The sequence below is a fragment of the Phascolarctos cinereus genome, unplaced genomic scaffold, assembly GCF_003287225.1.
Source record: "Phascolarctos cinereus isolate Bilbo 61053 unplaced genomic scaffold, phaCin_HiC Scaffold_14;HRSCAF=489, whole genome shotgun sequence".
Lineage (NCBI taxonomy): Eukaryota > Metazoa > Chordata > Mammalia > Diprotodontia > Phascolarctidae > Phascolarctos > Phascolarctos cinereus.
In genome coordinates, this window is record NW_027555458.1 from 8,013 (window position 1) to 80,101 (window position 72,089).

At 42.3% G+C, this 72,089-nt stretch overlaps 1 protein-coding gene and 1 long non-coding RNA gene across 2 annotated transcripts; both read right to left on the bottom strand.

Annotated features, from left to right (window-relative positions):
- Window positions 1-2,868: 2,868 nt before the first annotated feature.
- On the bottom strand, window positions 2,869-40,728 carry LOC110203799 (protein regulator of cytokinesis 1-like; the record flags this gene model as incomplete). Its single annotated transcript, XM_078150634.1, is given in 11 exon segments — window positions 2,869-2,979; window positions 3,159-3,305; window positions 5,704-5,799; window positions 7,654-7,790; window positions 14,162-14,309; window positions 15,093-15,242; window positions 22,826-22,890; window positions 22,893-22,995; window positions 23,077-23,310; window positions 40,304-40,423; window positions 40,549-40,728. Coding segments are annotated over 11 exon segments (1,491 nt in total), but the record flags the coding sequence as incomplete, so codon positions are not given.
- A 6,757-nt stretch (window positions 40,729-47,485) lies between these two features.
- On the bottom strand, window positions 47,486-52,917 carry LOC144456131 (uncharacterized). The gene is made up of 4 exons (XR_013485053.1): window positions 50,491-52,917; window positions 49,825-50,048; window positions 47,754-47,857; window positions 47,486-47,659 (listed from the first exon to the last, which is right to left on the bottom strand). It is a non-coding gene; the product is annotated as an uncharacterized LOC144456131 (long non-coding RNA).
- Window positions 52,918-72,089: the final 19,172 nt, after the last annotated feature.

The window sequence follows — 72,089 nt, forward strand, 5'->3', positions numbered from 1 at the left end:
CACGTGTCTAGTTTCTTTCCTTCAACACAACAATGAAACCATTTTGCTTATCACCACTGGTAGTTCTTTGGTTTTATTTTGGTTTTATTTTATTTTATTTTTCAGAGTTAACTGTCGTTGTGATAACCTGTGTGAGCTCTTTGGTATTTTCAGAGTTGAGAGAGGTTGCACAACCTCTGTGACTCTGGCCATTTCTTTTCAGAGTTGACAGCTGTTGACTAGATTTGACTAAAGTCTGTGTGCTTCACTGGGGGAGGCTAATCTGTGTGGACTGATTGAGGTGCTTAGTCACACCCTGGGAGGGAGAAATTCAAGATACAGAAGAGAGGAGAGAGCATTCAGCTAGACACCTGAGAAAGAACTCATGGAGGGAGAAAGAGGCGAGCTCTAGACCTGGGCTTGACCTTGATCTGGGCTAATCCACAGGGAACTTGGAAAGGTCTGGAGGACTGACACTTCTCCCCCAGCATCTGAGCTGGGGGAATTTCTGACCTAATTTTTTACATATTGAGCCAAGGGCAGACCAGATTCAAAGCACTACAAAGGGCCCAACAGGAAAGTATTGAACATTACATTGACTCCGTGTCCCATTCTTCCCAGTTCTTGTCAATCTATGTGTGTGTGTGGGGGGAAAGGTTCTGTGGAGGAAGTTGACATGAATCTGTAGCATTTTGCATTACCTGCTGTTTGTTACGCACCCCTGCCTGTGACATAGTACCCCTACCTGCAAATTGTTACTGTTCTTGAAAACTTGGGGAAGAAATGAGATGCAATGGCCCAGACTCTTTTGATGAGGTAGATTTATTTGAATTGGCTTTAAAGTTCTCATTAAAAGCTGGCCTCTACCTTCAAGCTATCATTGATCTTCATTTGCTACCTTAACATACTTATAATAAACTTATATGCCTTTAGAGAACTTTGATTTCTTCTTCTGAAAACTAATCATTCATATCCTTTGATCATAGGGGCAGTTCGGTGGTGAGTGGATAGACCACTGGCCCTGGATTCAGGAGGACCTGAGTTCAAATCTGGCATCAGACACATAACACTTACTGGCTGTGTAACCCCGGGCAAGTCACTTAACCCCATTGCCTAGCCAAAAACAAAAACAAACATATCCTTTACTTACTTATCAATTACAGAATGACTCATATTCTTATAAATCTGACTCAGTCCTCTACATACGTGAGAAGTGTGGCATTTATTAGTGAAATTTGATGTAAATTCCCCCACCCACAAATTCTTTGCTTTCCTTGTAACCTTGGCTGCATTGGCTTTATGTCCCAAAATATTCTTTTTCGCTTGTTTAATCATAAAGTATTCCCTTATCCGCAGGGGGAAAAAAAAACTTGTAGTGAACTCCAGGAGGATGAAGAAGTAAACGTTGGAAGGGCACTGAAGATATCAAAGTTGTAAGTCTCTGATGATTTTTACTGTTGGAAGAGAAATAAAAAACAGATGAGGAAAGTGGGGAGGGAAGCACATTCTCAGAAGAGCCCAGAAATCTGGCAGGTCCGTGAAGTCTTCCTCCTTGGCCCACCCTGTCAGCACAGTCTCTAAGGAGCAGGCAGAGGGAATGATGCCATGGAACACATCTTAGTTACCTACTCCAGCAAGAATCATAGAAAAACGCTGCTTCGTACAGTAACAAAAACTCAGATGCACATAGCTATACCCCAGGACATTCTGAGCTATACAAGAAGGTATAAAAACAATTTCCCGTGTCTAGAAGGCACTTGTTAGTGAAAAGCTACTACCCAGGAAGGCGATAAGGGTGGAAACACTGGCACTTTAAGCTTGTTTCACAAGGACAAGACACATTTATCATTGTATAAGTCTGAGAGTACTGTGAGAACCTGCTGCTAAGATAATCTTAGACTGAAGTACATGGGATGAGAGAAGTTGGAAGCAAAAGGCAAAGATCACCAGAGGAAGAAGCTAATAGCTATTTAACTAAACCATTACAACTAGAAAGAAAAGTGGTTTCCATGATGAGAGCTGTGAGGAATAGTAGCAGCTGTGCAACAGGGAATCCTGTTTCATGGGTGTGTCTGGCTTGAACCTGACCAAAAGAACAGGCACGATGAGAACCCTTCACTTATCAGTCAAATAATGAAAGGCCTAATGATAGCAATGTGAAAAATGTTCATCCCTTTGTTAGATGGAACTTCAAGGTTTCAGAAGATTTATGGATGGAAGGAGCCCCAGAGGTCATATAGTTATGCTCCTTCATTTATCATGCTAGCTTGATGCCTATTCCAGTTTTTAATTTGGATTCTAATTTAGAGAGGCATACAGCTGGGCCTGGAGTCAAGAATACCCAAGTTCAAATCCAGCATTAGACATTAGCTGTGTGAACCTGGGCAAGTCACTTAAACTCAGTGTCCTCAGTTGTAAAATGGGGATAATAACAATCCTTCCCTCCCAGGGTTAAGGATCAAATGAGATAATATTTGAAAAGGGCCTAGCATGGTACCTAGCACATAATAGGCACTTAATAAATGATCCTTTCCTTCTTTCCAAGTTGATAATACAATCCTAGAAAATTCCTGCTTCAGTACACTCTGAAAGTTTAGTGTAGTTAAATAAGATAGATGGCTGAACATTCACTGGGTAATCATGGTGGTTAGCAAGGTAGAGGTTCTTTGAGATTATCAGCACACAGGCAGGGACTTGTCCCACTCCAAAAAGAGGGTAAACAATGATTAGGTAAACTATACTGGGCTTTAATGGCATTCACTCAAAACACTTGGATTAAAGTTGCCAAGCCAGCAAGCTGCCATTTTGGATATCATTCCTACTACCTTTTTCCAAACAATACTTCTCTGACTAAGAGTCAGACTTTTTAATGAGGTAAAGCTTTGTTACCTTGTAGCCTTTGCCTGATGAATTAGGCCTGAGTCCTTCCTTCTTGAAGGGTATTTTGGATCTGCTGCTATATGACATCTCTGCTCCCGTTTCTTGGTTCTTCTTTAGTTGCTATACGAATAAGAATCATCAGTGATAAGCACAACATCAAAAAAAAGGGGTGTGAAGGCAGAGCCCCAAAGCTAGTCTATAGCACACACAAAATGGAAGGCAAGGGATGGACATAGACTGTATTCTCTCACCATCCCTCCAACTTAGCTCACAGCTTTTCTCTCTTTGTTTTTACTTACTCGTTCCTGCTTTTCTTTCTCTTTGTTCAAATGAAACATCTTCCACTGTTCCATCATATATTCTGTGAATTTCTGGCCATTCACCACAAAAGTCTCAGAATGTTCTTTTTCCCACATTTCAATCCGCGTTTTCAACTCCTCTTCCAGCTGAGGTTATTTAAAAAAAGGAAAGCTTATTATCAATAACTCGCTAACACGCTATTAATCTTGCTGTTCCAAAGGGTGACTTCTTCCATTCAGGGGTCGATTGTGCTATTTCAATATGTTTGTAACTCTAAGCAAAACATGAGAGCAAGACAGAATGTACATAAAATTGATCATTAGGGGGAAAAAGCCCCAGCTTATTTAGATAACACATGAGGGAGCAAAGAGAAATAAATTACATGCACTTCTAAGTTTTTGTTTTGTTTTGTTTTAATGGCACCTGATGCTATGGCATTCAGCAAAACCCAAGTCACAATGGTTGGATCTTCACAAGAATTCTAATGCCTGAGGAAGCTCCATCCTAAGAACATCTTTTGTGACCCAATGGACAACTCTAGTAAGGATAGCCTTCTTGAGAGGTATAATGTAGCATTCTATCTGTTTGGAGAAATTAATATAGGACTTGTTTCTTGGGCAGAAAACTTAAAAAAATTACTTAGTTAATTCATTTTTAGTTTTCAACATTCACTTCTATGAGAATGAAATTTTGAGTTTTAAATTTTCTCCCCCTCCCACCCTGCCTCCCTGCCTGCCTCCCTCCCCAAGATGGTGTGTAATCTGATATAGGGTCTACAGATATATTAAACACATTTTCACATTAGTCATGTTGTATAGAAGAATTAGAACCAATGTGAGGAACCATGAGAAAGAAGAAACAAAACAAAACCAAAAGAAAAAAAAGAATGCAAATAATATGCTTCCATTTGCATTCACACTCCATAATTCTTTCTCTGGATGTGCATAGTATTTTCCATCTTGACTCTTTTGCAGATGTCTTCGATCTTTGCACTGCTAAGAAGAGGTAAGTGTATCAAAGTTGCTCATCACATACTGTGACTGTTACTGTGTACAACGTTTTCCTGTTTCTGCTCACTTCACTCAGCATCAGTTCATGTAAGTTTTTCCAGGTTTTTCTGAAGTCCACCTGCTCATCATTACTTATGGAACACTAGTATTCCATTACATTCATATACCACAACTTGTTCTGCCATTCCCCAATAGATGAGCCTCCTCTCAGTTTCCAATTACTGACCACCACAAAAAGAGCTGCTGTAAATATTTTTGGTACACGTGGGTCCTTTTCCCATTTGTATGGCCTCTTTGGGATACAGACCAAGAAGTGGTATTGCTGGGTCAAAGGTATACAGTTTTATGGCCCTTTGGACATACTTCCAAATTGCTCTCCAGAATGGTTGGATTAGTTTATAACTCCATCAACAATGCATTAGTGTTCTAGTTTTCCCATATCCTCTCCAGCATTTATAATTTTCCTGTTTTATCATGTTATTCAACCTAATAGGTGTGATACACTACCTCAGAATTGTTTTGTTTTGCATTTATCTAATCAAAGTGATATAGAGCATTTCTTCCTCTGAAAACTGCCTGTTCACATCCGTTGACCATTTGTCATTTGGGGAATGACTTGTATTCTTATAAGTTTGACTCCGTTCACTACATATTTTAGAAATGAGGCCTTTATCAGAGACACTGGTTGTAAAAACTGTTTTCAAGCTTTCTGCTTCCCTTCTAATTTTGGTTGCATTGGCTTTGTTTCTGTGAAACCTTTTCCATTTAATGTAATCAAAATTATCCATTTTGCATTTCATAATGTTTTCTATCCCTTGTCTGGTCACAAATTCTTCCATTCTCCATAAATCTGACAGGTAAACTTCTTTGCTCTCCTAGTTTGCTTATAGTATCAGCCTTTGTATCTAAATTGTGAACCTATTCTGACTTTATCCTGGTATAGGGTGTAAGATATTGGTCTATGCCTCATTTCTGCCATACTATTTTCCGGTTTTCCCAGAAATTTTTGTCAAATCATGAGTTCTTATTCCAGAAGCTGGGGGCTTTGGGTTTATCAAACAGTAGATTACTGTAGTCACTGTTGGGCAGAAAACTTAAAGGACAGATTTTAAAAGGCATTTTTTGGTGTTTTCTTTTTTGTCACCTTTATTTCTGAATGTATCTCTCTCATTCTTTCCTCCTCCAGGAGTCATCCCTCATAACAAAGAAAAAAATGGGTGGGGTGGGGAGGAGTGCAAAGCAATTCAACAAAACCAACCAAGACATCAACCAACTGGAGAGTACCACACCTAAAAAACCCCACTGGTACAAAGAAAAAAAAAGGACGTTCAGGGACCTTTTCTTAACTCTTTTTCCAGGCCAAGTTTGGTCATTGTCATTAAGCAGTGTTCAACTAGAAAATTTTGTTCTTTCTATTGATGTTGTTGTAATCAGTGTGTGTTGTTTTCCTTATTCTGCTTTTATCAAAGCTCGATTTTGAAATGAAGGACCTTTCGTGTAAAACATGAAGAGCACTCCAAAAAGCATTGTCTACCTTAAAGAGTGTTTTTTGTAGCTTGGCTCCATGCTTTTCTTCTTTTAAGAGATTTCCACCACGGTTCCTAAATCGGCTTGGATCTGAAGCTTTTCTCTGTGGAGACAACATTTTTTTTTAAATTGATTTTATTCTGAATTCTAGAAATAAAACAACCATTTCTGTAACATATTAGAATAGAAAAAACATGACTGCACATGAAACTGCAAATCTATGATGTACAACTTGCTATTCCTTTAAAATATGTATTAAAGCTATCATGTAACTTTTTTTTTTTTTTTCTTTCCTCACTGCCCCAGACCTAGAGATGGCTACCATTAGAAACAAATAAGTATTTTTATGTAAAATAATTCTATACATACTTCTATTTATCAGTTCTTTTTCTGGATGCAGATAGCATCTTCCTTCATAGGTCATGTGTAGTTAATATGGGTATTTATAAGAGTCAAAATACATTACTAGCTCCAAGTTGTTCTTAAAATAATATTGCTGTTAATGTATGCAATGTTCTCTTGGTTCTGCTCAATTTGTGCTTCATTATTTCATGCAAGTCTATCCATGTTTTTCAAAGATCATCAAACTCATCATTTCTTATAACAATAGTCATAAACCACAACTTGTTCAGCCATCCCCTAACTGATAAGCATCCCCATAATTTCCAGTTCTTTGCCACCACAAAGAGAGCTGCTATAAATACTTTGGAACATATAGGTTCTTTTCCTTTTTCTCTAAGTATCTTTGGAAATAGACCTAGTAATGGTATTGCAGGGTCAAACGGTATAGGCAGTCTAATAACTCTTTGGGCATAATTCCAGATTGCTCTTCAAAATGGTTAGATCAGTTCACAGTTACACCAACTATGAATTAGTGTCCCAATTTTTCCATATCTCCTCCAACATTTGGCACTTTCCTCTTCAATTATTTTGGCCAATTGGGTAGGTGTAAAATGATATCTCAAGATTATTTTAATTTTGATTTCTCTAATCAATCATGATTTAGAGCATTTTGTCATATGACTATACATTATTTCAATTTCTTTATTGGAAAGCTGCCTGTTCATATCCTTTGACCATTTATCAAGTGGGAAATAACTTGTATTTTTATACATTTGACAAAGTTCTGTATATATTTGAGATATCAGAACTTTATTTGAGAAACTATGTATAAAATTTTACCCCAATTTTCTGCTTTCCTTCTGATCTTGGCTACATTTGTTTTATTTGAACAAAACCTTTTTAACTTGATGTAACTGAAATTTTCCATTTTACACCTCATACTGCTCTCTATACCTTGTTTCTTCATAGATTGTTCACCTCTCCGTAAGCCTGATAGGTAATATATTCCATGTTCTTCAATCTTTCTTGTAATATCTCTCTTTCTATATAGGTCATGTATCCATTTTGACCTTATCTTGGGAAATGGTGTATGGTAATGGTCTATGCCCAATTTCTGCCGGACTACTTTTCAGCTTTTTCAACAATTTTGTACTAACTAATGAATTCTTCTCTCAAAAACATAAGTCTTCACACTTGTCAAACACACACGGTTATTACTAAAGTAATTTGCTGCTGTAAATGGAGACAATAAATTTTAATTAGAGCTACTATTTAAGCAATAAATCCAAACATAGAAGGAAGATTTAGTTCTTGGGAGTCCTTTAATTTCATAAAACCATACACCTCAGAAGCCAGAAATGTATTCCTTCCCTGCACTAACAACTAAGGTGCCAGAAAAGGAATCCAAAGTATTCCCAACCAGAACTCATCTTTAAATAGGTTCATGAGAAGTTACCAAGACATGGCTTGTGGAAATGAGGAGACTTAGGAGGCAAAACCAGGTTTCAGAAATCTCATTGCACCAAGGAATGGGGTTTCAGCAATTCTATTCAGCACAACTTATTACACTCTTCTTTTCTTGCCTTTCCCTCCCTCTCTCCCTCTAAAAAAGTACCTCAAATTCCAAGAAAAGCCTCCAGTTCTTTTCCCACTTCTGAATGCCTTCAAATAGTTCTTTGTGCAGCTCATAATATTGTTTCACCTTCACAATTTCTTCATCATGGAGCCTTAGCAAGATCTCTGTGTAGTTCTCTGTGTGAGGGAGATAAATAAGCCAAACTTTAAAATTCCTCTAAAGTCTTGCTAATCTTTCCTGTTTCCAATATAGCAAAATGCTCCAAATTTCCAAGTATAATGAGTCACTTACACTCTTCTCTTCTCACACCCTCACTTGATCCATTCCATCCCATATTTTTCAGCAAATTACCCTTCTCTCATCCCTACTTTCTCTCCAATCTTTCATTTCTCCCTGTCTGCTGTATGCTTTCCTGATGTCTACAAGCATGCTCATATCTCCTCCACCCTTAAACTCTCACTTGATACATCTATCTCTGCTGACTATTAACCTGTAGACCTCTCCTCTCTTTTGTAGCTAACCTCCTCAAGGAAGCTGTCTACAATCCATGTCTTCACTTCCTTTCCTCTTACGCTTAGCCACTCTGTCTTCTGACCTCATCATTCAATGCTCTCTAAAGTTATCTATGATCTTTTCATTTATTTGACTTTTAATATACTCCATAATATATATAAAACCAAAATTTAACCTTTGCTTTTTACAATTTTGAGTTCCAAATTCTCTTCCACCCTCCCCTTCCTTTCCCCTTTCCAAGAAAACAAGCAATTTGATAAATGTTATACATGTGTAGTCATGCAAAACATATTGCTATATTAGTCATGCTGTGAAAGAAAGCACAGTCAAAAAAAAAAGGAAAAAGAAAGAAAGTTTAAAGAAATAGTACGCTACCAGCTGCATTGAGATTCCATCAGCTTTTTTCTCTGGAGGTGGATAGCATTTTTCATCAGAGGTCTTTTAGAAGTGTCTTGGATCACTGTATTGCTAAGGATAGCTAAGTCATTCACAGGTGATCATCATACAACATTGTTGTTACTATGTACAATGTTCTCCTGGTTCTGCCCACTTTACTTTGCATCAGTTCCTGTAAGTCCAGGTTTTTGTGAAAGCATCTTGCTCATCATTTCTTACAGCACAATAGTATTCAATTGCAATCATATGACTTCTTAACTGCCAAATCTAATAGCCATTTCTCAATCTTCATCTTTCTTGACCTCTCTGTCATCTTTAACAGTATCAACCCACCCTCCTCTCCTAGATATTCTTTTCTCTCTAGGTTTTCATTACACTTCTCTCTCTTGGTTCTCTTTCTAACAGTTTGACTGATTTCAGTTCTTGTTAGATCTTCATCCAGTTTGTACCCACTATCAGTGGGTATCCCCTAAAGTCTCTATTCCGGGCAATCTTCTCCCTCTATATTTTTGATTGATGATCTCATCAGTTGTCACAGATTCAATTATCATCTCTATGCCAATGATTCTCAAATCTATTTTATCCAGTTCTAAAAGTCTCTCTGAACTTCCATTCTCGTATCTCCAACTGCCTCTTGGATATTTTGAACTAGATGTCAACTCAGCTTGGCCAATACTGAACTGATTATCTTTCTTCTTCATCTTCCCTCAAACTCTCCCTTCTTCTAAACTCACCATCCTCTCACCTACCAGTACCATGATTCCTCACTTTCTCATCTCCCAATATCCCATACTTTGCCAAATCTTGTCAATTCTAATTTCATATCTTTCATGTACATGCCTTTCTCTCCTCTAACACTGCCAATACCCTACTGCAATCCCTCATCACATCACACCTAGACTACTGCAATGGCCTTCTGGACTCCCTATCTCCAGTCTCTTCCCCACTCCAGTCAATCCTTCACTCAGCCATCTGAGTGATCTTCCTAAAGAGCAATTCTTTGTTATCTCCTCTTCAATGAAATTCAATAAAGTCACACCAATGGATCCCTTTACTTCCAGGATCAAACAGAATAGGCCCTGTTTGCCTTTGAAAACTCTTCATAACCTGGCCCTTACCCACCTTTCCAGTTTTATTATCCCTTATTCTCTTCCATGTAGTCTATGGTCCAGTGACACTGGTTTCCTCATTTTTCCTCAAACGAGACTCTCCCTCTCAGGGGGTGAAGCCAAGATGGCAGAGTAAAAGCAGTACCTTGCTTGAGCTCTCCCCCAAACCCCACCTAATAGTTGTAAAAAAAATGGCTCTAAACAAATTCTAGAGCAGTAGAACCCACAAAAAGACAGAGTGAAATAAATTTCCAGCCCAAGAAAACCTGGATGGTTGATAAGAAAGGTCTGTTGTGCCGGGATGGTAGAGGAGCACAGTTCAGCATGGGCCAGGTAGGCAAAAACAGGCCCTCAGTTAACCTGGAGCATGCCTCAGGGGACTGAATCACAGGACAGTTGTAGCGGTTTCCAGACTTCTCAACTCACAAATGGCAAAGACAACTTAGAAGATCAGTAGGAAAGGTCTGTTGGACCTTGATGCGAGAGGAGAGCAGTCTGGCCTCAGTCCTAGTACAGCCCCTTGGAGGCAGCTGCTTCTGGAACTGTTGACCCATAGACAGTGGGAGGATTGAGTGGCTGATCAGAGAATGATTGCAGGGATCTCTTTGCTGGTGCTGAGGCAGGATTCTCTTGCTTTGCCGATACTTGGATCTGAGTTGCAGCTCTGAATGGTGGTCCTGGGGTGAAGAGGACCATTGGTGTGGTACAGCTTTTGGCAATGATGGAGAGAGAATCATCTTCACAGTTCCAAGGCAGAAAAGAGTGTTTATGGTCACTCATGGACTACAGTACATGCCAGGAATGGAGTAAACACCTCACCTTTGATCATTTAGAAAGAACTGAAAATTTACAGGTCCCTAGAATTATCTCTGAAAACTGCTGCAAAAAAACCCTGAAGCTTGGGACAGTGCATTCTCCAAACTGGAAGCAGACCCCTACCTTAACAAAGAGTTTAAAACTCAAGTAATTGGGTGAGAACATGAATAGGCAGCATGGAAAAAAAAACTTAGTCCATAAAATCTTACTTTGGTGGCAAAGAAGATCAAAACATGCAGCCAGAAGAAGACAACAGAGTCAAATCTCCTACATCCAAAGACTCCAAGAAAACAAAACAAAACAAAAAATATATATATATATTATATTATATATATATATATATATATATATATATATATATATATATATATATATATATATATATATATATATGAATCAGTTCCAGGCCATGGAAGAGCTCAAAAGGATTTTGAGAAGCAAGTAAGAGAAGTAGAGGAAAAACTGGGAAGAGAAATGAGAGTGATGGAAGAAAATCAAAAATAAGTCAACAGCTTCCTAAAGGGGACCTAAAAAATACTGAAGAAAATAACACCTTAAAAATGGACTAACCCAAATGGCAAAAGAGGTCCAAATGCCAATGAGGAGAAGAATGCCTTAAAAAGCAAAAATGGCCAAATGGAAAAGGAAGTCCAGAAGTTCACTGAAGAAATTAATTCCTTAAAAATTAGAATGGAACAAATGGAAGCTAGTGACTTCATGAGAAATCAAGACACTGTAGAACAAATCCAAAAAAAGGAAAAAATAGAAGACAACGAATGTGAAATATCTCATTGGAAAAACAAGTGACCTGGAAAATAGATGCAGAAGAGATAATATTAAAATTATTGGACTACCTGAAAGCCATGATCAAAAAAGGGGCCTAGACGTCATCTTTCAAGAAATTGTCAAGGAAAACTGCCCTCATATTCCAGAACCAGAGGGTAAAATAGAAATAGAAACAATGCACAGATCACCTCCTGAACGAGATCCCAAAAGGAAAACTCCAGGGAATATTATAGACAAATTCCAGAGCTGCCAAGTCAAGGAGAAAATATTGCAAGCAGCCATAAAGAAATAATTCAAGTATTGTAGAAATGCAATCAGGATAACAAGATTTAGTGGTTTCTATGTTAAGGGATCAGATGGCTTGGAATAAGATATTCCAGAAGTCTAAGGAACTAGGATTACAACCAAGATTCACCTACCCAGCAAAACTGAGTATAATGCTTCAGGGGAAAAAAATTGACATTCAGCGAAATAGAGGACTCTCAAACATTCTTGATGAAAAGACTAGAGCTAAATAGAAAATTTGGTTTTCATATACAAGACCCATGAATAAGTAAACAGGAAAGAGAAATCATAAAGGACTTATTAAAGCTGAACTGTTTACATTCTTACATGGAAAGATGATATTTGTAATTCATGGGACCCTTCTCAGTATTAGGGTAATTGTAGGGAAAACATAGATAGATCGATAGATAGATAGATAGATAGATAGATAGATAGATAGATAGGTAGATAGATAGACAGACAGACAGATATAGGTATATGTATAGACAGAGGACACAGAATGAATTGAAGATGAAGGGATGATATCTAAAAAATAAAATCAAGGAGTGAGAGAGGATTATACTGGGAGAAAGAGAAAGAGAGAGGTAGAATGGGGTAAATTATCTCACATAAAATAGACAAGAAAAAGCTTTTACAGTGGAGGGGAAGTGGAAGAAAGTGAGAGAGAATGAGTGCATCTTAATCTCATCAGATTTGGCTTAAGGAGGGAATAACATACACACTCAATTGGATATAGAAATCTATTTTACCCTTTAGGAAAATAAGGGGGAAGGGGTAAGCAGAACCAAACACTTTTGAGGAGGAACAGAGTCTAAGGAGAGAATAGAATAAATGGCAGGTAGGATAGGATGACTGGAAATATAGTTTTTCACAACATGACTACTACGGAAGTATTTTGCATGACTACACATATATAACCTGTATCAAGTTGCTTGCATTCTCAATGACGGTGGGTGAGGAGGGAGGAAGGGGGGAAATTTGGAACCCAAAGTTTTAAAAACAAATGTTAAAAATTGTTTTTATGTATAACTGGGAAATAAGATACATAGGTAATGGGGTATAGAAATCAATCCTGCCCTACAGGAAAATTGAAGGGGAAGGGGATAAGAGAAGGGGGAGATAGAAGGGAGGACAGATTAGGGGAAGGGATATTCAGAATGCACACTGTCTTGGGGTGGGGGAAGGGATGATATGGAGAGAAAATTTGGAACTCAAAATCTTGTGGAAGTGAATGTTGGAAACTCAAAATAAATAAATAATTTTTAAAATGACGCTCCCTCTCTCCACTCTAGGCATTTTTATTGGCTCTTTCTCCCTCTTCATCTCTGCCTCATGGTTTCCCTGGTTGCCTTCAAGTCTCAGCTAAAATCCCACTTTCTACAAGAAGCCTTTCCCTTTAATGCTAGTACATTCCCTCAGTTTGCATTGGATATTGCTTGTACATAATTGTTTGCATGTTGTTTCTTCCATTAGTTGTGAGGTCCTTGAGGGCAAAGACTGTTTTTTTGTCTTTCTTTGCAACCCCAGTGTTTAACACAGGGCACATGACAATCACTCTCTAAACTAACTTTAATAAAAAAACAATAATCACCATATGACTGAAAAGCTTTTAATGGTTCTCTACTCACAGAATAAAGTCCATATTCTTTTATTCATCCTTCTAGGGCCAGGAAAATGCTATATATATAATTATGTATACGCACATATATACACATACATACACATTCTCTCTCTATATATATACGTGTACATATAGATACATAAATACATATATGTATATATATACACATATATGAAGTAAATATGATTGATTTCCTTTGTGTTTTATTTTATGCAGTTAAAAACGCTATTTCGATTAAGGGTCCATAGACTTCAGATTGCCATAAAGGTCCATGACACAAAGGTTAAGAACGCATGTTCTAAACCCTCTAATGGCACAGCCTTACCTTTCCCACTCCTCCCCTAAATAGATAATGCTATGTTCAATCTAACCTCCATGCTTTCCTTCATACTATATCTATTCTACCCTTTCTATCGAAATACTATCCATCCTTTAAAGCCCAGGTCAAACACTATCTCCTGCTTTCAGGTCTCCCCTGTTACTTCGTCTCAGTTACTATTTGTGTAGCATTTAATTGTACTATTACTTTTTTATGAAATCACATACTCCCTTCTATTTTCTATGGTTATTCCCTGATATTAATCGTGTTTACATGTTAGCCATCTCTCTCCAATGAAAATATAAGCTCCTTAAGGGTAGGACCCAAGTTTTCTAAATTTCTTTTGCATCCCCTGCCTCAGGATTAAGCACAGTAGCATATCAGAAACTTGACAAAAATAGATGCTTGGGTGTATCATCCCAGGTGGCCAGCTACATTGAGAGATTCAAGAGGGAAAAGTTTCCTACTCCTTTCCTACTCTGTCATATAATTTCTATAGGAAATGCTTCAAATGAGAAAAACTGCAGATCACTTCCAACAGCCTTACAAACTGTCATCTGTACAAGAATACCAATTTACATTGATAACAAGAAAAATAATCTGACCTGAATTCTTTTTCAAACACATGTTCTTCTCAGATCTGGCTTATAGAAGTGCAGCAGCAAGCAGGCAAGCCTAGGTTGATATAGTTCCCGTACTAACCGTTATAGTAATGTGTAAAGGCTGCTTTCTGCTGTTGGCTGTAAAAGCATTTTTCCCAATATAGTGCCAGCTCCACCCTGATTGCTTCAATCATTTTCTTCAAGTTCTGAATCCTCAAATCCTCCAACCGATCCACTTCTAACTGTAGCTGCAAAGGGGAGAACTGTCCAAAAAGTGCTTCTCTTTTTTCTCGAGAACAGATTTAACATTAGTTTTATGCCAAGCTTCTTCTGTTTAGTCAAGCCTCAGTTTAGAGTTTGATTTCACCTAATCATCTACCAAGTTTTCAGGGCTCAAATTAACAGGCAAGAGCACTGGCAATAAAAGGTTAGTTCATAATTCAAGGTATTCAATGACTCAAAAGTATGTTCTAAGATGGTTTCTAAGAATGAATCTATAAAAGAGGGACACTGGGGCAGCTAGGTGGCACAGAGGATAGAGCTCCAGGCTTGGATTCAGGAGGACCTGAGTTCAAATCCGGCCTCAGACACTTGACACTTACTAGCTGTGTGACCCTGGGCAAGTCACTTAACCCCATTGCCTAGGCAAATAAATAAATGAAAAACAAACAAACAAACAAATAAACAAACAAATAAATGAAAGACGGTCATTAGTTTCCTAAGTCTTCCATAATTTTCAGAGGATAGTAAACAAAACCCAGAAAGTCATAGAGACAAATATATGGCCTCCTTGCCAAAACTGATGGAAAAACATAGAAACTTCTGTTATAGAAGTTGACAATCTATGGTATACACACAAAAGATAATGCATCCCATTCCCCTGGCACAAAAGATGTCTCACAGGTCAGAGGTCAGACGGCAACAAGCAATCCTTTCTTTCTGCCATGTCTGACACACTAAGGAAAAGAATCAGAACGTTGACATACCAAGACAGAAAGGTTGCCCATGTCTGGCCTATTATATTTTCTTACCACTTTTCTGATCATGGCCTTTGGCCCAGTGATGGACATGGCCAGAGCTTCTCTCTCCCGGGTAGGTATTTGTAACCAGAGCCAAAGTTCCCTGATTCGACAGTGTAGCCCTTTACACACAACTTCATTCTCAGCTTTTTCCTTTTCTAGCTGCAACAAAGAAAATGCATTCCTAATCAAAGTAAAGTACCTCCTTTTAAAAGAGAAATAGCTGAAGATGTTGAAGCAACAAGGCAGAAGACAGGAGTGGGTGTCTGAAATCTGATCAGCTGAAAAGAGAGTGAATTAATGAAAACAAGTTAAGGACTTCCAATGCACCAGGCACTGGGCATCTAAATACGAGCAAGCATGGCAGTCACTGCTCTCAAGGAGCTTATGTTCTGATGTGGTAAGGTAACACATAAAAGGGAGGCAGAAGGAGGAGAGAAATGCGTGACTGGCAACATGGTTTGGAAATGGTTGGAAGTGCTCTGGAGGCCTGATAATTCCAGGACTTCAGGCAACATATGACATAAGTTCACCTACTGGGGCAGCTAGTTTGGCACAGTGGATAGAGCACCGGCCTTGAAGTCAGGAGGACCTGAGTTCAAATATGGCCTCAAACACATAATACTCACTATCTGTGTGACTCTGAGCAAGTCACTTACCCCAATTATCTCACAAAAAAAAAAGTGGACCTATCAAGAGCCAGAATCCTAGGGACAGAAACCACATTCCAGTAGCAAGGGGTTGAGGCAACATGGTTTGGAAGTAGCTAGGAAGTGAAAATTGGCTAGGAGTTGGGTTCCTGTTTAAGGCCTTTCAGACAATAGTTCAGTGTTGCTTCTGTTTGTATTAAGGCTTTACAGAAATATTAACTAGAATCCAAGGCAGCTGAGCAAGCTGGTGAAAAAGACTGGAAGCTTACTATAAATAAAGTTCTATCAGGAGCCCACAGGTGGTGAATGGGTGGGAGCAAACAACTATTCACCAAGAGTTAGTTACAAGAACAAAACTTCCCACAAGTTTGAAGAACATGGAGAATTTTGTAATATGGAGAATTTTGTGATAAATGGAGAAAATAACATGCCGTTTAGCTGCCAGTGTCATGTGTACATGCACAAACTGCACGTTGTTCCCCCTATCAGAGGATACGGTAAAAGGGCTAATGGCATACCTCTTTCCAGGTATTCAGCAAGCATTTATTGAGCACCTACTAGATGTGAGGAATAATTTTAAAAAAAAGAGTGAAACAATCCCGATTCTCAAGGAACTTATATTGCAAGGTGTCAGGGCAAATGAAGTGTTCCTGGAAAGAATGAGAAGAAGTGCTTCAAAAGAGAATAAAAACAGCAAGAGGCATAACGGAATACTATCCTGTGTGGGGAGGTTCATGGATGTAAAAAAGTGACATGGCAGGGGGAAAGAGGGAAGACTTCATCGTTTTGAGCTCTGCAATAGATAACAATGCTCTTTCCACAGAGCAAGGATCTTGACCCTCTCAGAGGCAAACAGCTCTTTGTGTTCTGCTCTAAAGGAAGGATGATGTGCAACTGCTGTGTCGCCAAGAGAAGAGTTCTAATTAGAGGAAGAAGAAATTGGACTTCCTGCTGAGGGGTACACTAACCACAAATAATTCAGAGGTAAATTGAATATATAGAAACATTGTGGTAATGGCTAAAGTATTAGGATCAGGAAGATTATCAAGTTCACTTAAACTCTGCCTTAATTTCCTCAAGAGATTTGTAAAATGCTCTGTAAATGTTAAGGAACTGTATAAATACAAGCTATTATCATTATCACTGCCTTCTTCTAGCAGTTCACATAAGGATAAATCATAGTGAGAAAAGTGGCTCAAACAAACATACCAAAGTCTAAAGTAACTGGTGAATATGACAGTTAAACCATCATTAGTGATCTCTTAAAATTACTGAAACAGAGATACTACAAAATTGGAAATCAGCAGATTTCCCAGTTTACCCTCCAAAACAGGATAGTCTTCAAAATATGTTAGCAAACTTGACTTTGATGCCTGGGAAAATTCCAGAAAGTATTTGAAAAAAAAAGATTCTTTTTTATCATGATCTTGACAAACATCAACAAACATGGATATTTCCATTAAATAAGGAACAGAAAAAAGGATTGTGTAGGAAATTGTGTATCTCTATTACATACAGCTTATTTCTTCAAATATGTATACTTACATATATATATATATATATACATATATATATATGTATATATATATACATGTATATATATACATATATATGTATATATATACATATATATGTATATATGTATATATGTATATGTATATATGTGTATATATATATGTATATATATATACGTATATATATGTATATATATACATATATATGTATATATATGTATATATATATACATATATATATATATATGTATATATATGTATATATATATATATATATATACATATATATACATATATATGTATATATATGTATATATATGTATATATATGTATATATATGTATATATATACATATATATACATATATATATGTAAAATTCAACATGATAGTACAAGACGGCCATGCTCCCTATTGAAATTCTCCAACATCTGTCATTTTGCTTTTTTTTCTTAACTTGCCAATCTGATGGGTGTGAAGTAGAACCTCAGAGTTGCTTTAATTTGCATTTCCCTAGTTATTAGTACAAGACAGCTAGGTGGTGCATGGATAGAACACTGGATTGAGAATCAGGAAGATTCATCTTCCTGAATTCAAATCTGACCTCAGACACTTACTAGTTGTGTGACTCCCAGCAAGTCATTTAACTCAGTTTGTCTCAGTTCCTCATCTATAAAAATGAGCTGGAGAATTAATGGCAAACCTCTCTAGTATTTTCCCTAATAAAACATCAAAATAGAGTCATGAAGAGTTGGACATGACAGAAATGACTGAACAACAGCAACAGCACAATAATTGGTGATTTGAAGCATTTTTTCATGTGGTTATGTAGACCATTTGTCATCCTTCTAATTTTAACTGCATTTTGTTACAATTTTATGGAATCAAAATTATCCATTTCCATGGATCTTCTATGCTCCACTCTATCTCTTGTCTGGTCTTGAACTTTTCACCTAGAGTTGAGAAAAGTGTTTTCTTCATTTCTCCTCTAATTGATTTATGATGGGACCTTATATATCTAGGTCTGTTCATTTGGAGCTTGTTGAAGTACATGGTGTGAGATCTTGGTCTAAACTTGTTTTCTGCTAGACTGTTTTCTATTTTTCTCAGTAGTTTTTATCAAATACTGACACCTTATTCCAATAGTTGGGGTCTTTGATTGAATATCCCTCTTTTATCCTCTACCAAGAGAACCATTTCTTATGACAACAAAATCAAAATGAAAAGGGAAATAAAGCATATCTATAAAATTAATGAAAAAAGGTGTGGTAGCGAACATAATGAATTTGAAGTGAGAGGACTGAAATTCTAACTCTGCTACTTACTGCCTGTGTGACTTAGGTATGGGCCTTCCCCATGTCTCATCTGTAAAATAAAGGGTTTGAACTAGAGGGCCTTTTACCTATAGATCTATGATGCTATGATCCCATCAACAGTCTGGCAGGATATGTAATGCTCCATATCCATAGTCCCACACCTCTGCAAAGGGAGGGAAGTATATTTTCTCATCTCTTTGAGAACAAGCTTCATACAATACTTACATAGCATTCAGTATTGTTTTTAATCTTCCCACTTACATGATTGTAGTCATTCTGTATGGTTTTCCGGTTTCTGCTCCTTTCACTCTGCATCAACAGTTCATGTAAGTGTTCCCACAATTCTTTCAATTCTTCTTACTAAATTCTTCATATTCATCATATCTTACAATGTAGTAACATTCCATTATGTTTTTGTACCACAATTTGTTTAGACATTCTTCAAATAACGGCTATTTTGTTTCTACTTCTTTTCTACCACAGAAAGTTCAGCCAACATGGCTGATGTGAAACTGTTTCACAAGACATTACCTGTATAGTTGATATCATATTACTTGCTTTCTCAATGGGTGGGGGAGGGAATTTGGAACTCAAAACTTTTTTTTAATATTAAAAATAAAATTTTTAAAATTTAAAATGAAAAACAATGTTCTACTCTGTATAAGTTGTTAGATATGGAGTTTTTTGAAAAATCATTGACTTTGGGGGCGGATCCAAGATGGCGGAGTGAAAGCAGTGACTTGCTTAAGCTCTCCCCAAACCCCTCCAAATACTTATAAAAAATGGATCTAAACAAATTCTGAAGCAGCAGAATCCACAAAAAGACAGAGTGAAACAAATTTCCAGACCAAGACAACCTGGATGATTGATTAGAAAGGTGTATCGAGCCGGGCTGGGAGTGCAGCCCAGCACAGTGTGGGAGCACAGACCTCAGCGAAACTGGAGCAGGCCTCAGAGGACTGAATCTCAGACAGCTGTGGAGGTTTCCAGACTCCTCAACCTACTAATGCCAAAGACAATTTAGAAGGTCAGTGGGAAAAGTCTGTTTCTGTCGGTGCTGAGAAAGGAAGGCGGAGTCTCAGTTTCATTCCCTAAAATTGTGGTTGGGGGGGAAGCTGCTTGCTGAGCTTCCGGCCCACAGACTGAGGGGGAATCCAGTGGCTGATCAGAGAGGGATTGCAGGGATCTCTTTGCCAGTGCGGAGGCAGGAATCTCTTGCTTTGTCCGTGTTTGGATCTGGGTCACCATTCTTGGAGGCGATGCTGGGGTGAGGAGGAATTCTGGTATGGTGGAGCTTGTAGTGGCTGTGGAGAGGAACCCTTCCTCACAGTTACAGGACAGAAAGGAATACTTGTGGTCACAGGCCAGGAAAGGAGTAAATACCTCGCCCCTTATCATACCACCTTGGAAGAACTGAAAATTTAGAGGTACCTACAAGTATCTCTGAAAACAGCTGCACAAACCCCTGAAGCTTAGGACAGTAAATTCTCCACATTGGAAGCAGACTCTTACCTTAACAAAGAGTTTAAAACTCCAGTAATTGGCCAGGATCATGAGCAAGCAGCACAAAAAGAGTCAGACTACATTATCTTACTTTGGTGACAAAGAAGAACAAAATATACAACCAGAAGAAGACAATCTTACATCCTACATCCGAAGCCTCCAAGAAAAACATGAATCAGTCCCATGGCTTGTGAGAGGTCAAAGGGGATTTTGAGAAGCAAGTAAGGGAAGCGAGGAAAAACTGCAAAGAGAAATGTGAGTGATGCAAGAAAATCATGAAAAACAAGTCAACAGCTTGCTAAGGAGACCGAAAAAAATACTGAAGAAATTAACACCTTAAAAAATAGCCTAACCCAAATGGCAAAAGAGGTCCAAAAAGCCAATGAGGAGAAAAATGCCCTAAAAAGAAAAATTGGCCAAATGGAAAAGGAAGTCCAAAAGATCACTGAAGAAAATACTTCCTTAAAAATTAGAATATAGCAATTGGAAGCTAGTAAGTTTATGGGAAATCAAGACACTGTAAAACAAATCCAAAAGAATGAAAAATTAGAAAACAGTGTGAACTATCTCATTGTAAAAACAACTGACCTGGAAAATAAATCCAGGAGAGAGAATTTAAAAAATTATTGGACTGTCTGAAAGCAATGATCAAAACCAGAGCCTAGACATCATCTTTCAAGAAATTATCAAGGAAAACTGCCCTGATATAGTAGAACCAGAGGGCAAAATAGAAATTGAAAGAATCCACAGATCTCCTCCTGAAAGAGATCCCCAAAGGAAAACTCCTACGAATATTATAGTCAAAATCCAGAGTTCCCAGGTCAAGGAGAAAATATTACAAGCTGCCAGAAGGAAAAAATTCAAGTACTGTGGAAACACAATCAGGATAACACAAGATTTAGCAGCTTCTACATTAAAGGGCTACAGGGCATGGAATATAATATTCCGGAGGGCAAAGGAGGTAGGATTACAACCAAGAATCACCTACCCAGCAAAACTGAGTATAATCCTTCAGGGGAAAAAATGGTCATTTAGTGGAATAGAGGACTCTCAAGCATTCTTGATGAAAAGACCACAGCTGAATAGAAAGTTTGACTTTCAAATACAGGACTCCAGTGGAACATGAAGAGGTAAACCGGAAAGAGAAATCATTAGGGACTTATTAAGATTGAACTGTTTACATTCCTGCATGGAAAGATAATATTTATAACTCATGAGACCTTTGTCTGTATTACGGTAGTTGGAGGAAAAAAAATATATGTATGTATAGGTAGATAGATAGATAGAAGGCACAGGGTGAGTTGAAGATTAAGGGGTCATATCTGAAGAATAAAATTAAGGGATGATGGAGGATTATACTCAGAGAAGAAGAAAGGGAGAGGTAGAATGGGGTAAATTATCTCACAAAAAAGAAAAACAGAAAAGAAAAGTCTCTTACATTGGAGGGGAAGCAGGCGAAGGTGAGAGGGAATGAGTAAATCTTATTCTCATAGGATTTGGCTTAAGGAGGGAATAACATACACATTCTGTTGGGTATGGAGATTTGTCTTACCCTACAAAAAACAGGGGGAGAAGGGGACAAGAGAGCAGGGGGATGATAGAGAGGAGGGCCGATTGGAAAAGGGTGTAATCAGAAGTAAATACTTCTGAGGAGGAACAGGGTCAAAAGAAAGAATAGAATAAATGGGAGGGCAGAATAGGATTAAGGAAAATAGAGTTAGTTTTTCACAACATGTCTACTATGGAAGTGTTTTGCATAAGTGCACATGTACAACCTATATTGAGTTTCTTGCCTTTTCAATTAAGGTGGGTGGGGAGGGAGGAGGAGAGAAAATGTGAAACCTAAAGTTTTAAAACCGTGTGTCTAAAAAAAAGTTTTCACATGCTATTGGGAAATAAGAAATACAGGAAATGGGGTACAGAAGTCTATCCTGACCTACAGAAAAATAGAAGGGGAAGGGGATAAGAGAAGGGAGAAAGAAAGAAAAAAGGACAGACTAGGGGAAGGGATATTCAGAATGCATGCCATCTTGGGGTGGGGGAGGGTGAGACGGGCTGAAAATTTGGAACTCAAAAACTTGTGGAAATGAATGTTGAAAACTACAAATAAATAAATTTATATTTAAAAAAAAGAAAAGAAAAATCATTGACTTCCTTGGAGTACTTACTTAGCAGCAGGATCTCTACATTAAAGGGTATGAGCATTTTAGTCACTTTTTTCCCTCAGAAATTGTTTTCTTTTCTTTTTTTAAGGCAATTGGGGTTAAGTGACTTGCCCAGGGTCACACAGCTAGAAAGTGTAAAGCGTTTGGTCTGAGGCCAGATTTGAACTCAGGTCTTCCTGACTTCAGGGCTGGTGCTCTATCCATTGCACCACCTAGCTGGCCCCCAATTTTTTTTTCAAAATGATTAAACCAACTTTATTGTGCTTCTTCAACAGTGATTATTCCCATATTTTGTCACCTCTGCCAATTGCTGGGTTTTCATAGTTTTCTTTTTTCGAGGAAACCAGTTTGGAAACCTTAAAGAACTCTAGCAATGGAAATATTATCGTTTCTATTTTGGTTACAAGCTTGCCACTTTTGTATAAGGCGCAAAAAGAAATAAAAACAACCCAAGTTTCTAAAGTTAACATGAAACTACTGGGCCATACCGAGTAAACCCACATGTAGAAATAAAGCAAACATTGTCGATGTTCTAGCCGCAGCTCCTTTCCAAAGTTCTACACGCAAGTTACTAATATCTTGAATTTGCAGCGGTATACCTGTGAAAGCAGATTCTTTAGGGCTGTTATGTTCTCCAGTGACAGAAAAAAAGTCTCGTCATCCTATATACCACATCTCTCTCAAAATCCGTTTCTGGAGTGTGATCCAGATCTTCCATACAGAGTAGGATCTGCTTCTTTGCGCTAACAAATTCTTTCCGTCACCTTGCCTATAAAAGCAAATAAGTTATGAGGCACCTCAGAAGTGAGTGAAACACACAGACAGGAAGAATGTCAAGAAGCAATTATACCTTTGTTTCCTCCAGAGCTGCCAGGTGATTTCTGAACTGGTTCAGCTCCTCTATGCTGAGTACCGAGTCATTGTCAAGGCTGTATGGGAGCACACAAAGAATCTGACACAATTTGTGCTCTTGTTCTTGAAGTAGTTTCTGTTCTTGTACCCTTTCTTCTTTCTGTCTTTTCAATTCTTCTATCTGTGTTTGAAGATCGTTCTTTAGCTCCAAGATGGTAGTCTCCTTTCTTTCCTGTGCCAAATATCAGTGAATCAGAATAAAAACACTAAAAACAACCTTGCCAGAAGTAAAGGAAGGACAAGAGAGGGAAATTCTCAATTCGACTTATTTACAAGTTATCCCATAGCAATAGGGTTTTTTTGAGAGTTTCAGAGGTTTTTCAGAGAGATTCCCATAGAAGAAATAAAAAGTGTGGATATATAAGAGCATCATAGACTGTTTTTAATGAAACCAGAAAGAAGCTTGGTTTTGGTTAGTTCTAGGATGGGTCATTTAGCTTTTATGTGTTCTTCTTTAGGTGTGAGAGCAACTTAAAACCTCTGCTTTTGCTGGCTTAGTCTGGATTCATCCACGAAGCTATTTATAGCTTTGTCACATCCCTTTCTTCTGCCTTGTTATTCCTCTCTACTTTCCTCCTTTTTTAAAATACAGTGCCACCCACTCTCCACTTTGCATCTATGTCAGGAAGATTCCAGTTGATTGGCACATCCCTACCTGTGATATCAGAAGTATAAAGTGATCAATAAATCAAGAATCATATAATAAAAACTTCCTATGTGCCAGACATTATGCTGAGGATACAAAGAAAAAGCAAAAACAGATTCTGCTCTCAAGAAGCTTACATTCAAATGGGAGAGACAACATGTATGTAAATAGCGAGAGCAAGAGAAATACCAAGTACATTGAAAATCTTAGAGAGGAAGGCTTGAACAGCTGGGTGGGGGGAGGTAGGGTGGAATCAGGAAGGTGGAGTCAGGAAAAGTCTCCTGCAGAAGGTAGCTGTGGTAGGAATAGTAAGCTAACCTCTGTTTCTGCACGTTAGCCTAGTTTTTTCCTCAGACAGTGGTGTAAACATTTGTGATAATTGCTTGGCTTAGGGGACTAAAGAGTCATCACTTCCCAGTTACCTAAGTGCAGAGTATCGAGGATCAGCTCCAGAAGCTATCTGAGCAAGTTTCTCCCAGCTGAATCAAACCTGAGGTGATCTCAATGCCTAACCTTGTGGAACACATCCTTCTCCTGCTATGCTAAGTAAATTTCGTTTGGCTACCTGTAGAATGATGTCCAAGTGTTCATTTTGCTCTACTACTGAACCTAAAATTATCAGGGATCTGGCCTTAGGCAGGCCAAGCCAAGAATAAATGGCATAGTCATTCAGGATTGGAACATAAGGAGCATATTGAAATAAGGGGATGAGCAGTAAACACAGAAGGAGGTGAACTCACACTAGCAAGATTTCTGGTGATGCTTTTGGTGACAATAATAATAGCTAACATTGGGGCAGTGGATAGCACTCCGGCCGTGAAGTCAGGAGGATCTAAATTCAAATCCGGTCTCAGACACACAACACATACTAGGTGTGTGACCCTGGGCAAGTCACTTAACCCCAATTGCCTAGTAAAAAGCAAAAAAATAAAAAAATAATAATAATACTAGCTAACATTTATATAACATTTCAAGGTTTGCAAAATACTTTACAGATGTATCATCTTACCCTCACAACAACCCTGGCACATATGTGCTATTACTATCATCCACATTTTACAGATGAGGAAACTGAGGCAGAAATAAGTCACTTGCCCAGGGTAACACAGCTAGGATTTGGGGCAGGATTTGAATTCACATCTTCCTGACACCAGGTATAGTGCTTTACCCATTGCACAAATTAGCTGCATCTCTAGATTCTTCTAGAGACTGTAGTTGCTTACTGTAAGGTACCTTTCCCTTCTGGGATATCAGAGAATAAACTGGCTGTGGCTATTCAGCAAGGAAAGACCAATGTGAATATACTCCAAACCTCTAACTGGTACCTGAAGATAAGTACATCAAAGGATCTCTTAGGCCCTCCAGCTGTGTTGCCCCTGTGCTCTATGAGCAAAGCAGATTTGCAGTAGCTTGAAAGATACATGAGATGTGAACATTTAGAGCAATCTCCACCCCAAATGTTAATATGGACTATTTGTGCCCAACCTGTGATAGAGCCTTCTGAGCTCACATTGGGCTGAGCAGTCACAGTTGGACATGCTCTACCTTGACCCCAACATAGTGGTGTCGTTTTGGTCCCCTTCAAACATGAAGGACAACAACCAACCAACCTAGGCCTTAGTTCTATGAGGGGATCTCCTCAAAAATCAGTTTACCTTTGAAGAAGCCTAGAGGGATTAAATTTGGGGAACTGAAAGAGATCTCCCCTCCACTTAAAAACAAGAACAAAATCAGAAGAATGTGTTGTGTTCTACCTTTACCGAGATTGAATATTTTGTTTCCCCAAGGCTCACCAGTTGCCTCATCAAAGACCTACTGAAAGAATGCCCCTTCCAACTTTAAGGGAGTCAAATCTGTGTATGAATAGGGGAAGAATGGCTTTTGGGAAAAGACTGAATAGCAGAATAATCAGTATCCAGTCCTTTAAGTAGATAAGGACAAAATCAGCAAAGTGAGGGGTAGCATGAGGGTGTCCAAAAAAGAGAAAATGCGAATCAAGACACAGATCTGGAATTCTAAGACTGTTAACATTTAAATGTGCTGGAGAAACTGTATTGGCTTGTTTAATTTGGCCTTTGAGTGGCCTTCAATTATCTCCCTTCAGTTAATCTGTATTATCTGACAATTGTGATTACACTATGGCAATAGAGAACTCCATTTGAATCTGAACCAGCTAGATAAAAATATTTTAATCTGAATGACCTCAATAACTGCCCTGACAATCTCTCCATTTTATATATGTTGATACAGTCTGAGAGTGAACTAAAGACTTTCTTGGTCAATTTGGATATCATCATTAATATTGGGATGTAAAAAGTAGAACATAACTTAAAAACAGAAGTCAATGGAGAAGAAAGAAATGCAGTGAACATATTTCTCTGCACAATAAAAACTCCTCTTTCTAATGATCACTTAGTTGCATAGAGGTAAGACAATGTTCTTTAACTCTCTTGTATATCAACAGAGCCAGTGGCTGATTGAGCATGTTTCAAAGATGTCATCAGGCTGTCAGTGTGGATGTTGGCCCTGATAATGTCATGAGGAAAAAACAAAATAAAAATAACATAAAAGAATCAAATATCATTTTACACTTGTAACAATGCATTAAATCTCATAAGGCTGTCTGAGCAGTTTTATAATGCATGGTGAAAATATCCTCTGTAATATAGGCAGAGTGATATATGACAGTAATCAGAGTGGGAACATGACCTACGATTCCTCAGAAAAATGTTAACTACCTTGAGCCAACGTAAATAGCAAAAGAAGATACAACTATCCCCTGGGAAAACTTACACCGGACCCCAGGCCATCCTGTGAAAAATTAGGGAGGTGAATAGAATATTACAAAAGTTAGGTATGATAGACCTCTGGAGAAAATTGAATGAGGACAGAAAAGAATATACTTTTTCACGGTGGTACATGGCACATACATAAAAATTGAGCATCTACTAGGGCATAAAACCTCACAATCCAATGCGGAAAGGCAGAAATATTAAATGCATCCTTTTTAGATTGAATGGGATGTCCTAGTGAAGACTTCTCAGTGTAATTAAGGTAATGAGTTCAGAAGGTAGGATAGGGTTAAAGAATAGATTTCTGTAAGTTATTATTTTTTTTAGTGCCATATATCAGTAGTTAAAATTTGTCTAGTTGTTAAGCCCTGGCCTGCCTTCTGATCTTATCCAGATGCACCTTTTGCCCCAAGCCCCAGAAAACCCTTAAATGTTCAAGTCCCCTTATCTCTCTTTGACAGGGTCTTATGCAGATGTCTTTCTGTTCCCAGCATTATCTGTTCAATCCCTGAGATCTTCCAAAACAATTGTAAATTATCTTCCTAACTGCACATTTTTTAAATTGTTTCTTTGACATTATCTCAACTAACCAAGAAATATAGAGATGTATACTATGTCCTTTGTCCTATGTTAGAGTCTGGCATGTGAGATTGTGAGCCGAGTTAACAGACAGCTGTGAGGGAGGGGGAATTGAACCTTCAGGGTTATATAAACTGACTTCTTCCTCTGTGGGTTGTCTCCTCTCATCAGAGCCATTGGTGTGAGGACACCCAAATCTCAAGATTTGAAATAATAATAATAATAATAATAATAATAATAATAATAATAATAATAACTATAATAAAGTACTTTCTGTTTCTTCTTGGACACCTCTGTGTTTGTTTTATTTTTAATTTGAGTGGCATCCCACACAAGATCATGATTCATCAAAAATTATATGTAATAAATGGCCATGGAAAGACAGACTAAAAAATGATTGGAAAATAAATAATCTAATCCTAAAGAATGAGGGGGGGGTCAAACAAAAAATCATAGAAACAATCAATAATTTCATTCAAAAGAATGACAATAATGAGACAACATACCAAAACTTATAGGATGCAGTGAAAGCAGTTCTTAGGGGAAGTTATAAATCTCTAAATGCTTACATGAATAAAATAGAAGAAGAGTAGAGCAATGAATTGGTCATACAACTGAAAAAAAAACTAGAAAAAGAACAAATTAAAAATCCTCAATTAAACACCAAATTAGAAATATTGAAAACCAAAGGAGAAATTAAGAAAATTGAAATTAAGAAAATCATTGAACTAATAAATAAAACTAAGAGCTGATTTTATGAAAAAAAACATTAAAATGGATAAAGCTTTTGTGAGAGATGATCTCTAAAAAGTGAAACCTCCTTAGGGGATCAATAGTTCTTGTTAATATTTCTTGATAGTTTCTTTCAAAACCCTCCCCCGGCTCAGACCCTGTTTTTAAGCACATAACAGAAAGAATAAGTCCTGCCCCCAACCTGAACTGCTTGCCCTTAGCTTCCTGCCTTCTCTTGTCTCTGGGACAATGGGGAAAGGGTTAAGGAGGGGAAATTGCAGTAAATTTCGGTTTCCTAGGAATTACCTTACTCATGGGAATTCATCTCTAAACCCCCTCCTGATCACCACACCACTGCTACTTCAGCATTACGTTTACTAAGTAAGGACATGTATGTTTGGATTGGCTATACCCTGTTTTCTTGCTCTTTGTCTTTAAATTTTCTCGCCTAGAATGTAAGCCTGCCTCCCAGCTAATGGGATAGGAAGATTTTCTTTCCCGCCTTGACTGTGAGCTCAAAGCCCAGCCAATGGGAAGAACAGCTAGTGGGTGGGTGGGGGTGGGGGGTAGCGGTTAGGATCTATATAATCTGCTGAGCTGAACACACTTCTGCTCTCTTCAGTCGGTGCCATCTTCTGGATGCTCTGAGGAAACCCTTCCTTGAGAAAGCCAATAAACAAACGATTCTTTTTGCTAATATCTCTGAGTCTCCGATTTATTGGTAAGGGTCTTCGTACCCCACACACTTTGGTTAATTTAATTAAAAACAGAATGTAGAAAACCAAATTACCAGTATCAAAAATGAAAAGAGGGAATCCACCACCAAGGAAGAGGAAATTAAAATAATGATTAGGAACAATTTTGTCCAACTGTATGCCAATAAATTTGACAATCTTAGTGAAATGGATGAATATTTTCAAAAATATAAATTGCCCAGATTAGCAAAAGGAAGAAAATATTTAAATAACCCCATCTCAGAAAAAGAAACTGAACAAGCCCTTGATGAACTCCCTAGGAAAAAATCTCCAGGGCCAGATGGATTTACACACAAATTCTATCAAACATTTAAAGGACAATTAATTCCAATACTATATAGACTATTTAGGAAAATAGGTGAAGAAGGAGTGTCACCAAATTCTTTTTATGATACAAATATGGTGCTGATACCTAAACCAGGAAGAGCCAAAACAGAGAAAGAAAATTATAGACCAACTCCCTAATGAACATAGATGCAAAAATTTCACATAAAATATTAGCAAGCAGATTACAACAACTTATCAAAAGAACAGTAGACTATGACCAGGTAGGATTTATACAAGGAATGGAGGGCTGGTTCAATATTACGAAAACTATCAGTATGATTGATTATATCAACAAAAGAACTAACAGAAACCACATGATCAATTCAATAGATGCAGAGAAAGCTTTTGACAAAATACAACACCCATTCCTGTTAACACTAGAAAGCACAGGAATAAATGGGCAAGTCTCTTAATCTCTGTTTGCTTTAATGCACTGGAGAAAGAAATGGCAAACCACTCCACTATCTTCCCCAAAAAAACCCCGTGGACGGTATGATCCATGGAGTCATGAAGAATTGGACACAATTCAACAACAAGAACAACAACAAATTCAAGTGACCAACAGGAATTATTTCTTGTGGACTTTGTGAGTCTTTGGTGCAAGCCACTGGGAGAAGTACTGGAAAGAACACCCTGAAAATGCCAGTTGCACTCCTGTCAACTCATGAGGGCAGGTGGGGAAGTTGTAGTAGTTTTAAAAAGTTCTCTCTGTCTCTCTTTCCCCCTCCCTTCTTCTCCCCCTCCCTCCTTCTCTTCCCCTCCCCCTCCCTCTCTCTTCCAGTAAAGAGCCACATGGCAAAAGATTGGGTAGTGGCATGTGCAGCAGAATCAGGCCCCCTGGGGCCCACTGTTTAATGGAATATAAAACTGACTTCATTACAATACCTAAAGAGCATTCTACAACTCTTCCCCAAGGAGGGCTTAAAGGACCAAAGGCGGGTGTTGTTGGGAGGGGGTTTGCTTTCTGCCAAAAAAGGGAAGTAAAAATATCAAACTAGCCCCTGCAAAAGAAGAGGGGCCATTTTTCAGAGGCCTCTCATGGGTTGAAGATTTTGTATCTTCCTTCTACCGACCCAGTGGTGCTCACAGGGTTAGGAAAACTATTGGTGGTGGGCCAAGGAACATGAAGTGGGTGGTGGTGCAGGGCAGTTCTCACTTACCTGTGATGAAGATCTATGACTGTGTAGAAGCGTCAGCATCTTTGCTGAAGCAAAGTTGCTGGTTTTGCTCCTAATTACAGTCACTGTTTTACATTGGCATCACCTACCACACGGACCTGATTGTTTAGTCCCTGGAGTCTCCTGGGACACTCCCAAATTGAGTCACTCCTTCAGGTAGCAGATACATTGTCTGCTTTGTTTTTTTTTTCTTTTCCTTCTGTAGTGCCACCTTCTTTATTTTTACTTAGTCTTTTTGAATATCAAAGGTCAGGGTTAACCATTAACAGCTCTAAAGTCTTTTAGGTGATAGAAGGTTCTCAAGAAGACCTTAAGGACCTTTCCACCAAGGGGTGGAAAGTTGTGATAAGAGCAAAGTCCCAATTCCTACCCCTTCTTTAAAAGGTACTGAGACCATCCTCAAGACGTAGTTGGCTGAGGGGAGTAAAAGGTCAGGCTTTTAACATCATTTCCTGGTTTATTGTTGTTCAGTCACATCCAACTCTTTGTGACCCCATATGGGGTTTTCTTACCAAAGATACTGATATGGTTTGCCATTTCCTTCTTGAAATCATTTTACAGATGAGGAACTGAAGTAAGCAGAGGCTAAGTGAGTTGCCCACGGTCACACAGCTAGTGAGTGTCTGAGGCCAGATTTGAACTCCAGTCTTCTTGACTCAAGGCCCTGTACCTTATCCACTGAGCTACCTGCCTACTTAGATTCTTGCTCACCTGTATACAAATTAACTGCTAGGAGTTATGGGAGCTCTGATGCTTGGTAGAACATGAAGGATGATTCAGGCAAGAGAGCTTCTCTCAACTGAATCAATTTGAGGCATCTTCAATGCCCATCCCTATTGAATATCCTTCTCTTCACATGACTAAGTAAATCTTCATTTGTTAACTGTCAAATGATATATGATTGTCTCCTTTTGTTCCACTATTAAACCTAAACCACCAGGGGACTTGCCTGAGGAAGGTCTAGCCAAGAATGGTAGTGTTAGAGCCGAGTCTTGAAGGTAAAGGTGAGGAGGGAGAGCATTCTAGACATGGGGTACAGCCAGGTGCAAAGGAGCTGGGGCAGAACATGTTATGAACAGCAAGGAAGCCGGTACGTCTAGACCAAAAGATGTGCACAGGGGACTTGAAAGGTAGGAAAGGGCCAGGTTATGGAGAGCTTTAAATACCAAAAAGAGCAGCTTATATGTGATCCCAGAGCTAACAGGGAGCCACTGGAATTTACTGAGTAGGGGAGGGGTTCAGACCTATGCTTTAGGAAAAGTGCTTTGGCAGCTGTGTGGAGGATGGATTGGAACAGGAAGAGACTTGAGGAAGGAAGACCAACTAAAAGGCTATTGGAACTCTGAGTTACCACCTTTCACCTATCAGATTGGCCAACATGACAAAACAGGGAAAGGATAAATGTTGGAGAAAATATGGGAAAATTGGAACAGTAATGCCTTGTTGGTGGAGTTGTAAACTGATCCAACCGTTCTGAAGAGCAATTTGGAACTATGCCCAAAGGGCTACAAAAACGTGCATACCCTTTGACCCAGCAATACCACTTCTAGGGCTGTACCCCAAAGAGATCATACAAATGGGGAAAGGACCCACATGTACAAAAATATTTATAGCGGCTCTTTTTGTGGTGGCCAAGAATTGGAAATTGAGGGGATGCCAATCAATTGGGGAATGGCTGAACAGGTTGTGGTATATGAATGTAATGGAACACCACTGATCCATAAAAAAAAAAATAATGAACAAGTGGACTTCAGAAAAACCTGGAAAGAATTACAGGAAGTGATGCTGAGTGAAGTGAGCAGAACCAGGAGAACAATGTACACAGTAACAACAACATAGTGCAGTGACTAACTTTGATAGACTTAGCTCTTCCCAGCAATGCAAGGATGTAAGACAACTCCAAAAGACTCATGATGGAAAATGCTGTCTGTCTACACCCAGAGAAGGAACTATGGAATCTGAATGCAGATCAAAGCAATACTATTTGCTCTCTTTTTTTGGTTATTTCTTCTTTCTTGTGGTTCTTCCATTAGATTGGTTCTAATTCTTCTTTACAACATGACTAATGTGAAAATATGTTCAATACGAATGTATATGTTAGAGCCTATATCAGATTGCATGCCATATTGGGCAGGAGGGAGGGGGAGGAAATTTAGAATTCAAAATCTTATGGAAGTGAATGTTGAAAATGAAAATCAATTTAAAAAATTTTTAAAGAAGTCTATTTCAGTTTTCTGGGTAAAAAGTGATGGGGCTTAAACTAGGAAGGTGGTTGTGTAAGTGCAATGGGGGGATGATGGGGTCATATATAAGAGATATTGTGGAAATAGAAGTGATAAAATTTGGCAACTGATTGGATACGTAAGGTGAGTGAGAGTGAGGAGTCAAGGATGACACCAAAGTTGCAAGAGTCGGTGACTGGGGGAATATTGTTGCTCTTGACAACAGTGGAGAAATCTGGAAGAGGGATGAATTTGAAGAAAAAGACGAAGAGTTCTGTTTTAGATATGTTGAATTCAAGATGCCCAATAGGCAGATGTTTGTGGATGAAGATGAAGACTGGGGAGATCAAGGGAGATGTTAAAGTTATACAGTTAGATTGTAGAACCATCAGGATGGATGGTAATTGAACTCATTGGAGCTGCTGAGATGACCAAGTGAGAGAGTGTAGAGAGAAAAGATAAGGGAGTCTAGGACAGATCCTTGGAGGACAACCAATTAATAGGTAGGTCATGAATAAAGGCTCAGCAGAGTGCGAAGGAACAGCCAGACAGATGAGAGAAAATTCTTACTGTCAGGAAAATCCAGAGAGGAAGGAATATCTAGGAGGTGATTGACACTGTCAAAGGCTGCAGAGATGTGAAGAAGGATGAGGATAGAGAAAAGGCTGTTAGATTTGGCAATTAGGAGGTCATTGGTAACTTTAGACAGAGTAGTTTCAGCTGAATGAGGTCAGGAGTGAGAATGGATGGGGTTTAGAAGGGCAAGTCCAGGTACTGTACTCTGTAGACGGCTTTTTCAGGTTTAGCTGAGAAGGGAAGGAGTGATGTCAGATGACAGCTGACAGGTATAATAGACTCCAATGCCCATACAATCAGAGCCAGTCTTTTCCACAATTATACCACTTCTACCACTTAAGAAAACACGGGAAACAATTGCCTCTAGGTCAGGCAATAATACGATTTGGTGCTAAACTTCCAGGTTCATCTCACCTATGTACCCTGACATTACTTAGTTCCTCCTAGTGAAGAGCAGAGAGAGCATTTCAAATATATTATCAGACTTCTTTTATCCCTAAGTATTATTTAATCTGCTCTATTTATTATTCTAGCTTCACCCCATTTTAATTTTATGTTTGAATTCTAATTTAGAGAGGCAGCACGACATAGAGTTGTTCCTGAAGTCAGGAAGACCCAAGTTCAAATTCAGCCTCAGACACTGGCTGTGTTTTTCTGGGCAAGTTACTGAATCTCTGTCTGCCTCGTTTTCCTCAACTGTAAAATGTGGATAATAATAGCACCCCCCTCCCAAGGTTCTTGAGACGATCAAAAGTGATATTAGTAAAGCACTTAGCACAGTGCCTGGGACATAGTGGGCCATAGTAGGCAAATAAATGCTTATTTCCCTCCTTCCTAATGGACAGAGTAATGGACTTAAAAAAATCAAAAAGATCTGAGTTCAAATCCTATCTTAAACACTTAATAACTATGTGACCTGGGCAAGTCACTTGTGTCCTTAGAACACTATAGAAGAACCATTCTGTCACCAGGAGTTTCCTCATTGGTTGTTTCCTAAACCAATGAAATCACATGACTAGACCTCACCAAAAAAAATGTTAACTTTTTATCTACTAGTACTGGTCTTTGTTGTGTTCTTCAGCCAACTAATATAGTTCTTGACCTGATCTGGCCTGCCTTGGAACCTGGTACAGCAAACCCTCAGATTCTGACGTTGAGGTTTTAGGTTTCAGGTTAGGCAGGCACTAGTTTCATCTAATTTATTTGTGTCATTATAATATTTGTATTATTTATATGTTTGTATTATGATAGTATATTCATATTATATACATTATAGCATCTTCACAGTATAAACATGTAACTGTTTTAGTTCTCTGACAATTATCCCTATCCCACTTCACTCCCAATTGGAGGTTTCAGCATATCAAGAACCATAAAAAAAAACTTTATGCGGCAGACTTTTTTCTAGCTCTCTGTCACATCAGAGGGAGGCATCACACATCACATCTGTTTCCCAACAAGCTGAAGAATCAGCTTCCACAAGGAGCTCTTCCCACTCTGTCTTTCACCTCAGCATGCATTTGTTCAACTGCAATCCTCTGCAGTAGGCCTCCCTAGAGAGATACAAAGGTCCCTCCCATAGCTTGTAATCAAGTAGGAAAGATAAGGCATTTTCATAAGTAGAATTTATTACATCTTGTCTTAGTCGCAAACTAAGTTCAAACTAAATGATATAGGAACAGAGAGAGAGAGAGAGAGAGAGAGAGAGAGAGAGAGAGAGAGAGAGAGAGGACAAAAATCAGGAAAAGTTTTCTAGAAGATGGCATTTGAATGATAGGATTTCAAGGAGAGGAGGGAAAGGTAGACAGACAGAAGGACATTATGGATGGAAAAGCAGCCTGAGCAAAGAAACAGAGTTGGGTAAGAAGAGGACATACACAGGGGCAAATGACTAATTTGACTGAAACATAAGGTGCATGAAGGGGAATGGTAAGATATAAGACTGGAAAGGTAGATTAGGGTCATACCAGCTGAAAACTTTGAACACCACACTAATGAATTTGGAGTTTAGGTAAAGGTTGAAAAAAATATATTAAACAGGAGAGTGACATGTTTAGAGCTACGCTTTGGGAAGAGGACTAAAAATGGTATGTAGTATTGATTAGAAAATGCGAGTGCTGGAAACTGAGAGAATTGCAATAAGTCCAGACCCTGAACCAGCATGATGGAGGTACATAGGAAGGAATGGAAAAGGATGGAAGGGATCATAAAACTGCTTTGTTACATGATTAGATGTGAGGAGCAAGAGAATAAGGAAAGGCAGCCAAAGTTTTGAAGTTGAGCAAGAGAGAGAGGATGGTTGTACTGTTAAAAGAGATGAAGAGGAATAAGGTAAGGAGGGAAGAGTTCAGTTTTCACATACTGAATTTGAGGTAACAGCTGGATATCTAAAATGGCTGTATCAAGCAAGCAGATGGAAAAGTGTATCTGAAGTTCAGAAAGTCAGGCAGAGCTACAGGTTTAGGTTTGGGAATGGCCTGGTCTTGATCCTCAGCATCAACCATTGATAACTAAATCCTTAGAGACTGTATTTAGTATAAGACTTACGGGGTAGCTAGGTAGTACAGTGGATAGAGCACCGGCCCTGGATTCAGGAGGACCTGATTTTAAATCCGGCCTTAGACACTTGACACTTACTAGCTATGTGACCCTGGGCAAGTCACTTAACCCTGATTGCCTCCCCCCAAGAAAAGCAGAAACAGAGAGAGAGAGGCAGCAAGTGTGACACTTGCGCCATGAGCCTGAGTTAGTGGGAAGACGATGGCACCACTGGTGGACAGGAATAGGGAAGAGAATTATCAATCTGGTTGGGTTCAATGAAGCAAACCCTGTACTTATGCTGGGTGCCAGACACACAATGCTAGACACCACTTAGGCTCTTTTCTAAAAATCCAACACTCCACTGGGGAAGGGCCAAGCACAGAAGTTACCATCATGCAAAGGAGAGTCAGGCAAAGTGCTTCAAGAAACCTGAGGAGGAAGGCATTCACGTAGGCCATCAGAGAAGGCCTTGTAGAGGGAGGATAGCGTCTGAGTGAATTCTCAAAGGAAGGGAGAGACTTCAGTGGGGGGCTCTATTCCAAGATGGAAGATGCCATGAGCAAAGGCACAGAAGGGGGAGAGGGCAAAACAAGGTCAAGAATCAGAGAGCAGTCTTGTTTGGCTGGAGCATAGTGGACATGAAGGGGAATTGTCTGGAGTCTCATTGTCAAGGGTGTTGAATACTAGGATCAGCAGATTGTACTTAATCATGTAGGCAACAGGGAGCCACTGAAGGTCTTTGAGCAGGGGAATAACAGGATCTGGAGAGAGGAGCCTGGAGGTAAGAACAACAATTGAAAGGCTCTTATAAGATGGACAATTCTTCCTTTTGTGCTGCCTGGGGCTGTGGGGTACTCTAGTGGACGCTCTCTTCAGGTTCCTTCCTGGCCTAGTGTTTACTTTGAGGGCCTCCTTGATTCGAGAGGAAAGATTTGGTATTGTGGCTAGGTGACTGTCATCCATACGTATTGGACGGCCTCAGCCGCCCTGTAGAGGTTACAGGAAAGAAACAGGAGTGGGTTGGGTTTTTGCTGACCAACATGGGGAAACTGAGGCATGTTTGTGCTGATCCTTAGGAACAGCGACTGGTGAAGGACTCTGACACATGTGGAAAAAATGCAATTCAGGTGAGAGCCAGCCTCTCCAAAACAGGAAGGAAGGAGGTGGTGTTTCCCTGCCCAGACTGGTATGGCTCTAGGGGCACTGAGCATCTTGTCAGCTGCTAATTTGTTTTTGGGCAAGTAGACCCTTACACAAATATCATTCAGGTCTGCTTCACCCATATTCAAGAAGAACAGCCTTCTGGGACCCCTAGATAAGTGAGCAACTGTTCCACTCTTCCCACTCTTTCTCCCATCCCTGGTGTGCATGAAAGAACTCTAAAGTACAGGGAGGGGGGGCATGACTGGCTTCAGGCTGAAGCAGTGGCTCAGAGAAGGCTTCCTGGACACCACAGCTGGGCCTTGAGGACCAGCCCCCCAAATTCTCCAAGCAATGACATGAGGGCAGCATCTCTGGCCAGACAGGGCTTTGTGCGCCCAGTGGATTTGCCCGTGCATCTGCTTGGGTGGCCCCCTCCCTTTGGATGGTTCCTGATTCCATGGTTTCCATCTCTCTCCCTGGCACAGGGAATTGAACCATCCACGTCTCCTGCCTGTGGACGTTGGCCAAGTCCCTTCACCTCCCTGTGACACATTTTCTTCATCTGTAAATGAGGGTGTGGAACTAGGTGATATCTCTACATCCCATGATCCCTTGCAAAGCCCCAGCTCAGCCAGGGAGTTAATGGCCCAATCGGCAGAATCAACTTCTCCAAAATTCTGCTCCTGTGCCCTTTCCAGAGAAGACCCTAGCACGATGACAAAATGTGTCGGAGAGAAGTGGATTTGGGGAACAAGAGTGAGAATTTTGCAGCTTTGCCTGGAACCCCATTATTTGAATGTGGCAATGCATATATGTGGCAATGATGAGCTGTTCCTCCTGTCTTATCTGCAAGAAGAACTTGGGTTATCTATAAGAACTTTCCATGGCCATAAGGGGCCTCTAAAAACTGAGTGCCTAAAAACTTTCAAATATACCTCTTAGAAGTAAGAAAATGCAGTGAAATTCCCAAGCTGTCACCAGCATTTCCACTTTCTTGTAGAAAAGTCCTCCTGCCACTGCTTTTCTGGCAAGACCCCGATCACAGTCCTAAAATGACAGGACTCCCCATGAATTGGGAGACCGAGCAAGAAGAGATCCAAATAGCTGTGTCCTTCAATCCACCCAAACGGGACAATGCCATCAAAAGAATTGGCATCTGGCAGGAATTAAGCTTTTTTGGCTGGGAAATGAGAGGCTTGGACTTGATCTCAAATGTTCTGTGTTCTAAGATCTAGTTCTAATATACTCTGTTCTAAAGTTCCGCCACTAATTCTAACCCCTTTTTCTTTTAAGGTCTTCCCCATATTTGACATTCTGTGTTCTGGGATCCATTCCAGTTTTAACTTCCTACATTCTAGAGTCCCTTTCATTTCTAACATTCTGTGTTTGAAACTAATGGTCTGTTCTAAATTCCTTTCCAGTTCTGACATGGTTTGTTTTAAGGTCCTTCCCAGCTCTAACATCCTCTGTTCTAAAATCCCTTAACAGTTGTTACTATTCCAAGGTCCTTTCCAACTCTGACATTCTATGTTCTTTGTTCAACTGTAGTCTCTAAGATTCCGCCCATTTTTATGTTCTCTGGTTCTCTAGCTACCCAGACATGTTCTCCAGCACTTACAGGTTACCCCATAATGTTATAACTTGCTATACATAAGGAAATGTGTCCACGCTGAGCCGGTCCATCTGAACAGGGCTCCTCAGTAAATACTAATTTGGTAAATTTTACATATTCCTTCTTATGATGAAGCCTTAGAAGGCTAGAAAAAGGTGATAGTATGTGTAGGGAACTAGGCCACAGGCACTTCTGAGTCCACGAGGCCTTTCCCAACACACAGTGTTATCACCCAAAGTTGGGACAGCATTGGGGTTAAGGAGCCTGACTACCCAGGTCACTGGAGGAAGAAATGGATGTGAACTAACCTGGCTGCCTTGAAAGCAGCTGAAACTTGGAGATAAAAGCCAAAATTAGAGACAACAACAACAACAATAATAGTAGTGGCCAAGGATGTTTCTGCCCAAGGCTGTCCTCCAGGAGGCTGTTTGTAGGAACGCATCAGAGACCCCCATCGTGGTCCCATTTCCAATGATGCTGGCAGGCATGGGAGGAAGGATAGGAGGGCTACCAAACAGACAGTCTAGGGGCAGCTAGGTGGCTCAGTGGATACAGCACCTGCCCTGAAGTCAGGAGGACCTGAGTTCAAATCTGGCCTGAGACCAAACACTCAACACTTACTAGCTCTGTGACCCTGGGCAAGTCACTTAACCCCAATTGCCTAAAAAATACACAATAATAATAAAAAACAAACCAACCAGTGTGCCTGAAGGCAGCTGAACTTGTTAACCATTAAAAATTCAATTTCCATCCCTCTCCTGGGCCTCTGCAAGCAAGTAAGGGAAAATGTATGTAGCTTTGGGGGCTCTCCCTGAGAGGCAAAGCTTGAATGGGAAGAGTGCACCTGGTGGTGGTAAGTCCCCTTGTTCTGGCTGGATGACCAAGTTTCACGCTGTCCTCTAGGTAAGGCAGGCCTGCCTGCCCTCCAGATGTGATCTTTCCTGTTTTTGTTTTTCATTTTGTTCACTTGTTTTCAGTCACCTCTGCCTCCTTGTAACCCCATTTAAGGTTTTATTAGCAAAGATACTGGAGTGGTTTGCCATTTCCTTCTCCAGCTCATTGTATAGATGAGGAAACTGAGGCAAACAGGGTGGAGTGACTTGCCCAGGGCACACAGCTAGTGTCTGAGGCCGGATTTGAACTCAGGAAGATGAGCCTTCCTGATTCCAGGCCCACCACTGTATTCCCTGCACCACGTGACTGCTTCTATGGTTTGGTTCACACGTGTTCAGTCACATCTGACTCATTGTGACCTTTTTGGGGTATCTTTCTTCCCTTCACCCTGATGGTGGGGAGTCCCTACCTCCCCAGGTGTACTCCATTGAACATGGTTGCAAAGAGCTGTGCTTGGATTCCGAATTGAAGGGAATTCTTTGACATTAAAAACCAGCTTTGAATTTGTAAATGGTTTTTTTAAAATTTTTTTTTTGTCTTTAAATGCTATTACTTCAACAATACTTATCCATTTTCTCTATGAAAACATCTGAAGAGCTTAACAATTTATCTACTATCACTCAACATGAAAGATTAAATTGGAGAAGTCAGAAAGAATCCAAAATACAACAACATAACAACAAATGAAACTGTTACAAGCAAATATTTGCCACCATATGGTGGATATGATCTTATTATCACATTCAGTAGCAGTTAACACTGAAGTTGTTTTCTGTTTGTTTGTTTGTTTGTTTGTTTGCTTGTTTTTTACCATCAAGCACTAATGACAACATGAAGAACAGTAAACTCCTGGCTTTCGAAATTGAGGCTCCTTTCTTTTTTTCAAACTTTAAAGACATATCTGAAGTGGCTGAAGGTGGAAAGATGGTAGGGCAAGAAAGACTTACCCTCTTTTCCACACCAAAAAAAAAATCCTAAAATAATGGAATTCTTTGGGGATGGCTTTGGTTCCCAAAGCTGGAATGATCAATTGACACTACGTCCATTCCAACTCTTTGCCCAAGGCCTAAAACTCATTTGTAAAAAAAGCCAGCTCAACCCTCGACAGAAAGGGGAGCTCAGTGTCGCCAGGACCTTATTCAGGAAATGCAAAGGGAAATGCATTGACCAGCTTGCCAGATTCATCCTCCACCTTGTTATAAACCCACTTGAGATTCTGGTGGCACTTGACTCCACATTTCCTGGAGTTGCACCTGGGGCATGGGTGGAAACAGCCGGCACAATCAACCTGCAGGCAGTCACACAGTTCGATACCATTACAGATCAGCCTGCCTTTCCGGTCATACTTTCTCCTGTTTTTCTTGAGCCCCATGAATATTTTGGGGTGGTAAGGATACACATCTGGCCCCTTACTAGGTGCTGAACTCCCTGGGGCTCCTCTTCCTGCTGGATTTCAGAATCGGCAACTGCTGCCTGGGCTACTGCATTTCTCCCCTTGGAGAACACACCTGCTGCTTGCTTCTCTGCCCTCTCATCAACTTCCTCTTGATTGGTATCGAACTCTTCACTGCGCATTTCGACGTCTGCACTCATTTTCGATAATTGGTTGCAGGATCCTTCTCCTCTCTGCTTTGGGGTGAGCTCCTGAATCTTAGGAATGATAGTACAAAACACGTCATCACTAAAAGCACACGAGTGTGACGACAAAGCTGATTAAGAGGCTGGTAATGCCACAAACTCATGAAAAACAACATTTGAAAGATTATTTTCATTTTTAAAACATTGCTATGTCTCCTGTGAAAATTCAACATAACCATCATCATGAGCTGGACATTGGTTGATTTTCAAACTTTCTAAAAACTCTCATCAGCTGATGATCAATGATTGAAAAGACTCCACGTGCAATCCTGGCCTGAAGATAATGCAAAGAGCAAAGTTTTGATGCATACAGGACAGCTTTCACATGGCCCCAGAAAAAAAAAAAACTAGCAGAGAGAGATCAGGTAATTAAGGTGGCAAAGGAAGAGAATAGCCTTTACTATCCACAGCTCTGAGAAAGTAGCATCAATAATATGTTAAATGCAATTCGAGGTTACAGGATTCCCTCATCACGTCAAAATTTAAATGAAAACTTTGTTATTCAAAATTCACAAAACAAAATGAGTGTAAAAGAAACTTTAAAATATCAAATTATTTTTTTAAAGTTTGTAACATTTATGCATCTGATGTAATTGGAGCTTAAATCTGCACTAAGACCTTTGGGACAGCCTGCATGTAGCCAAAAGCAGACTCTGAACTTTTTTTTTTGCTAGCAGAAGGGATAGAGCCAGAAAGAAGACTGTGTACATATATGTGCATGCAAACCCATCTCTATAAACATGGGCAGAATATGAGAGGAGAGCATTGCCCTGAGCCAACTGCTTCCTTTTCCACTAAGAAATCATTGGGGTTTTCATAATGAGAAGTTAGGGGTCAAGGACCGGGAAGGGTGGTGTCTCATCCCCAATTTACAAAGGGCAGTCAAGAGTCCCTGTGGTGCTGGTTCTGCACTGTTAGGCTCACAGAAGGGGCAGCCACTTGACGTGTGGGCGATGATCCAGAAAGAGGCCTCTTTGGATGGGAAGAGGAATGGGTTTTCACTAGAGCCTAGGTACGAAACAGAATTTTGACTCAGAAATACAAATACAGGAGGGAAAAACTGGGAGCAAGTAAGCAGACTTGATTGTTAGGGTGACGTTTCCTGCAAGTCAGTGCAGCTTTCCTTTCTATGTCCATGAAACCCCCTGTTTGTAGGCACAGGCATCTCCCCCACTCACTTGTACCCAAGCGATGGCCCTCCTTCAGGGCCACAAGTCTTTGCCCGCACATCCCCTGCTTCCTAAACAAGATGCCATGTGGGCAGTGACTGAGGGAGGCAGCAGAGGCAAGGAAGAGAAGGAGACATCTCTGCCAGGGAGTGTTTATATTTTTTTAAAATGGCCAAGTCCTGGCCTGGAAGAACGGGCCCTCTCCTGGATACGTGGGTGGGGGGGAGGCCTGGTGGCGTGGCCATTTTGGGGGGAGTCATGAAGAAGAGCCACCTGTCCTCCAGGTCACCATCTGGCCTGCCACTTGACCTATTTAATTGTTATCTTCGTGAGCTCTGGGATAATCCAGGCTCTTCATTAACTAATAACTTCTTGACTTAGTCTCCATGAATCAGCTAAGCTCAAAATTTACTCATCAAATATTATATTAGTTATTATATCATATCGAACACATCAAATACCCTACAGAAACCACCCTTCCCCATTTCTGATTGGACAAAGGCCCACAGGGCCACGGAGTAAAGGACTCAGCAGGTCTAAGAGGCCCAAGGCAGCACCTCGCACTTAGACCCCTGATGAAACACAACCATAGTGGCTTCAGTGCCTCCAGAAGCTCCTTCTGGGGCCCTCTCCCCCAGACCCCAGACCCTTGACCCTCTCACCTAGAGGATGGAGAAGGATCAGAGATGAGGCCTATCTCTCTCAGGAGACCCTCAGAGACACCCTGCTTCCAGGTCCCCCAGTGACAGAAAGGAAGGAGCCTGCTCTGCACCTTTAGGGATAAAGGGATGCAGGTGAAGGCAGAGGAAAGGGCAGAGAGAAGAGGAGGGAAGGGCCAGAGGGGCACCCCCAGGGAGGGAGAGGAGCAGATGGGGAGGAGCAGAGAGGACCAGAAGTGCTGCTCTGCCCCTAGGGGATGCAGGAGAAGGAATGCGAAAGTGCAGAAAGAGGGGGAGGGGAGGGCCAGAGGGGCACCCATAGGAAGGGAGAGGAGCAGAGGGGGAGGAGCAGAGAGGTCCTGAGGTGCTCCTCTGCCCCCTAGGGATACCTTGGATGAAGGACAGGGAATGGGAAAGTGTAGAGAGAGGGGGAGGGGAGGGCCAGAGGGGGACTCACAGGGAGGGAGAGGAGCAGAGGGGGAGGGGCAGAGAGGGCCAGAGATGCTGCTCTTCCCCCTAGGGATAAAGGGATGCAGGACAGGGCCCGGAAAAGTTCAGAGAGAAGGGGGGAGGGCCAGAGGGGAATCTGCAGGGAGGGAGAGGAGCAGAGGGGGAGGAGAAGAGAGGGCCTGAGGTGCTACTCTGCCCCCTAGGGATAAAGGAATGCAGGACAGGGCATGGGAAGGTGCAGAGACAGGGGAGGGGAGGGCCAGAGAGGCACCCACAGTGAGGGAGAGAAGCAGAGGGGTAGCAGAGAGGCCCAGACGTTTTGCTCTGCCCCAGCAGGGGCAACATGGAGTTAGGCTGGAAGGGGCCTCACAATGTCATCTAGGAAAACCTCCTCCTTTTACAGGGGAGGAAATTGAGGCCTATGGAGGGGAAGGGGCTTGTTCATGGTCATGCATAAGATCATAGATCTAGCTCCCAAAGCGGGTGATACTGCCCTCTGGGGGCGCTGGAACGATCCAGGCAGATGGTAGCAGCCTAGGGTGCAATTGGGGGGCACTGAATAAAAATAAGGGGCAGTTGAAACATAAAGAAAGAAGTACATTGTTTTCATTTTTGTTTTTTCTGAGGTAATTGGCGTTAAGTGACTTGCCCAGAGTCACACAGCTAGTGAGTGTTTTGTGTCTGAGGCTAGATTTGAACTGAGGTCCTCCTGACTCCAAGGCCGGTCCTCCATCTACTGCGCCACCTAGCTGCCCCAAGAAGAAAATTCTGAAACACATTCGTACATGTTTCACCTGTTGTGTAACAGAGTTAAAGTCATACTGACTACATTATTTTCCAAATAATCACAAAAAATGCAAGTTATAACTGATCGGCAGTCAAGTTCCCTGACAGGTCTGAACACGCAAGTGTTGGCAGGTGAGGATGTTGAACAATGTCAGGAAGTCCAGCAGGCATCTGAGGAATATGTGTATTTAATGACTTGTTTACAACATACTATATGGTTTTATGGCACAATATTGTGTCATCAATATTTCAATGCAGGGAAAAAAACACGAATTTAAAATAAATTATTAAATTTAAAATGCATCATTTTTTCAAAATTTTTTTTGTTTTTTTAAAATGATGCAAATTAAAAAAAATAAAGTTTAATGAAAATAGATTTCCAGGGAGGCGCTGAGTAATTTTTTTTTTTTGAAAAGGGGGCAGTTAGCCAAATAATTTTGGAGACATCTGCTGAAAAACTTGACGAGACCTAATTGTCATCTTTTAAACACCTTCATTTTACAAAGGAGGAAAGTGAGGTCTAGAGAGGTCAAATGATGACCGATGGTCATCCAGGGAATTACGCAGAGACCAGATTGGAATACATTTTTAGTAATGAGAGAGACAGCGACAGAGAGACAGAGACAGGGACAGAGAGAGAGAGAGAGAGAGAGATAGAGAGAGAGAGAGACAGACAGACAGACAGACAGAGAGACAGAGACAGAGACAGACAAAGAGGGAGAGACAGACAGACAGAGAGACACATACACACAGATCCTGTTAGAGGATTAATGATACCTGCCTCTGCACTCCTCCAAACTGGGAATCTCCTTCACATTGAATACATGTAGCTGCAGCCTCAGCTGTGGGCCAGAAGTGAGAGCCACAGGGCTCACTCGCCCTTTAAAAAAGAGATTAGAAAAATTTTCTTTAAAAAAAGGGAGAGAAATTGGACTGACATGAAGGAGCCCTCGCCTGTTTGCACAGAAGCCACCTCCTCCACTCAGTGGCACAGCCTCTTGTTAGATGCTCTCTCATCTATGTACTTATTAGCAAGCTCTCTCTCAGTGCTGCCAGGCTGCCAGACACTGAACTAGGTACCAAGAACCCCATACAGAAGGGAAACAGGACCCGCCCCCAAGGCCCTTCCATTCTCCCGTGTGGATGCTCTGGCAAACAGAAATAAAGACAAACATTCCTCCTTGCACTCCTCCTCTGGGGGAAGGGAAGGAGGTCATTTTGGGAGCCTCCTCCTGTCCAGGTAACAGGGGCACAACTGCTAGTTACTCTCCTGGGAGCATGAACACAGGCCTGGGTTTTTGGCCCCTTTCTGTCCCCAAAGGTTGGGTGACATTGGGCAGCACATTGACCGTTTTAATTATTTTGTGATTTTTAAAATTTTTTTTTCCATATGCTTTTGAGTTGAAAATTTTTCTCCCTTTTCCTCACCGTCCCCTCCCCAAGACTGCGCACAATCTGATATAGGCTTTACATTTGCATACCCATTAAGCATATTTTCACATTAGTGAAGTTGTAAGTAAAAATTAAATCCAATAGGAGGAACCATCAGAAGGATGAAACAAAACTCAACAGAAGGTAAAAATAAGTGAGAGTGATTCGACTTCCATAGTTCTTTCTCTGGATATGGACCACATTTTCCATCCCGAGGCCTCTGGAGATATCTTGGATCCTCATAATGCTGAGAAGTGTTCAGTTTAACAATCTTAGTCATTGTATAACTTGACTGTTATTGTGTACAAAGTCCTCTTGGTTCTGCTCACTTCACTCAGCATCAGACCATATAAGTCTTTCCAGGTTTTTCTGAAGTCAGCCTGTTCATCATTTCTTATAGCACAATAGTATTCCATTACATTCATATACCACAACTTGCTCAGCCATTCCCCAATTGATGGGCGTCCTCTCAATTTTCCAATTCTTTGCCACTACAAAAAGAGCTGCTATGAATATTTTTGTACATGTGGGTCCTTTTCCAATTTGTTTGATCTCTTTGGGATATAGCCCTAGAAGTGCTATTGCTGGACCAAAGGGTACGCACACTTTTGCGGCCCTTTGGGCATAGTTCCAAATTGTTCTCCAAAATGGTTGGATCATTTAGCAACTCCACCAACAATGTATTAGCGTTCCAGTTTTCCCACATCCTCTCCAACATTTATCATTTTCCTGTTTTGTCATGTTGGCCAAGCTGATAAGTGTGATGTGGTACCTCAGAATTGTTTTGATTTGCATTTCTCTAATCTATTATTTGATAAACACAAACACCCCAGCTTCTGGGATAAGAACCCATTCTTTGAAAAACACTGCTGGGAAAACTGGAAAAGAGTATGGCAGAAACTAGGCATAGACCCAAATCTCACACCATATACCAAAATAAAAGTCAAAATGGGTTCATGACTTAGATATAAAGGCCGATACCGTAATTAAACTGGGAGAACAAGGAATAGTTTACCTATCACATCTATGGAGAACAGAAGAATTCATGACCAAACAGGAGATAGAGAACATTATGAAAAGCAAAATGGATCATTTTGATTACATTAAATTGAAAAGTGTTTGCACAAACAAAGCCAATGCAACTAAGATTAGAAGGAAGGTAGAAAATTGGGAAAGAATTTTTACAACCAGTCTCTCTGATAAAGGCCTCATTTCTAAAATATATAGAGAATTAAGACAAATTTATAAGAACACAAGCCATTCCCCAATTGATAAATAGTCAAAGGATGTGAACAGACACCTGTCAGATGAAGAAATTAAAACCATCTATAGTCATATGAAAAAATGCTGTAGACCTTTTTAATTTTTTAATGAGCTTCAGTTTCCTCACCTTTCAAATGAGAGCCTTTGCCTATGGAAGGAGCCCTTCTGGCTGTAAATGCCATGACTTCTGAACACAATTATACTCTTTCGAAAGGACGAAACTTTATAGTCATGTCTTCCCTTTCGTAATCAAGTAAGACTGTCTTCTTTTCTACAATCAATCAGCAAGTCCTCATGAAGCACCTACTGGGTTCCAGGTACTGTGCTAAGCTCTGCTATTGCAGAGGTCAGCATCCCTACAGAAAAAAATGATAACACTCCAAAAGGGATGACAAAATACTTATAATAATAACAACAATATCTACAGTATAACTACAAAGAGTATAAATACATATATACACATACATACATATATAGTAGTTGGGGAAAGAGGGAACTCGCAGGTGGGGGGTGGGAATCAGGAAAGGCTTCATGGGGAGGGCACTTCAGGCGGGGGGGACAGCCAGTGCAAAGGCATGGAGGTGGGAGATGGGGTCTTGTGAGTGAGGGGGCCTGTTTGGCGGAACAAAGGGTGCAAGAAGGGAAGGGATGTCCAATGGAGCTGCAGAGGCAGGTTGGGGCCACTTTGTGAAGGATTTTCAAAGCTAAAAAGGGGAGTTCCTTTTTCACCCTATAAGAAAGAAGTACATTTTGGAACACAGACATGTCAACACGTGGCCCTTAGCTGAAAGTCTGGGCTTAAAAGGGACAGCATTCCCTCTGGAGGGCTTCTCGCTAATCCCGCTTTGTTTGGCTTCTCTGTGGGAACATCAGTGTTTGAGTCATGCCTGGGTCACTGAAGGACACTTAAAGAACCCTCTGGTCCCTTGCAAGTACTGAGGCTAAGAATACATTGCACATAGGATGGATTTTATGCAACCCCACAAAAAACATAGAAGACTCACCTCTCAGCCTGTAACCAGTCAAAACTATTCTCCTTCCCTCTCTGGTGAGTCTCTAGCATTATTCAGGGACTGATGTGGCCGTATGAAAAGCCAGGTAGGGTTGTGGTAGATAAGAGTGTTGAGTCTGGAGTTAGGAGGAGACATCTTCCTTGGTTCAAATCCAGCCTCAGGCACCTACTAGCAGTGTGACCCTGGGCAAGTCCCTTAACCGTGTTTACCTTAGTTTCTTCATCTGTAAAATGAGCTGGAGAAGAAAATGGCCAACCATTCCACTATCTCTGCCAAGTACACCCCAGGTGGGCTCACGGAGAGTCGGACGCGACTGAAAGGATTCAACAACAAATAGGATCCTATAAACGACCAGCTCCCATATACTCCACCTTCCAACTTCTGTGTTTTCTGCTATCTTCCAGTGAGTAGATGTATCCAGGGTTATGGTGGTAAATATTTAACAACCAGCTCTCCAGGTGTGTGGGGGAGATGTGCACAGAACCCAGTTTTAGATTTAACTTGTATTACTAACATATTTCCCTTTACTCTCTTTAGCCTCGACCGTGAAAAAAGCAAGAAATAGTGCCCTGGTTTGTAGTGTTTGCCAATTTGCAAGGTAGCAATATTCAAATGAAAATTTAAAATGCGCTCCAGCACACCCCTGGATATATCCACAGTAATGGTGGCAAATTGGACCAGAATGTCTATAAGTGGAAGTCATGAGTAAAGACTGTATTACTATATAATTAGCCCCAAGATGCTGAGAGTCCAGGAACATGGGACGGACACCCAGTTCAGTCTCCGTCCACAGCAGAAGGTTATCCTATTCACAAGCTGCTTCCTTTATGTCACCCTGATGCTATGAGCAACACATTTGCTTCAGTGGTTCCTCTGTCTGGGCAAGCCAGGAGAATTCAAATCCAAAGTGCTTTGCATGAGATTTTAACCTGAATTCAGCCAAATGTATTTCTGAAGTAGACACCTTGTAGACAAACATTAGCTGGATATTTCTTAAAGCAAAGACTATCTAAAACTGTATCTACTGCAGATGGCCTAGACACTCCTTCCTTGACCATTCTACCATTCCACATCCCTCTTCCCTTTCATTTTTAAACTTTCCCGAAAGGTTGGCTTCCATCAATGTTTCCATTTGCTAACCCCCCTCTCTCCTCTAGGTTCCTCTCTCAAAGAGCTATAGAAACTGCTTTTTTGAAGTCACTGATGACCTGCTAGTCACTAAAGCTAATGGCCCGATCTTTAAAACAATAATAAACTGAACTGCTTCTTTTTGCTTTTACAGCACCAATCTTGCTCCCAATGCCTCTTCCCCTCTGGCCTCCCAGATAAGTATTCCCAAAGAAATAATATTTTACAAGAGAAAAAAAAAGGAAAAAGCAGAAGAGAGTGTTAAAAATCAGGAAAACTGATCTATATGGTCTCCTCTTTGTAGATAAAATAAGTGTTTTCTTGAAAACCTGATAATGAATACCACCTCCTAAACTTGATTCCTAATAATTTACAGTCAAATTCATTTATTTCTATGAATAACATATAATTTTCTACCTGTCTATGATTACCCGTCAACATAGCTCCCCTCCTGTCCCACAATCCCACAAAATATCTACCGTCAGAAACAACACGTAAACACTTTGGAGACATCCGGAAGCCCCGTCCAGGAAACCATAACTGGTTCAGAATCGATCCTTGCCTTAGTCACAGCTCTGAAGTCTTTCAGACCTCTCCGACGATAAGTATTGTGTTAAGCTATCACACTGCTCCCCTAGTTCTCCTCACTTCCCTCTGCATCAGGTTATAGGCGGATCTCCGTAGTTTTCCGAATCCCCATAAACTGACTTTTTTCTCAGTCCCCATTCTCCGCGGCCCCTCTGCAGCATCGGACACCCCTGACCATCTCTTCATCCCTTGGCCTTATAGACAAAACCTTCTCCTGGTTCTCAACCTACCACTCACCAATGGAGGCTTCTCGGTTTCTTTGTAGGGCTAATCATCCTCTCCCAGACCTCCTAAGATGTTGCCTCTAGCCTCCCTTGAGAATCCCTTGAGGATCTTCTCCACTCCTTTAGCAGCTTCACCTAGCACCTCCCCACAGATGAGTTCTCTTCACAGCTCCAGCCCCACAAGGCCAACAGTTTTCAGGGCATCATCACATAACTATGAGCCCAGGGTCTTTCCCACAGAGCAGCTGCGTCCTCTCACTTCACTATTCCTTCCAATGTCCCCTGTTCAAAGCCTTAACAAGCTCCCTCCTCTCTCACTTCTCACATCCCCTTCACTTACCAACTCTGACTGTTCCCTCCTCCCTGGACTAGGCATCTTGCATGTGTGTCCTCCTCTCTGTTCCTGCTGTGACTGTGCATCTTCTCTTTGTGCTCCTCATGGACTACTGCAATAGTCCACACTCTCCCCCATCCAACGCATCTTGCATGCCAATGCCAGACTCATCTTCATTGTTCATACATCTGGTTGTGGTTTTGCTCTGCTCAAAAACCTTCCACGGTTCCCTATTGCCAATCGAGTCAAAGAAGGGTTACCTTCTTTCCCGACATTCAAGGCCTCTACAATCTGGCACTCCCTTATCTTTCCTGTCTTATCTCAGGCCACTTTCCACCAAGCTAACCCAGGCTTCAGCCAAGCTGGACTCCTTTTTTTTCTTGGAACCCCTCTACCCTTTCCCACCTCCTCTCTGCCTTTGCTCATATCGTTCTCCATGCCTGGATTCGTTCCACACACACACCCCCTCCCTGCAGTGCCCTCTCCTCCCTTCACCTGTTCAATTCAATTCTTACCTCCAAAGTCCCATTCGAACCTTACCTCCTCCCCACTGATCTCCCCCAAATGGAAACGCTGTTTTGCCTGCAATCCCCAGCCAGCTCTTTTCTTATACATGTCTCTAGGCCACTAATCAGGTAGATTTTCAACATAATAGTTATCTCTGTGTCTTACCCTAGGAGAGTTGTCCTCGTGGTGGCAAGCCTGATTGCAGTGTCAGAGGGATCCCAAGTCATCCCAAGGTGTCCCACCTGAATGCTACCTCCCTGCTTTGTTGGAAGGCTTCAGCATCCAGCGTGTAGGAGAGTTTGCCAGTGTGCGTGAAAGGGATTCGTAGGAATGATTTCAGTGAATCTTCTACCTAGGCGAGGACCATGCCGGGAGCAAATGATGGTAGCTTGTGGCCTCTTCCCTAATGAGAGATGCAAGGCAATGGGGCTGTGGGCAGGGCACACAGTTTAAGCAAATCTGTGTGGAGTCTCATCAGCGGTGTAAACGGAAGCACAATTCCAGAACAGCAAGAGGTTCTTTCCCACTGAGGGTCTTCATTGGAACTGGCCGCTTTAGACATGGCCTAGTCCCGAATGAAGACCAGAAATCCTAAATGCCAAAGTAGTCCGGCCATGGAGGACAAAGTCACTGAGGTGCCTGGAGCAAGTCACATGACGTCTTAGAGACCCAGGCGACTCCCTGAGACTATGCCTTGTAGAGTAACAGGCCAGGGAAGTGTGTGGGAAATCCCCATGGACTGGTTCTCAAAATGCCTGCAGTCTATTGTGGGCGACACAAGTCACACAGGGCTTGGGACTCAGAGACCCTTTTGTGGCATGATGGAACGAGTGCAAACCAGTGTAGAACAGAAAGGGTGAGGGGCTTTAGAGCAAAGGAGGGATTGGGTAAGCGAGGTCAATTCAACGGTCATGTGGTCAGCTACCAGGCTGGGATGTGCAGGTCACTGGCCTGCTGTTGGGTAAGGTGAGGAAGTGAAATGAGGCACAGTCTCTGCCCTGAAGTGGCCTCCTGACAACCTGCGGGTCGAGTGTGGTGGGGGCTAAGACATGTGCGCGTATGTATGTATAACTACATGTATATATAATCAGGTCTGTGACAGGTTCACGATCACACACTCTCTCCATGCTTAGCAGATGGAATTTGAGAGTGGTAGTGAAGAGCGATAGACAGACAGATAGACAGAGAGACATTAAGACAGAGGCAGAGTCAAAGAGAGACAGAGACAGAGAGACAGATATTGAGACCGAAAGAGACAGAGTCAAAGACAGACAGAGAAGGAAAGAATAATTATTTTAGAAAACCTAGCAATAACACATCAGTCTGGACTGGCTTGGGGAAAAACGATGTTCCTGAAAAAACATGTCTTCTAAGTCCCCCTTTCTAGCCTTTGAGAGTAGTTGTGGCCCACACAGGTGCACACACATGTGCGTGGGCACACGCACAGACACACACAAGCTCCCCTGGTCGCTTTCCCATTCCTCCTCTCCCACCCTCCCATTACCCACTGGGAGCTGCTGCGTTGTCCTCTCAGCAGGCACCTTGACTGTTCCTTCCACAGTAACCACACAGCTCATAGCTGGGCTGGTCCCTGAAGCCTTTCTGCAGCTTGGTAGGGTACCTTGCCATGACCACCAGTGGAAAAGATACTTACCGCAACTTCTAGGAAGCAGGCTCATGGTTCCTTCTGAGACTTGGCTGTTGTTCGTATAATTTCCTGTATTTGACTAATAAAGTTGGATTGCACGTGTGGAGAGGTTTAAGCGTTTAGTCATTGAGGAAAGGGTGTAAGCAAGTACTTTCTCTGCCTTAAAGGTAAATTGGATAGAAGCATGCATCATGCATCCCACCGGGCGTGAAAACTTGCATTGTGCAGGAACTAGCCAGTTCCAGGGACCACCCCTTCCACTTCCATGGACGCCAAATTCCCCCTTGCAATTTCCAGCCATCTCACCTGCTTGACTCCCTGAGGTCAAAGGAAACAAGGATCATTCTTCTCCCACAAGCCAGCCCTCCAATGAGAGCTGCCCATCCTCACCTGGAAGCGGGTGAGCAGGTCCCACTGCTTGACCTTTCTCCAGGGTCACTGTCCCCATATGCACAAGACAAGGCTTCAGGCCCTTGCCCACCCTGTTTTGCCGCTTCATGGACTCTGGCCAGCTCACTAAGCCCCTTACCTCTCTCTCCCTTTTGTGCATCCCCATGGATCTGTGCTATTCCCCTTCTTCTCCCTCACCCCCCTTTCTCTGTGTGTGTGTGCGGGCGCGTGTGTGTGTGTGTGTGTGTGTGTGTGTGTGTGTGTCTGCCTGTCTGTCTGTCTGTGTCTGTGTCAGCCTTGGGGAGGAATTGAGATCCTAGCACTCTCTAACATTGTTTCAGGGGAATAACCAGAGAGGTGTAGCTGGGCATGCTGGGCCACAGGAGAGGCGTCTCCAGAGGACCACTGTTGGAGCACCCTTCTCCATCTACCAGGTGCCTACATGGGCTGAAAGAAAACTCCTTGAGGCCAGGGACTGCTTGAGCTTTGCCCGTGGGTCCCCAGTGATCAGCACAGTGCCTTGCACAGACAGGGTGAAGCCTCGTCACTCCCTGTTGTTCTGAAATGAAGGCAACGATAAATTAACTTCGCAAACTTCTTTGTATTCTTTTTTATCTGCTTTCACTTTAACAATACATATTCTGCTGTTGTGGAATGTCAAAACAATCATAACCTGCAGAAGGGAGACTGTGAGAAGAGTCCCAGGAGAATCCAGACTCCTTTAATACCTGCAACAAGATGAGAGCAAAAAAGTCATTAGGCAAGTGGTAGTTGTCAGAAAGTCCAACTCTAGAACCACGGAACCATGTAGAAAACATCACAGACACAACATGGGACAGACACCTACATGACCATCTAGATGTGAGAACAAGCATATGACAAGTGGGAGAAAGATCCCTTTTTTCTTTGTTCTTTTTCTGTTTGTATATCTAGCACTAACTGAAACAGGAAGGAGTTTTAGGAACCTGGAGTATTCTGGCCTGGCTCTAGGGATGGCGGCAGCTGGAAGGGGGGCAGGGCGGGAACCACATTCCACCTTCAGTGGAAGGAAATTCCCAAGTTCCAAAAGACTTAGCTTTAGGAGAGACGTCGGCAGGAAATCTCAGGCAAGATGGCCGCTTACGGTCCCCTATAGGTGGAAGCCCTCTTGGTTTTCACCTGCATTTTTACCTACCCCTAGGATCAGAGTGCAGGCATTTGGGAGAAGAGGGAGGGCAAGCTCCCGGGGTGCTCATGGCAATACTGCTGCGGAGGAACAGAAGTCAGGATTGCCAGGCCAGCTGCCTCTCCAGGCAGGGATGCTCAGCCAGGAACAGAGGCACACAGAGACACACAGACACAGAGAGACACACAGCCACGTGGAGCTCAGGCCCTTACTTAGCATGGGGAAATGGGAAGGTGCTAACTACATCTCCGCCCTCGTTGGCAATGGCCTCGTAAATCCACTTCCGGTTGCGGCGGCAGGTGGGCCCACACTTGGTGGACTGGCATTTTGGGCATGGGTAGAAGCAGCCCAGGCAATCTTGTTCCAGGCAGTCACAGAGGTCTTCTCCATTCAGATTCAGCCTGCCTCTCTGGTCGTACTTCTGCATACCTTTCTTGCCTCGTGGGAGCCTCACAGGTGGTTGAGCTGAGTGGGGACCAGCTTGGTCAGAGGGCAAGGCTTGGCCAGCAAGGCCCCGGGGGCCAGCTTGGCCACGGCGGCCAGTATTGCCACGGGGGCCCACCGCAGGACGCTTGGCTTTTACCTCCCCCGCGGTCGACTTCTTCTTCTGGACTTTTGCTTTCTTCTCGGCCTCAGCTGCGATCTGATGCTCCTCTTTAACCACCTGCTTCTTGGCCTGCTTCTTCTGCTTCATTATAAGGCGTGCTGATTTCCTCACAGCCACATGCCCCTTTTTCTTATGCACTTGAGAACAGGTAATCATTTTAGGTCACTGGAAGGCAGCTTCTCTTGCTGCCTCGAGTGATCTTGGAAGTGGCTGCGGGACCTTGGGAAGGACAGCAGGGACATAGGGTCACTAAAGGCGAGTGTATGCATACTGGTGCAGAGGGACATTGGATTCAGGGAGCGAGGAAGCGCAGAGATTGAGGGCACTATCCAGACATGGAGCCTGGGCTGGGCCTCTGCAAACGGGGAGTTCCTTGATCACCTCTCCAAAGGAGGAAGAGGGAGGATGGGAGAAACCAGACTGAGGAGGTCACCTGAAAGGAAGAGTCAGGCCACTCCTTTGTCTCCTTTGTTTGTTCTTTCGCTGCTCCCCAATTCTCATTCCCCGACCTGGCTTCAGCTCTGTACCAGGACCATCAAAGCAGCTGACACTAAGGCCTGAATGAGGTCCCCTGTCCTCTCCTCTTTGTGTGGGTCTGGCTATTCCCCGTTGCCCTGGTTCCCTGGTTTCGGCCAGCCATTCTCCCAGCACTGGGTGGAAAGGCCAGCCTAATGCTGCTTCCTCCTCCTCCTCTTCCTCTATTTCTGAGTTACTGCAACCCTTCTAGGCCATCATGTGGCCCATTGCTGCTGCTCTTCTGGAAGCCCTGCTCTGTAGCCTACCAACTCCCCTCCATCCTTGACCTTTTCAAACAACATTTCTTCCACCCCCTTCACTGTAAGGAAACCTTAGCCATCAGAGTTGGGTGGGGATAACCATAATTTCTGTGGAGCAAGGCAGGAAGAGGCGGGGAGAAAGCCTACCCTGGGAGACCTCTCCCCACCCCGCATCTGTCCTCCTAGTGAAAGCAGAGCCATGGGGCTGGGGTGGAGCCTTTAGTGGAAGTAGCTACTCAGCCTCCATTGCCATGAGGTGAGGGAGGGCAGGAAAGACCTGATCTCCTGGAAGAGAGGCAAAAGGAGATGAAGAGGCAGTTTTCAGATAAAGCAAAGGAAGCTCTCCAGGAAAGCTGGGTTAAGGACTGGAGCTGTGATCTCCTTGTCCAGGGGAGAAAACTCTCCCTTACTCCTCCCTCTGGAGGCCAGCACTTTCTCTGCATTTAGAGTCTTAGAGATTTGCTTGGAGCACAGGTGGAACACTCCCCTGAGGTGGGGGAAGCCCAAAGCAGATTCAAATGGAATTGGGAAATGCTGAGCAAAATAAACAACAGACTTCAAAGTAGATAATCCTCATTTCTGCCTTTCTAAGTCAATTTGGCCCTCAGGGAACCTTTTCCATTGGACGTTGAGGCCCCTGGCCTGGGGCCTCCTGAAAGGTGGTAGCTTGCCCAAGGCCTGACTTGCCAACATGTGGATTGGGGCTTTGAGGCTAGATTGATTCATTATAAGGGAGGGCTTGCACTCAAAAATGGGGTGATGGATGGGCGTGATAACAAATGGGTGACATAGTCTAGTTCTTCATCGAAATTGACTTAAGTGCACGTGATCAGACAGCAGGTGTAGATGGTGTGTTCAATCCAGTAGGTTTGTGCAAGCGGGTGTTTCCATTAGGGGAGTGAAGGAGAGGGGGGTTATCACCTGACAAAAAAAGAGAAAATTTCATTTAAATGTCCAACTGGGGAAAGAAAATGTGCAGAGGGACAGGCAGGGCCATTTTCTCACTGCTTGGTTGAATACATCATCTCTTCCGTCCAAAACACCAGCATTTAATACAGCTCTGAGATCAGAGTTGGCCTCAGGCACTTGCTAGACGTGGGACGGAGGGTAAGCCGTATCACCTCTCTGCCTGAATTTGCTCAACAGTAAAATGGGGCTAAGAACAGAACCTGCCTTCTAGGGCTGTGGTGAAGCTCAAACGAGCGACTTGTAAATTATTTCAGCATAGTGCCTGGCCCATTGTAGGTGGGAAGAAAGGCTTCTTCCCTTCCCCTCCTCCTTCCCCTGGGTTCTGTGATGGTTCAGTCCACAGGAACAGAAAGACCTGAAACCTTTCCACAGGGGAGGCTGGAAGCAAGGCTCCCTAACTTGACACTTTGGGATCTAACTCCTAAGTGCAAGTTAGCATTTCCTTCCTCTTTGAGTGAAAACCAACATGATTCTCAGAGGGGCGTCTTGGGCCTCGCCAGGCTGGCCCTCACGTATGAGGTCCAAAAATGGACAAGAAGGCCTGCCAGGGCCAGGTGGTCACAGAGACCGTCCCTCTCTGGAAAAAGGCCCCACCCCTGTCATCTGGGCCCTTCACTGAGAATCCTCAGCTGCTGACTGAGCCCCTTCAGAGGCAGTGAGAAGGGGCAGGGCTGGGCAGAGAGGCTCAGAGATAGAAGCTCCTGCCTCTGGGGCAAGGACAGGAGCTGGGCTCAGACTGGGACTGTCCCCAGGGCCTCCCTACAAAACAGAGAGCTCTTTAGGGGAGTGAGGGAGAGAAGGAAGGCCTGGGCAGGACAGTGTGCTGACTGGCTACAGACACCAAGGGCCCTGGCCCCCCAGGGGTCTTGCCACCCACCGCATCTGGGCTTTCACTGGTAGGGGTAACTTGCCTTTGGAGTCTTCTGCCAGATAACTCTTTGTCTTGGACAAACCTGGAACAAAAACCGACATGGGTGTAAATGAGTGACATTTCTGCCAAGCCAAGAGAGCCACAAGAGGGACCTCCCCTGCCCTAGGGTGGTTCCCAGCCTGAGAGACCACAGAGGGGGCCACGGCCAGGAGTGCACACTCTCCTTGCTGACTGCAAAATCTGCAGGTAGACGGTTCCTACTCTGTGCCAGGCAGTGAGCGAGGTAGGTCCTGGGGAGTCAAAGAGAAGAACAAAACCGCCCTGGTCTTCAGGGAGCTTACATGATGCTGGGGGATACCACCTACCCTCCCCTGAAGGAAGAGAAAACCTATGTCCCCAGAAGGCATGACTGAGTCCAAACGTTCAGCTCCCAGATTTCCATTAATCCAAGTGCTGAGGCATAAATCCTTTGGGCTCTAAGGTTCCACTTCAGTAAGTTAGAGATCACAGAGTCCTGCCACTTCATTTTCTAGAAGGGGAAACTGAGGCTGTGAGAGGTTAAATGCTATCCTTGATCTCATAATGTTCATTCATTGCAGGACTGGGGCCAGAACGCAGATTTCCTCATTCTCCGTTCAATGTTCTGTCTGCTTTTGACTGGGCAGATTGAGAGGAGGGGGGTTTAGGTCTGGGGGAGGACGATCAGCCTGTCTCTTCCTGCCCTAGTCCTGGACGGATGGACCCTCTGCAGGACTCTTTGTACAGGGGCAGCTAGGTGGTGCAGTGGGTAGAGCACCGGCCTTGAAGTCAGGAAGCACCTGAGTTCAAATCGTGCCTCACATCAAACACTTGACACTTACTAGCTGTGTGACCCTGGGTAAGTCACTTAACCCCAGTTGCCCAAAAAAACCCAAAGACCCTTTGTACAGTCTAAGGGCCCAGCAGGTAAACAGCCATTTTATGGGACTCTTGGCAGAAAGTCAATGGGAATACGTGGGTGAGGGGAGGAGTGAGCCCTTAGGCGGCAGGTAGGGCCTCCCCTCCTGGCCAGCAAGACACATGGGGTCACCTACCTCAATGCTGGGCCACCTCTCTCAAGCCAAGCCCTAGGGTAATCAGGGGGTCTCTTTACCTACTTCCTTATTCATCAGTAAATAATATTTCCATCTGTTTTTCCATGATTCACCTAAATGCAGAACCTTCAGCCCTCCACGAAATATCATTTATATAACAATGAAATAAAATAATAATCACATAATATACTACCATATTATATTAAATCGTCCCCTATTGAATGCCCTGCAGAAACCACCCCTCTCCATTTCTGATTGGCCAAAGGCACATAGAGCCACTTGGTAAAGGCCTTGTCAGGCCTAAGAGGCCCAAGGCAGCACCTCGCACTCAAACCCCAGATGAAACACAAACATAGTGGCTTCAGTGCCTCCAGAAGCTCCTTCTGGGGTCCTGCCCCCCAGACCCCATGCCCTTGATCTCCCACCTAGAGGATGGAGAAGGAGCAGAAATGAGGCCTACCTCTCTCAGGAGACCCTCAGAGACACCCTGCCTCTAGGTCTCCCAAGGACAGAAAGGAAGGAGGCTGCTCTGCCCCCTAGGGATAAGTGGATGCAGGAGAGGGAAAGGTAAAGTGCACAGAGAGGGGGAGGGGAGGGCAAGAGGGGCACCCACAGGGAGGGAGAGGAGCACAGGGGGAGGAGCAGAGAGGCCCAGAGGTGCTGCTGTGCCCCCAGCAGGGCCAAGACAGAGTTAGAGCTGGAAGGGGCCTCACAAGGTCATCTAGGAAAGCTGCTTTCTTCTACAGAGTAGCACCAATGCTTGCTCAGCATGCCCAAGGTAGCAGGATGAATATTGGCATTCTCCAGCTTTGATTTTGATGGCCTCCCATTAACCCTCTTTACAACTGGAGAAACTGAGGCCCGAGGTTGTGGGCGGCTTATCTACTGTGGTCCCTTGTTACAGAAGGTGAAACTGAGCCCCAGCGACCCCAGAGGTGCCCTGTGATGTGTAGACCCATTTTATCCAAGTGGAAACTGAGGTCCAGAGATGTCTGGCACTTCCCCAGTCACAAGCCCAACCAGAAGCTTGCTGGACTCCCAGGCTCTTGGGGGGCTGGGGGGGCGGTTAACACAACAGGAAGTCTCTGCTTTGCTGGCCTGGAGGGGGGAGGGGCAGGTCAGAAGAAGCAGAATTCCTGGTCCAGCCTTAAGCTCTGTAACCCTCTTTGGTGTTTGCCCCAGTAGTGCCTGCCAGAAAAGAGCCCGACAACCAAAGGGTGAGGGGCATGGGGGAAACAGAGAAGGGAGAAGCCAATCGATGACTTGATCAACAATGTTTACCAAACTCCAACTGGTGCCAGCCAAGTGCTTTGTAATCAGGCAGTCAGTCAACAAACCTCGAAGCTCCTGTGGGCCAGGCTCTGGGCAGGGGATTCAAATACAAGCAAAAACAGCCCTACCCTTAAAGGGCTTACACTCTAATGGAGAAAGACTCCCTTTACAGCAGTAGTGGAGCTGGTGGACCCCTCCCCAGAATGCAGGGTGTGGGAGGAGGAAAATGGGCCAACAAGGGTGAAGGAAGGACACTTTGTGATAGGTGGGGGAGGAGTCTTCTGAAGGAGCTCACTGTATGAGAGGAATAATCACAGACATTTATGTAGTGCCTACTGTGTACCAGACACTGTGGGGGTCATCTCCAGTTGTCCTGATTATATATCTTGCCACAGGACCCAGATGGCTCCAGAGGAGAAAGCTAGGCTGGTGACCTTGCACAGCCCTCCCTCCCTTAAATCCAATTCACTTGAAAGTCATGGCATCACCTCCCTAATGTCATGGTCCTCTTCCAGAATGAAGGACAAACAAAAACTGGGGGGGGGGACCGTGGCCCAGGGAGGGGAAAGGCTGACCCTTGCTCACCCTAATGTAAATATCAGAAACCAAATTGAACCCAGGTCCTTTGAATCCAGGGAAGGACCCAGAAGGGTTTTAGGGAGTCTTCTCAGCGTGCTTCCCAGTTCCCCTTATCCTGGGAAACACACTGGGTGCGCCTGCTGCATTAAGCATCCAGAATGTGCCTGGCACTGTGCTAGGCACCCGGAGATACAAATACTGATGGAAGCAAGTCCCTGTCCCTCACCTTCTAGTGTGGGGATACTGAGCCCCACCTGTGCCTCTTTCCAGTTATATAACTCACCTAACTGTGTCTCCATGAATCACCTAAGCTCAGAACCGTTAGCCCCTTCATCAAGTAGACATAATTTATTGCGACAATTAAATTAATTATCAGGTTATATCATATCGTATCACCTGACCCCTATTGAACGCCCTGTAGAAACCTTCTCTCCTCAATGCTGGTTGCCCAATGGCTTGTGTGTCCAGGTGATCAAGACCTCACCAAGCCTGAGGGTTCTGAGGCAGCACCTCGAACTCATTCCCAGGGTGAAACACAACCATAGTGGCTTCCTTGTACCATTCCCCCTTCCAGACTGTGTGCCACAGTTATCCAAAAATAATACTCAGAGAGTTTCTAGGTATAAAGTGAAAGGTTCATTTTGGTCTCGCGAGAAGCGGGCGTGTGCTTCGTCCGGCAGTCCAGAGCTCGAACCGAGGGGAGGCACAAAGGTCACAAGAAAGGTTATGTAGTCCTAACTCAAAGACACCCACCCACCACTGGCTGTAAATTCCCATTGGACAGGAATTTCAGCCTTACAATCTAAAATGCGAAAATCTACCTCAGAAACAAGGAATCTCATTATAATACTAGCAGTCCTAGCTATTTTATCCTCATTTAGCATTAGCCATGACCTAATACTAACATAACAGTACAGATCATGTGTTTTCTAGGAAACTGAAACTTGGGCCTATTCAGGCTGGGTAACCAACCTTGAGTTTGTAACAGTCTACAAAACTGTTACACTCAGTCCATCTGAGAGATCTCACACTGTTTGCATTGTCTCACTCAGTTCCTCCACTTTTGTCTTACTGAGATCTCTTCAAAATTTTGTAACACCGTCTCACACACTTTATGTAACTCTCCTTCATTCCTATCAGGATCATCCTGTTCTGATGCTGCAATAGGTACCCAAACCCGTCCCTGCAAAAACAACATTCTAGTATTATCAGAGGCAGTAGTAATTATTTTAGCAATGCTATCTTTTACTAACTTAGTAACTAATTGAATTATACAAGGTATGCATATAGGAAGTAAAATAACCCCACTAAAAGCTATTAACACAAACCACAGGAGTTGTTTCCACCAACTATCCCCAAACCAGGACCACCAAGTGGTGTTAAAGGAGTTGACCACGTTTGAACCGGGACATGGGCCAATTTTCTAATTTTTGTTAATATTTTTGACTGCCTGTCCTACGTCATCTAGTTTTATACAACATGTTGACAAATTCCGTTTCCCACATACACCTCCTTCTTCAGCTAACAAATACTCCAATACTAGTCTATGTTGCAGAATAGCCTCCCGGCTCTGCTCGGCATAAGTTGCAAGTAAATCAGTAGTTTTGGTAGATTGATTAGTCATAATTTCTACAACAGCCTGTAACCTAATTAATCTATTTAATAAATAAATCAGGGTCCTGTATCCCCAACTTCCATCTTGTGCCCAGGTTGCTGGTCCATATTCTTTTATTATTCCTTCCAGGAGCCAACCATCCCCCCAACCGTTAGCATTTCCTGTCGATGCTATTGATGAATCCATTGACCTCCGATCTCTTTCAAGGTCATCATATAGTTGTATCCCTAACCGCTTCCCTTCTTGTCCTGGTAGGAAAAAGAATGTAGGTCTCCCTATCCAATAAAACAATTTCCAGTCCAATCTGTTGGAAGGTGTGTATAAGCAGTTAAACCACATATCCAATAATGGCCTTTTAAAGCTGGTTGCTTTTTACTGAAAATTCGACTCACGTTTCCTCTTGATGGATAGTATGGAATATCCCTGTCTCCCAATGGTCCCCCTCGGAACCGTATATGATCCCCATCTTTATAGATGCATTTCCAATGCATTTTTTTTCCAATTACAATTTTCCACCCCTGGATCTGAATTGGTACGATCCTCTTCGCTCCAAAATTTCCTAAAATATCCACACCATGTTTGATTTCTCCATGCCCAATCATAATAAGGAAGCCTCAGTTTCCCATTCATACTATTTTCATCTTTAAATAGATTTAGTCGGTCTAAGTCACCAGTTACCTGGGAAAGATTACAGCTTAAAAGAGGATTCCCTCCTGCCAGTACATATCTGCAGGTTGTGCGATAATTAGTACCAGTAAGGCACCTTGCACTCTTACATGATATCCATGCCCCATTAGTGTATTTAATATGAGTGGCATTCCATCTACCTTGACATAGGGAACAGTCAACTTCAAAGTAACCAATCTGGCAGGAATAAGTATACTCACATGTACTCATCCCCAATTGCTTTCCCCTACCCTTTTGATTAATACAATACTTCCTTTAATTGATTCAACTAGGGGCCAGGAATGTTCTTCAGTCTCATCCCAAAACCTGTTTGATTATTACCCTCTGATCTGTTACTTAAGATCCAGGCCGGACTGAAGGGCACGGGTACCCGTGGCCTTTGCTCAAGCTGTTGAGGCCCCCCACAAATCTGACAGTTCTTAAGGTTAACTATTTCCCCTACTTTTTGCATAAGTTGCATGAATTGATTGTCTTGTGGAAACAGTACAGGGATAGGTGCAGCAGTAACAGTCACTATAAGCAATGAAAGAAGTTTAAGGATCATGATAAGGGCCCGTAGAAAGCAGTCTCCTTCATAGATACAGTTTGAGGTCCTCTCGTTTCTCAGCAGTCCATTCAGATGAAGGAGGCGCCACTGGTTCTTTTACTCTGGTGTGATGGGTCCAACCCCGCTTCTGGGTGCCAACTGCAGTATCAGAAGTTAAAAGTACCTGAAAGGGCCCATCCCAATTTGGGGTTAATTTTTTATCTTCCCGAGACCGAACATATACCCAATCACCTACTTGTAGTTTATGAACAGGAAACCCTAGAGGGGGAGTTTGAGCGATTAGTCCCTATAAAATTCAAAAAGTCTTGTCCTATACAGCTGTCAGGCAGGGGATATCGTCAATGAAGTTCTCTGGTTCTTAGTGTTTGTTCCAGCCATCTCCAGCACAGCATCTCAGCATCTTGTCTTCTTGTAGGAACCAGCTTTCTGTCCATTCTCCTGCAGAAGTGACTTTAGCACAATTTTAAATTACCATTTCTAATCTTTAGAACCCCGATCATTTCAGAAACTCAAAATTGGAACCAGGGTCAATTGTCATGTTTAAGAAATTCACCTCAGAACCCAGTGTCTTATACTTTACATTAATCCATTATTAATTTCCTCACCAGGAGGATGAGATTTCACTAAGGGGTTGATAACAGGCTCTAGTAGATGCATAAATATATTGAATAATCAATTTTAACACTGTATATATACAAAATCGTAAACTTCAAGTCATGCCATGTTTCTTTGATGGCATTTACAAAATAAACCTAATTGTCTCCATGCCATTAAAGGACCCTAACTCATACAGGAACACTAATCCCCGTTCTATAGCAATCTAAGATGTTCCATAATCAATTATTTTAGCAACTTTGTTACTGTACTTACAAAATCTTCTGATTATAGAAACTTGCCACTAAGAGATTAGAATGAGGGAACAATATTTCCCCCAACTTCCTGTCAACTCCAGGCAGAGTGTTATGTCAAACTGCAAACTGCATTGAGCCAGACTTAAAGCCGGCCAGGTTTCAGTTAAGGAATCAAGTCAAGAGGGTCCCACCTCAGCACATGCAGAACAGTTGCCCTCTCAACCTTCCCATGAAATCATACCTGCAGTTCATACTTGCCCCTCACAGGGCTACTGGCATCATGGATCATTGGCTCAGACAACCTTCCTTGATATTTATACCTGGACTCAGACTCAGAAACTGTCAGTTATTAGAACCAGCAGGTTTCAAAAATCAGTTTAAGGTGGAACTATAATCTCACTTTGCCTAAGGAACATCTCCAAAGTGAGCCCTAAATAACTTGCATGCATTTCCACTCTTGTTCATAAAATCTTACTAAATTGGTGCAAAAGTCCCTAAATAACACAAATTGTAGAGTATTATCAAGAAACTAAATTCCTAGTTATCACAGAATCCCTATATGTCACAAAGTTCCTTGGTCAAATGGTGTTATAATAGAATCTCACATTGGTAACAGTAAGAGACTGATTACACGAAAAATACTACTGCTCTTAGAATTGTTTTAAACAAACGGAACATCTTAAGGTGAGTCTTAAGCAGTTTGCACACATTTCTGCACAGGTTCTAGTTCCAGATAAAAATATCATTAGATTTCCCAGTAAGATAACACAAAAGAGCTCATATCTTATACTGACCGCTTGCTCTAATCATAGAAACTTACTGCAGAAGGAAAAAGAGCAGGGACATGTGACGTATCGAATATGACAAGATAAAATATCCTTAACTTTGTTTAAATTCAGATAGAGTCTCAATTCTCCAGTCACGCAGTATCTTTTTCTCCTTATAGCCAGACTGAGGAATAGTCAGGTGGGAAACATTCTTTTCCAAAGGAACACAATGGGGAAACTGAGCCAGGAGGATCCCATCTCAGTTTGAGGCTAAGATTGTCCCCTCGGCTTTTTCCCAAATGAGTCACATTTACCTCCACCTGTTACCAGTACAGAATCACATTCACTGGCATGTCTCTCAGATACTGATTTTAACGCAGACAACTATATCCAAATTCAAACTCAAAACAAAATTAGTTATAGTCCCAAGAGCCTTTTACCTCAAACAGCAAGTCTCACTAATCACAGCTTAAAGCCAGATACAGTTAATTTTGCTCTCATAGATTTGCAATAAGAAATCAAGATTTACCAGGACTCACATACATAAGCGATTTCGCTTAACATCTTTCCTTCCCAAATTTAAACTTGTCCTGGTGTAAAAGCCAATCATTAGAAATAATTTCTACACACTTGCAAATTCTCAGAAAGCTAAGTTCATTGTCTAGGAACTGCATAATCCTAACAAGTTCTTTTCTCATGGCTTCCAGGGACCTTGGCAAGTTTACAAAATAATGAGAATTGCCACGGCCCTCAGAGAGGGCTGATACTGGTGCCCTTGAATGGGCAGAACCAAACCGATAAGGTTGTACACTGTCTCCTTCTTTCCATATACAGTAATTAACCCTTTTAGGCTTTAACATGAAAACAGTAACCCGAAATAACTTAGTTAACAATCTCACAAATTTCATAAATGATAGCGAAACAATTGCAACTAAAAATTCCCTTTAAAATAAAAACACAATTTGGAAACTTTATACTTTTTAAAATTACAATATTTAAAAGGAAATGTTACAAAACAAGATCATATGGAATGCCCCAACAGCCAAATTCATTCCTTTTTCTCTTTTGTCTGATTTCACAATTATTTTAACATTCCAGATTATAAAAGAAATGGCCCTTCCAGCAACAGAACTAATACAGTTGCTTACTGGATTACATCACATAAGAAAATTCAGACATCTGTAAGCAGTATGTTAAAAAGTTAAAACAGACCCAATAAAAAATCTTTCTTTCTTTCTTTCTAGACCCCTTTACCAGGTCCAGCAGTCTCCTGGGGCCACTCCCAATCAAGGTTCTTCAAGGCCTTGACTTCTCCAGGACCACTAATCCCTGCCTGAAGAGCTTGGCTCATACTACCCATCCCAAAATCCGGTTGTTAGCCTTAAGAAGGAACCTAACAACACTTTGATTATAAAAAAAATTACTTTTCTGCCAACACAGATGATACAGTTGCTTACGAAATTATACAATAAAGGAAAATTTTAGAAATACAAACTAATGTGAATAAAACTTTCTTGGGGCCACATAGTTAATAAATTTCTTAATGCCAAATAACATTATGTACTCTTAAAATTATCCAAATATACCTTTCTAAATTCAATACCCTTGACCCTTTATATATTTCTTGAATATTTCAGTTCCCCATTCATGTCCACATTTTCTTGCAAAAGTTTTACAAACAGTTTGGAATCACCGATGGTAACATCCTAGGTCAGCTTCAAATGTACTGGGCCAGTATTCTAACTATTTCTTTTTGCTTTCCCTCCAGGTAGACACCTCTGGAGCTTAATAATTAATTGACTACTACACAGCTTTCTTTTTCAATTTCTGAAGGGAGATATTGAATAGGGCTCTCCCTCCCTCTCTCTCTTGCCAAACGGCTTTTACAACTTTAGTACGCATTCTAAACAATTCACATGTGTCACACAATTTTTACTATTTTTTCCACTGCATTTTTTTTAGTTTCCTTCAATTTACTTTAATAACATTCAAATTATGAAAAGCCACTTGACATAACAATACCAAAGTTTAACCGTTTGCAGATTGTTACATTTTCCCAATGTATCTTAATACCAAACAATGTAATAAATTGTGAACATCACATTTCATTCAGCACAGCCTCTGGCTGCCCATAAATTACCTTTTGTTCCTGTTCTGGTACACAAAACCTTTTGTCTTTTATATAAGGCAGGGCATGGTTAAAGACTTATTTTAGCCTGCCTCCCTTTGATCTGAGCACCCTCCTTTCCTCCTTATCTCTCTCTCTTCCATCCACCGTAGGAAGAGAATATTTTCCAACAACTCTTCAAGAATTTCCAAACCTTTTTACTTTCAAAACCTTTATTCCCACTGCGCAAATAAATTATACCTTCCTTAAGCTTCCTACACATACCCCTCTCTCCTACATGCTTAAATCTTCTTGCCTTCCTTCTACCTAATTAATCCTCTGATGGACTTTGATTAAAGTCCCTTTAAAACTGCACATACCTTATTTCTTTGTGATTCTGACCTGACACTTTGAGGATCCTCTTCAACTTGTTTTTTTAACAATCATATAATCTAAATAATAATGATAATAATAATTAATATATATGTATATATATATATATATATATATATATATATATATGTGCATATATAGTTTGCCCCATTCTCTCCCCCACCCACCCGCTCCCGGGAATGTGGCTGGTATCAGGGAGTGGGGGAAGGGGAGAAAGCAGCATTTCAGAATCCAGTTGCAGCCCTTGGCTGCCTGGCAGTAAAGGATCAACAACTCAGAGACATTAATCACAGACCATCATTGACACAGACACAGACAAACATAGAACAAAATGACAGGGAGAATCCAAAAGCGAGAAACTTGTCAGAAATCCTCTACCAATCATATAGCCTAAATATTACATTAGTATTTTTTTTTGGGGGGGAGCTGGAACTGCCGGCCCCTGAGGGGGTATTGCATGGGGGGGGGTGGAAGAAGACGACAATGGATCCCACCCCTTCTGAGACACTACCTCCCCCTCCTTATTATCCTCTTTCTTAGAGTTATTTTCACTCAAAAACATCCTGCTCCCTGGAAGCCATAAACCAGCCTATATCACTTCCTCCGGGTCCACAGGATCCTTTTCATTCACAAATAAATTTAATTTGTGGCACACCCAGTTTTCCACCTAGCCATGATAGGGCCAAATCGTGCCACTCCCAATATCCTTATTACCCGAAACAAAACAACAGTATCTAATCATTTTGAAAAAATCTTTCCCTTTATAGTTTGGCAACTCATTCCAATTACTTAATTTATTTCCCAAGGGACTATTTACCGGTATTCTTTTAATTTCAATCTCTGTGGAGGGATGCTTGGACTGAGCCTTGCCCATTTCAATATTGATGGAACCCCCTGGTTCCACACGCCCAACCACAGGTGAGTCGCCTCCACCTCTCAGTCACCTAAGAGCCTTTCTATCCAGGGCACCCTTCCAGGGTCGGTAAACGCTTGACTCAAGGGTCCCCTAGGTGCTTACCTTGGGTCACGTGCACACAAGTTACCTGACTGCTCTGTCCACACCGACCAGTCGGGATTTGCCGCAGAGTCCTCTCCTTTACTTTCACTATACACCTAGTCTCTCTGCTTCGGGTCACTTCACCTGGTGGAAGGGGAAGAAATCCCAAGCAGCATGGGCTGCCTAAAATCAAGGCAGGGCTTGCCTTCCCAAGAGGCCCAGGACTCTGTCCTTCCACCTGGTCACATTTTCCCGGCCAACGCACCAAATACTGTGTGCTACACTTAGCCAAAAATAACACCAGAGATTTTCTAGGTAGAAAGTGAAAGATTTATTACGTTCTCGCGAGAAGCAGGCAACTGCTCTGTCCGGCAGTCCGAGTGCCAGGAGAGGCACAAAGGCGAGGACAAAGGTTATATAGTCCTAACGCAGAGACACCCACCCACCACTGACTGTAAATTCCCTTTAGAACAGATATTTCATCCTTACGATCCAAAACGTGAAAATCTACCCCAGAAACAAGGAGTCTCGTTATCATACTAGCAGTCCTAGCTATTTTATCCTTATTTAGCATTAGCCATGACTTAATACTAATGTAACAGTACAGATCATGTGTTTTCCAGGAACTTGAAACTTCGGCCTATTCAGGCTAGGGTAACCAACCTTGAGTTTGTAACAGTCTACAAAACTGTTACACTCAGTCCATCTGAGAGATCTCACATTGTTTACATTGTCTCACTGAGGCCTCAGGCAGCACATTGAACTCATTCCCAGTGTGAAACACAACCATAGTGGCTCCAGTGTACCATTCCCCTTTCCAGACCCCAGACCCTTAGCCCTCCCACGTAGAGGATGGGGAAGGATTAGAACTGAGGTCCACCTCTCTCAGGAGACACCCTGCCTCGAGGTCTCCCAAGGACAGAAAGGAAAGAGCCTGCTCTACCCACTAGGGATAAAGGGATGCAGGCCAAGGCACAGGAAGGGGCAGAGAGAGGGGGAGGGGAGGGCCAGAGGGTCACCCACAGGGAGGGAGAGGAGCAGAGGGGGAGGAGAAGAGAGGGCCTGAGGTGCTGCTCTGCCCCCAGTAGGGGCAAGTTGGAGTTAGGCTGGAAGGGGCTTCACAAGGTCATCTAGGCAAACCTCCTCCTTTTACAGGGGAGGAAACTGAGACCCATGGAGGGGAAGGGGCTTGCTCATGGTCAGGCATAAAATTATAGATCTAGCTCCCAAAGCGGGTGATACTGCCCCCTGCGGGGCGCTGGAGCGATTCAGGGGGATGGTAGAAGCCTAAGGTGCAATTGCGGGGCACCGAATAAAAATAAGGTAGCAGTGGAAACATAAAGAAAGAAGAAAATGTGTTACGTTTTTGTTTTTCATGAATCAATTGGGGTTAAGTGACTTTCCCAGAATCACACAGGACTTTTATTAGCTCGAGGACAACCAGGTTAGGGAAGGTCTCTGGGAGCCCACCATGTGACGATCGCTTGAAGAGATTGCAGAAAGAGAAGACATGATAGCTGTTTTCAAGTATTTGAACGGTAAATGACTAAGAATACAACGTGACCCAATGACAAAGAGCTGACATTTTAATTCCATTTCAATGAATTCCCTTTGTGAATCAGTTTAGTTGGTCTCTTTTGCTGGCTCTATCTTCCACCCGCTAACCCTTGGTGTTCTTTTCTCTCTATATATACTATCTACCCATGTGATTTCATCAGCTTCCTTAGGATCATGTATCATCTCTACATAGATAACTCTGAAATCCAAAGCATTTTATAAGCCTTTCACGTAATATCAGTGATTATTAACCCTGATCTGTCCCCTCGTTACCAGCTGCCAGGAAGACATCTCTATCTGGATGTCCCATTGGCACCTCAAAATCAAGATGCTGAAAACAAAGCTCATTGTCTTCCCCTTAAAACCTGCTCCTCCCCCACAATTGCCCATTTTCATAAAGGTACCACCACTAATTCCTGTTCTACCTGCACACCATCCTTTCTGCCTGCTCGCCTGGATTCCTCATGACCTCCTTCCTGGAGCATCGTAATGGTATCCCTGTCTCTAGTCTCTCCCTTCTCCCATCCTGCTTCCATACACCTGGCAAAATAACATTCTTAAAGCACAAATTCCATGCTCAGAAATCTTTAGTGGTTCTCTGTTGCCTCTGGGATAAAGTAACTTGTCTGCCTGGCATTGCCTTCTCACCCTAGCCCATAATATCTAGCTGGCCCCAGATTGGCTCATTCTTCATTTGCGTCCCATCCAGTCATCCAGATAGCCACCTTGCAATCTGCCCCCAATACTATCACCACCCAGAGTCCCAGTCTCCCACTGGCAGCCTCCTCAAGTAGAGTAGTCAAATCAATATATCTCTGTGCAATAAGAACAACGAATAAAACGAGATGATTCAGAGGGCAGCTCGGTCTAAGGAAAACGATTGCGCCCTTCTTAAATTCATCAAACCGATACCAATTTTGCTTCAGGTTTGCTTCAAACCAATATTGCTTCAGGAAAGGAAATCTTCTTAATTGGCTGCCCAATGGATGACTTCGCCATCCTTGTTGACTTCGACCAAAGTTCCTTTCCTTAGGTACCACTTCCCTCCATGTTTTGTCTTCCCCATTACAATATTAGCTCCTTGTAGGCAAGGGCCATCTCACCCTTGTGTTTGTATTCCTAGCACTGAGCACATTCCCTGGCACGGAGTAAGTGATTAATAAATGCTTTTTCTGTTCATTCGTTTAAAAGCCTTCCAAAGTTAGCTCCAACCAAACTTTCAAGGCATATTTTCTATTACTGTCCTGTATTCATTGTATACTCTAGCCAGCCTGGTCTGGTAGCCGTTCCTTGAATCCAGCCTCTCATCTACCTTCACCACGCCTTTGTACAGACTGACTTACCTGAAATGTAAACCTTGTTCACCTCTGCCTCTTCGAGTCCTTAGCTTCCTTCAAGGATAGAGTGCTGAGCCTGGAGTCGAGAAGACCTGAGTTCGAATCTGGCCACAGGCACATCTTTAGCTGTGTGACCCTAGGCAAGTCACTTAACCTCTGTTCGGCTCAACTTCCTTGACTGTAAAATGGAGAGAATAAAAGCACCCACCTCGCAGGGTTGTTGTGAGGAACCAATGACATAATATTTGTAAAAAGAGCTTACGACAATTCCTGGCACATAACAGGCACTGTGTAAATGCTAATTATTATCGTTATTATTGTTAAAGGTTCAGTTTATTTGACCCACCTACAAGAAGTGTTTCCTGATCCTCCCCCCCCATTGGTTAACACTCTCTCCCTCCTTGAGATATATTGTTTATACTTATCTGTTTGTGGTTTCCCTGGAGGGCAGGGGCTTCTTGGCTTTTTCTGTGTATTCCCAATGCCTAGTGCTGTGCTCAGTACACAGGAAAAATGGAATAAATGCTTGGTGAATTTATACTACACTGACTGTATCTTTCCGTCCCTTGAAAAACCCCTCGTTTCCTTTGAACACCCACACCATGTGCCCTTCAGTCCCTCTCTTCCCCTTTACAGCTAAACTCCTCGAGGATGCTGTCTCTAACAGGTGCAGGGATAGGGGGTTGGAGGGAGCCCCATATGGGTAGGGAGACCTCCGTGGATGTGAAGTGAAAGGGAGTCTAGACATTCATAGCCTCTTTTCCTGCCATCTTTCTCTTATGGAGACTTTCATTCTTTACAGGAGGGGAAGCGGGAAGTTGGGGCCAGAGGCCACCGTTCTACTCTCCTCAGAGACAGGGGGTACTGACTAGAAGTCTATCTATCTGCTTCCCTTGATATTATTGTTAGTCTTGTGGATGTGATCAGGTTCCAGCTGACTTTTGATCACTTTGTCATTTGGAGAGGGAAGGTCTACATCCGGGCCTTACCTCTTTCCCTCCTAATACCAGTTCCGCAATGAACACCACGGCAAATGGCAAAGAAACCACTTTATACAAATCATAGCAAAACAGAAATATGAGGAGATACACTCACAGGAGAATCTACACCAGGCTATACAGTGAAGGAGCACGCCCATTGGGAGTGAGATAACTCAGCGTCACCAAGAGAGAGGCTCTTGGAGCACAGCCAAGGGGAAGTTCCCCACTTCTCTAGAGTAGCAAGATGGGATGAGAGCCATGATGGAGACTGCCCATCCCTCTCATGTCTTCCTAAAGTCTTTTCCTTCAGCAAGGGTTGAAGTGGGATTGGCCTCTTTCGTTTTCTTTCTCCAGGCTAGGAGCCAGGAGCTCCTGAATGATGAGTACCAAAAGGGGAATTTAGCAAAGGCTAGAGTTGTCTCAGCTCTCCCTAGCTCGCCTCACCCCTTACACAAGGCAGGGCGTTCATCTCCCCCAGTGAGAGGAGAGTCCCATAGCAATGGGCTTGGGATGGGCTTACGTAGGTGCTTCTACTTTCTCTCTTCTGTCTTTCTTCTAAACCCTGGGCAATGTGGC